This window comes from Mastacembelus armatus, chromosome 3, assembly GCF_900324485.2.
Source record: "Mastacembelus armatus chromosome 3, fMasArm1.2, whole genome shotgun sequence".
Classification (NCBI taxonomy): Eukaryota; Metazoa; Chordata; class Actinopteri; order Synbranchiformes; family Mastacembelidae; genus Mastacembelus; species Mastacembelus armatus.
Genome location: NC_046635.1, coordinates 19195206 through 19266808, shown reverse-complemented (window position 1 = coordinate 19266808; position 71603 = coordinate 19195206). Strand labels below are relative to the sequence as shown.

At 38.8% G+C, this 71603-nt stretch overlaps 6 protein-coding genes across 8 annotated transcripts; 5 read left to right on the top strand and 1 right to left on the bottom strand.

Moving 5' to 3' along the window:
- The first annotated feature begins 2334 nt into the window (after positions 1-2334).
- LOC113122476 (alpha-2Db adrenergic receptor-like) lies at positions 2335-6898 on the top strand. Its single transcript, XM_026293863.1, has 2 exons — positions 2335-3247; positions 5624-6898. Exons 1-2 carry the CDS (start codon positions 2921-2923, stop codon positions 6779-6781), a joined length of 1485 nt encoding a protein of 494 aa, XP_026149648.1. The 5' UTR covers positions 2335-2920; the 3' UTR covers positions 6782-6898.
- A 29572-nt stretch (positions 6899-36470) lies between these two features.
- On the top strand, positions 36471-39202 carry LOC113122752 (UDP-glucuronosyltransferase 2C1-like). Of its 2 annotated transcripts, none has more exons than XM_026294293.1 (2): positions 36471-36492; positions 37234-39202. In XM_026294293.1, exon 2 carries the CDS (start codon positions 37234-37236, stop codon positions 38815-38817), a length of 1584 nt encoding a protein of 527 aa, XP_026150078.1. In that variant the 5' UTR covers positions 36471-36492; the 3' UTR covers positions 38818-39202. The 2 variants fall into 2 exon arrangements, with proteins under 2 accessions (XP_026150078.1, XP_026150077.1); XM_026294292.1 differs by lacking the exon at positions 36471-36492 and adding an exon at positions 37056-37090.
- Positions 39203-43083: 3881 nt separating this feature from the next.
- LOC113122723 (UDP-glucuronosyltransferase 2C1-like) lies at positions 43084-45698 on the top strand. The gene is made up of 2 exons (XM_026294256.2): positions 43084-43220; positions 43762-45698. Exons 1-2 carry the CDS (start codon positions 43218-43220, stop codon positions 45337-45339), a joined length of 1581 nt encoding a protein of 526 aa, XP_026150041.1. The 5' UTR covers positions 43084-43217; the 3' UTR covers positions 45340-45698.
- Positions 45699-49647: 3949 nt separating this feature from the next.
- LOC113122744 (UDP-glucuronosyltransferase 2C1-like) lies at positions 49648-52239 on the top strand. 2 transcript variants are annotated; one of them, XM_026294277.1, is made up of 2 exons: positions 49648-49746; positions 50283-52239. In XM_026294277.1, exons 1-2 carry the CDS (start codon positions 49744-49746, stop codon positions 51858-51860), a joined length of 1581 nt encoding a protein of 526 aa, XP_026150062.1. In that variant the 5' UTR covers positions 49648-49743; the 3' UTR covers positions 51861-52239. The 2 variants fall into 2 exon arrangements, with proteins under 2 accessions (XP_026150062.1, XP_026150061.1); XM_026294276.1 differs by lacking the exon at positions 49648-49746 and adding an exon at positions 49794-50140.
- A 592-nt stretch (positions 52240-52831) lies between these two features.
- Positions 52832-60567, top strand: ctsd (cathepsin D). Its single transcript, XM_026293836.2, has 9 exons — positions 52832-53004; positions 54442-54598; positions 55933-56056; positions 56181-56299; positions 56389-56588; positions 58428-58550; positions 58783-58927; positions 59091-59189; positions 59556-60567. Exons 1-9 carry the CDS (start codon positions 52943-52945, stop codon positions 59715-59717), a joined length of 1191 nt encoding a protein of 396 aa, XP_026149621.1. The 5' UTR covers positions 52832-52942; the 3' UTR covers positions 59718-60567.
- Positions 60568-61009: 442 nt separating this feature from the next.
- cdhr5a (cadherin-related family member 5a) lies at positions 61010-71255 on the bottom strand. The gene is made up of 14 exons (XM_026293915.1): positions 71074-71255; positions 68896-69068; positions 68223-68282; positions 67933-68022; positions 67748-67834; positions 66940-67044; positions 66666-66851; positions 65887-65977; positions 65527-65624; positions 65216-65422; positions 64610-64723; positions 64451-64517; positions 63940-64100; positions 61010-63208 (listed from the first exon to the last, which is right to left on the bottom strand). Exons 1-14 carry the CDS (start codon positions 71162-71164, stop codon positions 62609-62611), a joined length of 2130 nt encoding a protein of 709 aa, XP_026149700.1. The 5' UTR covers positions 71165-71255; the 3' UTR covers positions 61010-62608.
- Between the last annotated feature and the right edge of the window lie 348 nt (positions 71256-71603).

Here is a 71603-nt window from a genome sequence, read left to right as displayed (position 1 = left end):
TGATTTCATTTGGTCTTTGCCTGCATCCTTAATCATGTTATCAGCTCACAAGCCTTAATACAATTTTGATGGTGACGTATGTATTTCCCTGAACGCTCTTTAGGTTGAATAAACAGCTCCAAGCATGTCAGGAGTGAACGCTCCCTGAGGAAGCTTGTTGACAGCAAGCGTCACTACTGTGGGTAGATGTACTGTATCCGCTGCCCCTGATCTGTTGCTAAGTATGGCCACAGGCTGTGGCATCATGGGATTACCTCCCTGCGTGGATTCAAGTCACGTATGGTTTTGTGATGTCTAACTTAAGGGGTTTTCTGCCTCTGTGGTTAATATAGAAGTCATGTGAGTGTCACGGCGTGCACTGTTACGGGCTGCGTTCAGATCCAGGAGGCATGTAACCACTCTGCAGGCGGATTACAGTGGTTCTGCCTACATGTCATCATTCAGTGCCAGGCAGCTAAATTAAGAGCATCAGTGAGTGATTAAATAAAGGGCTTCTCAATCTGTCTCCACTTGTCTAAAAGTAAATGGGAATTGATTGATGACCACTCAAAAGTTGACATATCTAGAGCTAACTATTGTCTTTCACCATCTCTCTTTCTGTTTCATTTTCATCTTCTATCCTCTCATCTTCTCTGCTCTCATTTTTTTCTTTCCTATTTTATCTCTCCCTTTCTTCTCATCTCTTCGCTGGACTTCTGTACATCTCTCTTTCGTCTTTTCACTTGTCTGCTTTTTCTCTCTGCTCTTGTCCCCCCATACCTGCTTTATCTCCCCTTCTTATTCTTTTCTCTCATTTTCTTTTTTCTCACCTTTCTTCTCTCTTAGTTTTCTGCCATTTTCATCCTCTTTTGCTCATCTCTTCCATTCTCGTTTCTTCCTCTCTCCTCACTTTCCTCTCATTTTTTGCTTTCTCCCTTTATTCATGTTTTCCCTTTCTTAATTATCGTCTCCTGTTTTTTCATCTCCTTCTCTTCCTCTCATGCTGCTATTTCCTCTTTTTCTCAGCCGTCTTTATTCCTTTCTTATTCCTTTCTTTTCTTTTTTCCTGTAATCTTGTCTACTCTTCTATCTCCTTCTCTCCTTTCCTCATCATGTATTCCCTCTTTCCTCCTTTGTGCCCTCCTCTCCTGTCTAATACATTTCTTATCATCTCATCATCCCTTTCATACACTTTGCTCTCCTGCCTTCGTTTTCTATTCCTCTTCTCTCCTGTCAGTCTTCATATTTGCTCTCCTTTTTTCCTTTCTATCCTTTTCTGCCATCATTCATTCACCTCCTACTCTCTCCCTTTCTCTTCCTCCCACTCTCTCCCTCTACTAATACCTTCCTCTCATCTCTCATTTCAAATCTTGTTTTCCTCTTATGCTCTCTTTTGCCTTTTTCTTTTTCTCATTTCTTGTCTGTCTTTCTCTTCTGTCCTCTCTTCCTTCCTCTCCTGCCTTATTTTTCCTTTCCTCTCTTCTTCCATATCCCCTTCTCTGTTTATTTCACTCTTCTTTCCCTCCTCTCCTTTCTCATTTCTTTTTCCTAAATGTCTCCTGCCTTCCTTTCCTCCTCTGTCTACTTATTTGTTTTCCTCTCCACGTCTCTCCCCTTTTTCTTTTTCTCATGTCATCTCCTGCCCTGTCTTTGTTCTTGTATTACTTCTCTTCTTTATTGCCACTACCTCTTTTTTCATTTTCGTTGCCTTTCTCCTTCTATTTCTCCCCTTCTCTTTTTGTCTTCTTTATCTTCTAACCCTCCACTTTTCTTCCACCATCATTTTCTTTTCCTCACCTCTCCCCATCCCATTAGTTCCTCTCTTTCCCCTTCTCTTCTTCCCACTCTCTCCTGCTTAATGCCTTCCTAACCTCCCTCACTCCATCCATTTCTCCTCACTTTCTCTCTCGCTTTTCCTCATTTGGTAGCATTGTCTATACTCTATACTCAAATCCCACTCAAACATCTCTTCCTCTCCCCCTCACCCCTCCACACATCTCTTACTCTTTACTTTCATCTTTCCTCCTTATTAGTCTCTCTCCTCCTCCTCTCCTCTATTCCAGCAGTAGAGAATCACTGAACAGCAGCAGCAGCAGCAGCAGCAGCGGCAGCATTGCCACTCAGCACAGCAACGACTTACATAAAAGTGAGGACCTCGGTTTTGTTTTTTTCTTGCTATGTTTTTCTTTCTTTTCTCTTTTTTTGCATTGCCTCCTCCTCTTTTCTTCCCTGTTCTTTTTTATATCTTCTTCCCATTTTGTCATTTTTTTTCTCCTCCTTCTTCTCTACTTTTCAGTCCTCTCTTCTGCCACATCGGTCTCTTTCTGTGTGCAGCAGTATGAGGTTACCATGAATTCCAAATAGGGTTTCTGCCTTGCTCCAATGAACGCATGTGGTCATATTCTTCTCTCTTTTTTTTCGCATGTTGTTGGAAATGTTGGAAATGACCTGTCTGACAGCTTTAATACATTTTGTCAACATCTGGGCTTAGATATGCTTAGGAATAGCTGTATTAACATTTTTTTCTTAAGTCAAACAAATCCTTGTTTTTTTGGCAGAATGTCTGTGTGCACAACAACTAAGATGAAGCAGTATGTTTTGGGGTATTATATTGCAAAATGTTGACCATAGTAGCTGTACTGTAAAGATTTGAGACATGCATGCATAATTTGTATTTTCAGAGAGTTCATTTGTTTTAGAAAGCTGATATTTTGTCAGTGGTGAGGATATTAATAGATTTTTCTTCTGGAGCCAGAGAGGCATCTTTTGAAATTTTTTTTGGCAGATGCTTTTATTGGCTTTAGTTTCTTTTTTCCTCATTAATATTGTCATTTTTATACTTTCTGTTATTTTTCTTACTGGCTGGCATTAAGACTTTATTTGAGATGAATGTGCTGGAGGTTATAGAAATGGGGAACATAACATCAGTCATTTAACCAGGATGGACTTATCGGATGTATTCACTCCTGTCCTGGCCACAATGCTGGCCTCTTTACCACCAAACACTTCTTTAGAGAATGTCAGCCAAGCGCCCTCTTCCTCGTCGAGATCTCCTCCTCTACCTCCTCACTCACAGGTGGCGTCGGTGTTTATTGTACTGGTGGTTACAGTCATCATTCTGGGGACTCTGGTGGGTAACGTGCTGGTTGTGGTGGCAGTGTTCACCAGCCGAGCCCTTAGAGCACCTCAAAATCTGTTCCTGGTGTCTCTGGCGTCAGCAGACATACTAGTGGCAACGCTTGTCATTCCCTTCTCATTGGCTAATGAGGTGAGTATCTGTAAATCTTATCTGGTTAAGTGAAAACACATGTTAATATAGGTGCAAATGCAGAAAAAATTTGACCATGAGACCATTGTGATTAGCTCATAGCCAAATGTAAATAGAGTTTTACTGAGTTTTTAATAAAAAGAGTCACCAGCGAGAAGCTGTAGTGATCCTTTAGTGATTACTGAAAAGAAAAGAAAACACTCAATTAGATAAACCAACAATTTGAAAAACTGAAATTTTGACCTGATTATGACCCATTAGAAGAGGACTATTAGAATTCATAAGTACCACAAATGTCTAAACCAAATGTTGCAGTTGTCTAGCAATTGTTAAGACTTTTCACTCAAAACCATAAATATCAACCTCAGTGAGGCGCTTATCCTCTGGGGACCATGAATGTCTGTAATTAAAATTTTTAAGATCACATCATGTGACTTCATTCAACATTATCCCTCAGTGTCTGTTTTATCCAGTGTCGAAAATATGAGAAAACAAGGTTGCGTCTGTGGTTTGTGATTTTTTGCCAGAAAAAATACTGAAACACTTTCTTCTCTCTATGGTATTGATAGTCCCTATGAAAATAATACAATTTGCTGTGTGGATCTATATTTTTTCCTCTGTAAATGTAGTAAAACTGAATATCAAATGGCTGCTGTTGTCTGGGAGAAATGTTCATAGCTGGCTTTGAAGTGTTTTCTCTCAGTGCATACCCAACATTAAATGAATGTGGATGTTTCGGTTAGCAGTGGCAGTCCACTCTTCTCTGTTGCAGTGACCAGCACAGTGTTGTGTGATATATTTGCTGTGCAGTAGAGTTTTTTTTAAATAAACAGCTTGTGCTTTTCAACTCTTAACAGCTGCTAGGTAATTTAGACATGTTAATGATGTGATTTTCTCCCTGAGGTTGATGAGGTTGATGTTTTGCTGGTGTTTTTCTCCCTGATGTTGGCTTTTGTGCCTAGTTTGGTTGTTTGTCCCTGCTTTTCATCAGCTGCCAATAACTGAAATCTGAGCTTCCTTTGTGTTGTGCCTCGACTGAAATGTCTCAACAATTGTTCAGTGGGTTACAGAGAAATGTGGTATTGAAATTTGAGGTCCCCAGAGGATGAATTCTAATGTCTTTGGTGATCTTCTGACCACTGGCGCATCAACAGGTTGGCAAATGTAGTTTGCAGTGAAACGTCTTTACAACTATTGTGTACATTAAAGTAAAATTTATTTTTTCCCCAAGATGGATTTTGATAACCATCATTAGGTTCAAATTTTATTGTCCAGGGTTATTATAATAACAGATATTATTGTGTTGCTGATAAGTTTGATGTTGCTGACAATTAACAAGAAATATCCATTTAACAGTCTGAGATGTCTGATGTCTGAGGTTATTTGGAAACAGAGTCTCCAGTTTGTACACCAGAGCTCTGTACATGCAGATGGTGAAAAAGCCGGAATGCTTGACCCCAACAGTGAGGGGTGACTCTGTTATGTTGTGGGAGGCAATTTGCTGTTATGGTCTGTCATTCTTTGGTCTTCTTAGAGGGAAGGGTCACTGCAAATCAATATATATATATATGGTTTTTAGTGATCACTTTTATTTTATGAGGAAACATTTCTACCCAGAAGTATGACAATGTCTCCACCCATAGGGCATGAGGGGTCACTGAATGGTTTAATGACAAAATTTGACTCACTCAGGCAACATTTACAAAGATATTGTGCAGATAATATCAGAAGGTTAAGCCAGAGAATGGTTTGTTGGTAATGATGTTTTGATAATTAATCAATTCATTTTATCAATCATAATCAAAACTACTATGTCTCTCTTATTATCTCTCTTATTAGCCTTTTGTTGAACTGAGCTCCAAAGTCATACACTTAAAATTATGTTTTGCAGAGATGCTTAATCTCAGTGTTTTGATGCTTGGCTTCTACCAGTGAGAAAAATAGCAGTGATGAAGACATAACACTTGGACTTTTCACGCAGGTCAGACTTAATTTTCGCTGTGAAGGACTATGGTAAAAGCACAAACAGGAAGAATTCAACGGATACTTCACAGTTTCTTTGTCGTGAAAAGATTTTCCACTTAAATTATTTTCAAGAGGAATAATATGCAACCGCAGGTGTAAATTCCACTGTGAGGTTTTCATACAAACTAAAGAGAGCTGCAGTCAATGTGGCAGTAATAGCATATTGACTGAATTTTAATTTTGAGGTGAAATTTAGTTAGCCTCAGGTGTCTAACTCAAGCCCTCCTTGGCTGACTGAAACTGACTGGACAATAAAATATGAAATAAGCACTTTTTCTTTTTTTTCTGCACATTAGTATTGATGCTTAAATAAATCAGTAATGTATCTGATTTGGGTTCTTCTCTTTCCAGGTCATGGGTTACTGGTACTTTGGGTCCACCTGGTGCTCTTTTTACCTGGCTCTTGACGTCCTCTTTTGCACTTCCTCCATCGTCCACCTCTGCGCCATCAGCCTCGACCGCTACTGGTCTGTGACTAAAGCTGTCAGCTACAACCGCAAACGGACCCCTAAACGGATTAAAGCGATGATCAGCGTTGTGTGGCTAATATCTATTGTCATCTCATCCCCACCACTCCTCATGACACAGAAAGAGGAGGATGTGGAACCTGAGGATGAGAACAACATACAGAGGCAGGAGTGTCTTCTCAATAACCAGACGTGGTACATCCTCTCCTCCTGCCTGGTGTCCTTCTTTGCCCCGGGACTCATCATGATACTCGTTTATTGTAAGATCTACCGCGTTGCCAAGCAGCGGGCCTCCACTGTGTTCGTGGCAAAGAACGTAGTGGAACGACAGCCATCACAGTCTGAGACCTGCTTTGAGGGCACTGCCAGGACTTGCCAAAAAAAGGCAGTGGGCTGTGGTAAATCCCAGTATGAACTGGACAGCCTGCGGCCCGTTAACCAACACAGCTCTTCCAACATAGACAGCAACAGCAGCAACCACAGGAGAGGAGAGTTAGATGATATTGACTTAGAGGAAAAGAGCTGCGAAGCTGATGTAAAAAAATCCTCCTCATTTTGCACATCTCTCCACTTTCCCAGGAGAGGTGGCATGAGGGTAAAAAAAACTGAAGGGAAGGATCCAGAGGGAACGACAAGCAGGCTGAAGCCTCCTCTTCCTCCTCCTACCCCCTGTGCTTCCATATCATGGGCATCATCGGACCACTGCTCCCATCACTTCCTTCTCCCCTCTCCAGTGGCTCTCCACAGCAGGCAGATGTCCCTGTCCAAAAACAAAGTAGCTCAAATGAGGGAGAAGCGCTTCACATTTGTTCTGGCAGTAGTGATGGGGGTTTTTGTCCTGTGCTGGTTCCCATTTTTCTTCACTTACAGTCTCCACGCTGTCTGCAGGGAGAATTGTACGATCCCTGATACACTATTCAACCTGTTTTTCTGGATCGGATACTGCAACAGCTGCCTGAACCCCATCATATACACTATCTTTAACCGAGATTTCAGGAGGGCCTTCAAGAAGATTTTATTCCAGACTCGTAAACGAACATAATATGTGAATATTTTTGTGAGTGCCTTGCACTCACTCACACGCACAGAAACAGATACGAACACAAATGCGTGCACACAGATTTAATCCTGTTTTCCACTGTGCTGTCATACTGACATTAAAGGGCTTGTCATACAGCTGGAGTATTGATTTATTATTCAACTGCTACCTAATTTATTAAATAATGACTTTCTGTTCTACTAACAAGTCAGAGGAAGATGATCACCATATGACACGCTGACACTTTGAGGGCAGTTTTTTTGTTTTTTTATTCAAACTGCTTCCTTGATGTAACAGCAGTTCAAAATTACAACCTGGATTTTTCACATTAATTAGAGGGAAATGGCCGTAGGGCAGTGAACTCTGTCCCTCTGGAGCTCTGTAGCAGTGACTTACTGTAGCAAGCAGGCTGAATGGCTCTGCAATCCCAATATTGATAAAAAACGGATTGACATAAGGGACTGAGGTGAACCTGACTGCTATTTAAAATTTTGCCTTAGAGTGATTAAACACACAGAGCACCTGAAGTTTAAATGTTAACTTCATGTAATGGCAGAAAGAACAGAAAGCCAGGTGAAAGTTACCAGTTTTTCACACTGCTACAATGTTCTGTTGACACTGCACAGCTCGAGGGCAAAGACATTAAAAATTCATGCGCAGCGAGCAGATGGGCTGAGCTGCTGTAAACAGAGAGAGAGCAGGACAAAAGAGAAAGACAGGGAGAGGAAAGAAAAGAGAGAGCCTGTGAATAAATATAATCAACCTCAGGCTCGTACAGCGATGGATAATTATCCTCAGAAGCACAGGATGAAATAAGTGGGTGGGCTGCTGTGGGCTGAATGACTCAAAGCTTGTCTTTACTAGAAAACAGTTAAAAACCCTATGGGACTAAATGCTAAAGCCTGACCTGACCTGGAAATAACAGGACACAAAGCAGAAATCATTATTGATATAACCAATTACTTCATGGAGACTGTAGAATAGTTTGTGTAAGAAAAACTTGGAAGCGATGAAGCTGGAGATATCACGCATGAAGCACAGATATAGGCAGAGGGAGCGATAAGTCCAAGGCTATAAGCAATACATCAATCTGGTTGCTATGCAACACCAAGTTGACAACAAGTTATTTCTTTTAATTAATCTTCCACCACATACGGCCACCATCGGACATTATGTTTTTTACTCTTCTACTGCTTTTTTCTCACTTTTTAAACAAAGATACACAAGGATATTACAACACAATACAACATTTGTCTCCAACCTTCTCTTGTGTACGCTCCATCTTGATTATAATCACAAATCTATATTAAATACATCACTGAAATGAAGAAACAAGTACCAATTTTACACGTTTTATGTGGGATTAATGCAAATAGGTTAATAAAACTATAAAGGTTTAAAACATAGTTAACTAATGATATATTTGTGTAATTTCTCAACTAGTGAGTCCAAGACCATCTTTCGCCATGAGGATGAACATGACTAGGTCACTCATTATTTCATGTTCAACAACAAAGCAATCTCTTTTCTTCAAGTTAAACCAATCTGTCATTTGAAGTGGGCCTAATGGCTGATAAGGAAATTAAATGTTTACTGTATTAAGGCCCCCTTTATTTCCTTTTTTTGAAGTAACCACGCCCCTTAACAAAATCAATTTATAAAGCATTTATAAAAAACAGTTCTTTGATTTAGATCCAATAAACAGTCTAATCATATAAATAACTTTAATTTTTACTTTATTTATTCTCCCCCAAAGTATGATTGACAATTTTTCACCTTATTAAATTAACCTTGAGGTGATTCGTTAAATAATTATTATCATGTGTTAAACTATTCTAAATCTTTGATCCCAAATAAATTATTTTTAGAGGGACCTTTTCATTGACATCTGCCAAATTGGATCAAATGCCAATTTAAGAAGTAAGTGAGAACTGGAAGACCTTGCTTGGTTCCTGTTTGCATTCTGCCTCATTCTGACCAGTCTAGCCACTCACTCTAGCTTTCAAACAGGACAGGAGCTATAAGTGCTTTGAATGCCTAATAAAGTACAACTGTTTGGTCTTAAGGTATCATTCATTTCTGAAAGTGTCACTGGTGCACAGTAAAAAAAAATGTCTATGTGATGTCTCCCAGCCTTAAAACTATCTTTGTTGTGGTGTCACTAAAATACATTTGAGAGGTTTTCAAATCTGGCAGCTGCTTGGCATTCATCTGAAGACAAGCAGATTTGATTGAGGAGCAGACTGGGTCTCCTTCTGTCAGGTGGAACGATGGAGATGAGGTCCGGGACTCTGTTTAGAGGTTTATACTGTTGTATGAAGCAGCACATACACAACACATTTCATGCCAAGCTGTTGTCAATCGTGTCGGTGTCAATGAGCTTCTTATTTAGCTTGAGCTACAAATGTACTATTCAAATAAAAGTGAAGTGGTAATTAAAATGAAGTTTTGCATGCATCAAATGAAAAGAATATCTCACTTGTCTAATCTGTGGGTTTTAGATATAACAGTGAATAAGATCACAGTCAATAACTCCTCCATTTGTTCTTTCAATAAAAATAAGTCACTGGCTGAAAAGTAATCTGAAAAACTGGACTGAACCATATTACCGGCCCTTTGAGGCTTCAGTTCTCATTACACACTAGCAAATAAAATTGAAAAATGGCTGAAAAATAAGTAGAACATTACTGTTACTAGAACCTTAATATGTCTGGGAGGATATTAAAGTCCAGAAGAAAGGCCACATATCAAGGGTTTATTTGTAGTACAGTGCAGAAACAGACATTTCAGCAGTCCAAGTCATCTTCAAATCCACATGAGGTTTTAGGTAGAGGTAAATGCAAAGACGCATTCAATAACAATCCTAATAGGTATAATATTTACCATGTCTGAGTCTGGTGTATTAGCATGCTAACCTTTGTTAATTAGTGGTAAATATAAAGTACGGCTGAGTGGGAATGTAATTAAATGGAAAGTGGGAAGGTAAGTTATTATAGTTTGTTCACATTGGCTTATTTTGGAAGTTTAAAAAAACATGGAACCACTAGACTCATTGGGGTTTATTCTGTGGTGACAATGAATACATCAGAACTTCAGAACAATCCAGCAGGTATTGAGCTTTTTTAGGTTAGTGAGTGAGTGTGGCTTCAATTTGCAGTGTGTAAATGTGAAAGATTTGGTGGCATCTATCAGTGAAACTGCAGATTTTAACCTTCTGAGCAATCCCCCATTGGTTTTACCATTTTGGGCTATTGTAGAAACATGGTGGTGCAACATGGCTGCCTCAGTGACAGGAGACCCACTACCTATGTAGATTGAAAAAGCTTATTCTAAGATTAAGAAAATGCAGCAGCTGGTATTTTCCAGTAACTACACACTAATAACAACATATTTATGACAATACTATATTCCATTTCTGCTAATAGATCACTCTAGATATTACACTTTGAACTTTTAAAGCAGCTTCCCTTCATGCCAATGTGAGTTTCCTCCAGGTATTCTGGTTTCTCCCTCAGTCCAAAGACATACAGGTTAGGTTAACTGGTGACTCTAAATTGTACAAACTAAAACATGATTGTCCCATTTCGATAATTAAGATGCTCTGCATACTGAATCAACATGAGACATTTTGTAGTGTATAGTTGTGAACCATTTCAATATGAAGTGAAACCAAACCAGTTAAAAGACCTAAGTCATCTTAATGTGTATCAAGCATGGTCCACTGTGGTTCTGTGTGGCCCATGGCTACCAATGGCTGATAGACTGGTGACCTGTCCAGGGTGTATCCAGCTTCTTACCCAGGGTCAGCTGGGAATGAATGCATTTCCGCCATGATGCTAAGCAGATGAAAAGCAGGTATAGGTAATAGATGGATAAGAAAAAAACACTAATAAGCACATATAGTGAAAAAAAACATATTAGATTATAGATTGTGAACATGCTGCCGATATATAGAAGCTGATGGTGCTCAGTTGCTTGTCTCGATTAGCATTTGATAGACGCTGACCTTTATTCTGAGTATCTTGATTTAGGTGTTAACGTGGGTTACTTGAAAAATGATTCCATCATATTTTTGTTTACATGCTCTGGTGCAGTGTCCAATAACAGAAAATACAGCACAATTTGTTCTAATGTCAGGCTAGACCTGATGTTGCCATCATGCTGTCGCTGTGGTTCACACTTCGAATCCTGCAAAAAACAGCACTGGTCTGAGTTTTTCTTTTTATAAAGTAGACAATTTCTTGCCAAGGTGTTTCACCATTGAATGTGTTGAGAACAGCCACAAAAACTTAACAGCCGTAATAGTATTTAATTAGAACGCATTTATGGATATGGTCCCTCTGGTTTAGACCAGTTCTCCCTGTGTATTTGAATATCTGGTGAAAAAAAATATAATGAAACTATTTGGAAGATAGAGAAACATGACAAGGGGTCAGAATGACTATTAAAAGAAAGTCTTTGTGATACAAGCACAATAGACAGACACAGAGAAGTGGCAGAGTATCTAAATAGAAAGAAAAGTACATCATGTCCCTAAAACTGATAAATGAGAAACTATTATCTCAGCAATTAGTTTTACAAAAGCTGTAGTGAAGAAACCAGTAAAGCCTGGACTTTAAAACTTTTACTCTATGTGCTAAATAACTGTTATTCCTAATGGAGACAACCAAGAATACAATTAATGTAGTCACTTGTGGTCAGCATTTTACATTGTATTAATAATGTTTTTCAGTTTTAGTTTTAATTATTCCTCTTTATTTTAATAATTACTTCAGATCATTTAACTAGGCCACACTCTTTTCTCTATAAAAACACACTTTTACTAGAGGATGGCTGTCTGTTCGAATAAATGACAACAAAGGCCTAAACCTGACATTGTAGAAATGTTAATGTTAATTTGTTTTGTCTCTGCTGCCTCACATGATAACAGCTTACTCAGATTTGTTGCTAGTAACGTTGCCGTAATAAACACCCAGTGACATCTGCATTTACAATACTAAAAATCTGCAGCAAAAGTCAATTTATTTTGTGATTATGATCATGCTGTATTTGTTTGCTGTGCTATGATAATTTTTTTTACTGTGGGTACATAGACCAGGCTGTGCTGTAGGAGGAGATTAGAGGGTCAACACCAATGTCACAGGCCTGAGGTCTGATACACCCTGCAGACAGGGCAACGGTGAAGATGTAGTGCTGTCAGAGTCACAGGAAGAGACCGTTTTTGTCTTTTGTTATTTTGGACATTTAGATCTTCATCTTGCATGGCACAGTAGATCAGTGTTGCCTCACAGGTTTTGAAACATGGGTTTGAAACTGGACTTTTAGTGCTTCTGTGTAAATCAGTATTAAGCCTGAGGTTACCTTTGCTCATGGTCATTGTCTGTCGAGTATCTAGTTTCATGTTCATTGTACCTCAGTGCCTGTAATAGTCACTGGTTTTGTTTTAACACCCCTGCCACAAATAAAGCCCTGTCTTCTCCACCACATCTCTTTTCCTCTGTTCCTGCATTTGGGTCCAAATATAAATTTATAATACAACCCATGACAATCTGTGCTATCTGCTCAGTGATGGTTGGCTTGCTTTTGATATTCCCAAAATATCCCACAACATAGAAAGTCATAACAGCCCTTTTTAATTCAATCAAATCTTTCTTGTCTTCATCAACAACCAAAGCCAGAGAAGATCAACCCATTGATAAGTACAATGGTCAACAACCTCACAGACCAACATAGTGTGAGTGATGCAAAGCTCAGTCCTGCAAAGACAGGTGAGTGAAAAAAGAAATATCTATATTGCACTTGCAGAAACAAATGGGAAGGATTTCAAATTAAACTTGACATGCAGGACAAGACTCTCAGGTCGTAGGCATGCTGGGCGCTGTTCAGGCTGCTGCTTCTTTCCTCAGTTTGACTTGTCTGACTATCATCAGCACTAATGAAACCGTACAGTAAGAGAGAGAAGCATGAGCAGACTGAGTGTGAATCTACTGAAAAATCCTTTTAATGCTTCTGTAGACATCTGCGTGTATAGCACTTCCCCCTCATTGTGATAATGATGTTTGAGGGTTAAGTTAGGTTAAGTCAGTGAGACTGTGTGACTTTATCACAGCATCAGATATACAATGAAATTGCTGCAGCTGTGAAAATGCTCATGAATCAGGCCCTGATGACTGCTTGATAACAAACATGTTTGATAACAGCATCCTTTGTCTCTGTCTCTCTCTCTCTCTCTATGTTTTTTTATGGATATTTCTTTTTATATAACTGTCATCAGTTATCATGTATCAATCTTACTTTGCAAATCATATATTATTATTATTAAAAATATTAGAATTTATTGGGTGCAGGAACTTCAGTCAGAAGTAAAAAGTACAAAACCAAACAAATCAAATCCCCCACAAAACCAAACATTTGCAGTATGTTGTTTGGTTTTCATGACCATGTTGTTGGATTCCAGCAGCTTTAAATAAACATCAGTAAGTACAATTTTAGCTTCTGTTTCACAGTGGCATCTTTTTGACATCAATTAGTGTTAATATATAAAACCTATGGAAAGACCTTTAACTTTTCATTACGAAGTTATTATCAGTATATTCCAAAGTTGCAGCTTGCTTAGTATTCATAGAAAATGTTGAGGTACTCTATTGTAGTATATTTTGCCAAATTCACATACAGTATCACCACAGTTACTGGTCACATTATGTCCCCACTTCCCTTGAGTGGATGTTGTTACTGCACTTTTCCTGGATCATTGTGATCTGTATTAGCCTGTGCTCAAAACCAATAATTGACATTTGGACTGCTTCTTATGAAATCATTTTGTAGGTCTCTAAAATGTTTCTTATCATTAAGTACTGCGTAAGTTTAAACATCTAATATTTTTTGTTAAGAAAGCAAGTCAAAGAAAGTTCATGGAGGAATATTTTAAAAGTGACACACTTCAAAATGCCATCAGTCAATTGATGTTGGACCTTTCAGGTATTATGTGTGTAGGATGCCTGTTTGAGGCAGGCATCTCAATTTCATTTCATTTTTCAGATGAATACACTGCTGCCAGTGACATTTCTGTAATTTCCTCTGACAGTTAAACTCAGCAGCCGCAGAAGTCATTACAGCCTGCTGAGCTCGGAAGCTCAGAGCAACCAGCATTGAAAGTTGAAAATCACCTTTGGGATGCAAGGAATGAAAGCCAGGCAGGAATGATGTCATACTCCCATACAAATTTTGTTGAAAAACTTGTGACTACAGCTTGTTTAGGGGTCAACCTGACAGTCAGCGCTGTAGAAATCAGGTTTTGTACAAACATCCCAGTTGTACATACTCCATCATCTACAGAAAATCTTAGTCAAATCTATCTTGAGATGAGTGAGGCAGCTTGGTAAGAAATAATGCATTCACAGGCAGCTAACCTTCAGCCTTACAGATCTTTATAGTGAGTTTCAGCTCAGTGTTTAGCCACCCACAGCTTTATTGTTTTGGCCAGTAGTGTAAATTTCAGCTGCAGCGGGCAGCTCTTTTCAGCATATAAGCTCTAAAAGCTTACTGTAAACTACCTGCTCAGCACCAATAACAGACAGAGTAGGGCTCCATTTAAAAAAATAAAAGTTGTGGTTTTGAATGATCCAAGATTGAATCTTAAAACACCACGATCAAGCTTTGCATTTCTGCCTTTTGTCAGTAAGTACATTTCCACTAATTGTTATGTGTAGGCCGTAATTACTAGTGTAAGTGGTTCAGTTAAGGCTACATGATGTGTAAAATGTCTATTTTGTGGAAATCTAACAATTACGTGCACAAAGTTATTTTAAGTTTTACAAGTAACGTAGATGATGACTGCATCAGGCATCGTGAGTCACGACACGCCCATAAACTGTGACGTCAATAATTATAGCCTGTGTGAGCTGCTGCAGTTTACAGGACGGCTGTGATGCAGGATTGTGGTGGTGTCTCTGGCTATGAGATGTGATGCTGTGGAAGTTGCGTCAACAGTGTGTGGATTCTGCGTCATTCAGTTTGTCCCTGCTGGGTAGCTAACACTAGATAACAGTTTTGTTTGTGTCCTGTCAACACAAACTGCGCAGATGAATTAATGAGAAGACTTTCAGCTTCTGTCCTGTCTGTACTCAGGGTGATAATTAAAGTGGATCCCTGTACTTAGTTGTAGCATCCGCCTCTGACAGGTCATTCATAGTTAAACTTGAATTTTTTTTACAATATACTTAATGATGATATCTATATAATTGGTGCAGATTTTTTTAAAATTCTCACTTTTGCTCAACTTTTTTTTACACAAAGTGTCATGTGTGTGTATATTCAGGGAACAACTTTGTTGTTGAATGTAGAAGGAATTTAATTTCACAGATTTGAAATTTGGAGCAATGAGACCAATGCTGATTTCCAGCTCTAATACTGATTACATTTAGAAAATAAGGGCTGAACACAATGGAGCATTTAGCTACTAAAGAATTACATATTTGCCTGAGGAGTTAGTGGAAACAAAAGAAAAACAGTCAATATAGAGTAAATAACGAGTCACTATGTTCTGATTATGAATCCATCATAATCAGCGTAATCACAAGTGCTCTGTGTGACTGTTTAATCCATTTTACGTTTAGTCTTTTTTAAAGCTTTTGCTGGATTGTTGCTTTTAGGGAAAGTTAAAGACTGGTCATGTCATTTGGTGAGTGTCAGTTACTTGCAACATGCCATTTATTTGAACATGATTTTTACGTTTTGTATTTTTCAATCACGCCTTGGAAATCTTATCTCAGCAAGAAACAGTTTTTTTCCTATGTGCATGTGTGTGAACTTAAACATTATACAAAAGCAGTTTAGACTCATTACCTCCTACTACGTCACAGTGATATCAGAGCCAGCAAAATATCAGGGCCAGCCTTGAGTTGACAAAGGTTAGAAATTCACTGCTTGATATTTGTGGCAGATGGGTCGAGATGCTTGTGTCTGACAGGCAGCAAAAGGAATGATGCAGACTCTGTATGTTAGTGACTGCTGACTATTCTCCCATTTTTTTATTTACCTTTTTTTCTACCTTTTGTCCTTTGGGCGTCTTGTCTGTTTCTTATATTATCACCTTTTTTTTTGCATTTTTCTTATTTTGGGCACTTTCTTTTTTTAATATTCTTCCACACTAGACTATTTCATTCCAAACTATTTTCTTTTTGAAGGAAAGAGAAACTGGCTACTAACCAATGAAGGAAAAGTGAAGAGACACACATTCTCTTTCTTAATCACTTATTTGTTTGGAGAATGAATCGGTGCAGGTAGTTTATTTCTAGTTGTTTCTAGTACTTATCCCCAGTGCACATTTAGCACAATACGCCCTTTGTCCCAAGGACATGGAGCATTTTCTCATATTATTATATGGTGACAGGTGGTGGTTCTTGCCTAAATTGAGAAGACAAGTAAGACGCCAAACACTTTGAAATTCATATACCCCAGATTATCAAAGAAATCATCGTCCCAGTTTTCCAGGCAGAGGCTTTTTGTAAACTAAAGCAACGATGAGACTGTGAGAACTGAAAAAGGAAATGTTATGAAGGAAAAAGAAGACTTCAAGCATTTCAAATGGCTAAGAATAGATTTGAACAACATGTTGATGTTTAAGTGGCAACAAAAAAGGCCCACTTGCAAGGATTTGGCAATTAATCAGTAGAACTGGGCACTGCACAGTGTAAATTAATATCAGCAAAGAGTGTTTTTGTAAAAAAACAATGAGCTGTGAATGATGGATGCTCATTTTACCATTGAATAGTTTATGTAAATCTTTTAACCTCACAGAAAACTTGCCTTTAAAGGTAAAGCTGCTTTGAGCAGAATTTGGCCTCTTTAGCGCTGACATTGATGTAAATCTAGACAGTCCACTGCAACCCTGTCTTTTGGAAGTTATATTTATATACAACTACACTGCTTTCCCAGGGACATTTTGGAGGAAACAATCACTGGACTAGCTGAATTATATTCAGAGGCAATGTTTGTACTGTGAACGATGAAGCTCTACATCTATTAATGACAGCAGAGTTGCCAAGTGCACACAGAGACTGGAGTTTCCATCCAGGGTCCTGACTGTTATTAGGTTCAGGCAGCAAAAGAACTTGATTGACGTTAATGGGTGAATGTGGTTTTGGTCTAATGTAGAACATGCTGTATCTGAAGCCAGCAGGGGCCATTTGTAAGTGTAATAATGTCATTTTTAGGATACACTTCTGAGGAGACATTAGCGCAAAAGATGAACTGAGCCCATGTTTAACTGTGATTGGTGTATTGAGGGAAATGGGTAGTGCTTAGAATCAACCTTGTGCCAGTAACTCCAATTATACTTGAGTAGTAGTATTTCCCCAGGCACCTCCAAATGTGAATATTTAGCTGTTTTCCTTTGTTTTCTATAATAGTAAACTCAACATATTTGTCTTTTTAATATGTAAGCAAACAAAACAAGATATTCAAACATGTTAGTTTGGGCTACAGGGAATTTTTTACTATATTTTCAATTATTATATTGTGAACAGTCAATTGACTATTGAAAAAGATTATTTGCAGACATATTGACAATAAAAATAATTGCAATTGCACTCCTGTAGTACTTTTTCCAAAATGTTCATGTGCACTAATTACTCAATACAGGGAAAAACATGCCTGAGCTTTAAACCAAAACATTTTAGTTCTTTAAAACCAAATTTTGTCTTAACATCCCTTAATTTTACTTATTTGCTATCAAACAACTTAAAAATAAGACATTTATCTGTAGTAAAAATACATATTTTCAAAGAAAATGAACAGCACAGTTACAGTCACATCTTCATCATTACAGTTTTTTTTTTAATGAGGGCATCCATTATAAAAAAATGAAATTTCAATTTTTTTCATATTAAAGTAATTAGCATAATTTTATATATATATATATATATATAATAGATTTTTTGCAAGAATAATGAAGTTGTGTAAATGTGTTTTGTGGTTTTATAATAAGTTATTTAATTTGAAAACACCTCTCTTTCTCTCACACATTCTGAGCAGCAGTAATGATGAGCTGAAAATGAGCCTGTTAGGTGTCAACACTGAAAAATTATACCACTCAATAACTCATTTAATCTCTGTTTCATTTTTTCAAACTGAGCTCGCTTTAATAAAAGAGAAAATTGCACCCTGTGGGCCAAATATCCAGTGCAATTTCACCTGTGTTAGATTGAATTTGTTTTGAAAATGGATAAAACAATACCACTGCACTTTTATATTAAAATAGTAGTAATAATGTTAATAACAGATTCGATTGAAGATTTTTTGTGAAGTAGCATCAAATACAAAGGCCTTTGTGAGTAGGGAATCTCAGCTATTACAATGAGATAGATATGTGAAATCTACTTCATCTCTTTTTGTTTCATGCCTTTGTCTTCCCTTCATGTCACTCACATATTAACGTCTAACCCTCGTATTCACAATGCTCTAACTTTTCTTCCTCCTTCCTTTTAGAATCACTGTCCCTCTGTTTTTGTTTTCCTGTCAGCTCCACTCTCTGTTGCCTCCTGTGTGTCCTTGACAGAGACAGAGATTTTTTTTTAATCCAGTCTGGCTATTCACAATAATCAAGTTGGACTAAGGTGCATTCAAGTGTTTGTGTAGCTAAAGTGTCCACACAGCACGGTCTATACGTGTGTCTTTTTGTTTATTTTGTTTTTTTTTCTAGTTCAAAATCAAAACACTGGACTGTTGTCTGGATGGGATATATTGTCTTTCTCTCTAAAGGACAGTTTAAATCTGATTTGAAACCCGGACACCCTCACAAAATTTATTCTCAATTAGATTTCAAGATCGCATATGAATGGCAAATATAATTTTCAAAAACCAGATTTTGTTTAGTTTCTCTGCTGTTGATGTGTCATATAAACAACCTGACTGCAGTTTGTAAACACTGCCAATTGTTAAATTGTTTGGTGAATGAAACAACTGTGGCTGTTTGATGTGACGGAAAACTGACTACATGTGTAACGTGCAGAGTTCATAGCTCCCTGCAAAATATTTTAGCCATTGTTCTCACATTTCTACCTTTTCAAATGTGATGTTTCACCTGCCCCTGGATAGTAAAAAAATTATCAGTTATGACAAGTCTAGGTAGTGTTTCTTTTAAGTGGTGGTCAAAGGGGTCTGAAATGTATAGTTCACCTGACTTGTTACCAGCTGTGTTACCAGTTTTCCTAGAGCTTAAAGTGATGCCTTGCAATGTCTGTGAAATAGTACAAATGTAAAAAAATATGCTATTTGAAAACTTCTTTCAACCGACTAGTAAATATAAATATTAGTAATAATAATATGGGCAGCACGGTTCACTAGGAGTGAATGTGACTGTGTGTGGTTGTTTGTCTTTGTGTGTCTATATGTGGCCCTGCGATGGACTGGTGACCTGTCCAGGGTGTACCCCTGCCTTCCACCCAAAAGAGAGCTGGGATAGGCTCCAGCAGATCCCGGTGACCCTGGTTAAGGAATAAGCAGGTATAGATTATGGATGGATGGATAATAATAATATCAACTTCTCTCATTTAGCGTAAATTCATATTTCATTTGAATATGGTTTATACTTGCCATGTACCACTGTACCCTGTAAAATTGTGCCATGTCGCATTACTTATACCACACGATCTCCTGCTCAAAAACAGTACAGTTTTGTTTCCAAGATATACACCAGCCAACTAAGTGAAGCAACTAACATTTTTACATGACATGATGGCAAAAACTGAACTGTCTGTCATTCCAGTAAAGCAGCTGAACAGACAAGTTACCACCTATTGACCTTTCCAGTAGCTATTGACCTTTCCAGTAGCAACTTCACTGCTCAACAAACTGTACTGAACAGTATTGTGCCCGCACATCAAGGCAGAACAGCTACTATTTTGATGTCAAGTAATATTGTTTCCTCTGAAGTCCTTGTCACAGCAGATAACTGAGAGATGAATGGACTCATCAAAAGGCGGACAGCAGCAGAGGTCCACAAAGTGCCTTTCAATTTTCAAGCCTCTTTTTCCACAAAAGCATGGTGGATAGAAGGCTTTCAGTTTTTTACATTCTCTGTCACATAGTTGTATGCACACTGTGTTTTCAGGATCTATTTTCTCACATATCACCAAAAAATAAGTTAAAAAAAAAAGCTTCAGCCAAATGATGTCAGTTTTAAAATATTAATGGCTCAACCTGCATCCCCCGTGCCATGCTTTTTGTGTTTATTTGTACCATTTTGTAGATTGAGGGACAGCAAACATCCACTTTAATTATCTTTTCTACTGCAACTGCACAACCCACAGCACATTCTCCTCATGGATCTAACATTAATGCAAAAGTCAAATTGCGTAAAGCGAAACACAGCCCACTTGTTTCCAGACTGTTCCTTACACAGTAACTTCAGTCAGCTGCTTCAAAACCAATAAAATGGAAGTTTGAAGTGAAAGTAGGTCAGAGAGACTACTGAATGCAATATGAGGTTTAATAAACTGAGTGCAACACAAAATGCCCCCTGAAGGGTTCTCAACTAAATTCAGGCATGAAGATGTGTGGGAAAACTTTAAGTAATAGGAAAAAAAAAAACAAAAAAGACAAGTCACTACAACCAAACTGATGAAACATTTTCAAAAAGAGAAGAAATCATATTCATGATGGCACATTAGACTAACTGTACTTTTCACTTCTCTTAGTTGCCACATAATGTTCGTTATGCTTTAAAATATTCTTTCTAACATTTTATCAGCACACATATATGAATTGATACAATGCTCAAAAAATTAAGGAACACTTAAATCATGCATCAGCTCAGGTTTAACAAATTATTCAGATTTGACCTTTACTGATGAAAACTGTGTAATTTGTCCAGAACAAAATGATAAAACAGTCAGTGGAAACAAAAACCATCAACCCATGGAGGGGCTGTGCTTAAATCACATTGATTATGATTTTGTTACAAAGTGGTGGTGGTGGTGATGAAGAAGGAGAGGTAGGACCTAAATGCAGACAAAAGCGGGATTTATTAATCTGGACTGACCAGGCAAAATACACAAAATATCTCCGCCACTCGGTGGGCAGGCAGGCAGGCAAACAATAATGCCACTTGGTGTTCTGGACACGAAACAAAAACTTCTTCTCGCGCAATACATACAATGCAATGCTCCGACAAAGAACAAAAGAAGGACTGGTGGTATAACTAGACCTCAAACAAAGGAAAACTAAACACAGGTGAAACTGATCAAACTAATGAACACAAAACCACCCACGATTAACACAGGAGAAACAGGAAATTTAACCAAAATACAAGTCCAAGACCGGAACTCAGAACTCACATCATAACAAATTTTAACTCGATAGTAAAACATTTGTGTAAGGTTAGTGGTTTGTATTACATTAACCAACTCATTCTACTGGACTGTGAAACCAATATGTTTATTCAGCTAAATTGAGCTTTGGAGGCTGCATTTTGTGCACTTTGTTGCAACAAGACTTCCATAGTTCATGCTGTCACATGGAAAGGGGATGGGAGGGGGACCGGAGGGGCCAAGAGTGGTGTGAATTTGTTTTGAGTTTCATTAAAGCATTTATCGACCAAAAAGAAATTAGGTAGTGTGTCTTTAAAGAGTGGCCAGAAACCAAATGTATCAGCAAACTCGGAATAGGAACAAAAAAGGAATCCTTTGAACAGGGGAATCAAAGATTCAAAAATAGAGGAAGCTGTAGATGTGTTGCATAACTGACTGTTGATCAAAGTTTTGGGTTGATATTTCTCCTAGGACAAAGCTTTGTGAGGACAAGACATCTGAAGATGAGAAAGCTTAATCTATCTGCCATTACCTGACAGCAAATTTGGCCTGAAACATATGAAACAATCTTGATCAATATTGAACCATTTTCAAACAGAAGCCTTCCCTCATTGCTTACCAACAGCCAGCTCTCTTTTAATGCTACTGATATAGTTTTGTTTTATATAAAGCATGTTGTAATTGTTAGTTTGAAAGCTCAAAACAAAAATTAATATCACACCTTGGATACAGTTCTACAAAATTTTAAACATTTTCATTTTTAATTTTGTGATCTCTGTCTGATATTTCCTTTTTCCTCTCTTGTGATAAATGTCTAGCTATGTGAAGCTATGTGACAGCCAAACACTGTTAAGGAAACTCTGGCTCCTGGCCATCGTAAACCTCCACCTGCATCTGTCAGGGGTGAGGGCGGGAGCTCATTAACTCTCTCCCTGCTCAGGAGAATGGGGGAGGATGGTCTGGAAGAGAGATGGCTGAATAATCAAAATCCCATGATGATGGAAATGTGGATGGGATGTAAAGTGTGCTTTCTCCTTTTCTTTTTAACCCAGATTTGGTATGTAACTTCTAAAAATAGTGTGGAAAAGCTGAAATAGTTGATGCTAAAGGCATAGCGGCAGCAGAGCCTCTCTGTCAGCACTTGACTTTGTTACCATGGAAACACATCCTCAAAACATCTTTACCATGCTGTATTTACAGTATTTATGGTCTAGTATACATGGCACTGGTTGAGAGTGAGTGGATGACTGAGTGCGGATATGTAGTGAAATGTACTATTACCATTATAATATATGTGTGCTGCCAAAGCATCAAAATACAATGTATAATTTATAAATATTTAAATATCTTTCCATCTCTCTCTCTCTGCAACATGTTTTTCCCTAGTCTGAGTAAATCCTTAAGAAAACTGCTAATTTAATATTCACTAATATATTCTGTCCCACGTACCTAAGTCACAATCCTACCTCTTCCATGAAGCTTAGCAAGAATCCATTTCCATCCATCATTGTGATTATGATATGAAATCCTGACAGCACTGACTCATTCTTTCTAAGTCCAGGAAACAGAAGGGTACAGCTCCTGCTATCATAGTTAATACATTGCTGAGGAGGTGACATGGGCAGATTTTGACAGTTAACTTTTTGAACACAGTGTCAGTCTGTGAGGGATGCACCTTCAGAGTTTGGTAGATATCTTGGTTTTGCTTGTGTCCACTTACTGTAGGTAAATCTGGACAAAAGGCTAGGATGGAGTAGCAATATAGTGCATATATATATATATATATATATATATATGTATGTATATATATATATACATATATATATACATATAGTACTTATAGTGTATATTTTCATGTCTCTCTGTTCATGGAGTTACACTGGGCTTTTTGCATGAAAAGTGTTACAAATTAATGAATGGAGTGAAATATCTTACGCCTCTCTCACTTTTGCACAGCTGACCAATCACAACATGAAGTGGACATGAAAGTTACAGAAATGCTCAGTCTTTACCTGACTATTGCCACATCCAATGGTGGAGGGGGTGTTTGACATTGACAGGTCAATAGGCTGAGCTTTGCCTCACATTATCAACCTGGATTAAAATTAGAAAAGTAGTTTAGATATTTAACAGCTTGGAATTTTGTTTTCTGTAATATTTTGTAGTGTCCTTTAATATCAGTAGAGGATGTCAGTGTGGGTCAGTCTCAACAGGATTTAGGCTGACTCTGAAGCTGCGCACCAGCAGCAGCACTGTACAGCAAAGTGTCACTGAAACAGGAGCAGAGTGACAGCTTTTGAAACACAAGGCAGCTCTGCTCATCATTCAAGGATGCTGTCACATCTTTAACTGAACCTGCAGGCTGCAGCTCATTTTTACTGTGGTTTTTACAGTGCAATAGGTTGAATTTGACAGCTGGAATTCCAGAAGCAAACACCTGGATTTACAGGTGATGCCTACAACAAAAAAATGTCTGGATACATCCTGATTTTGAACCTATAGATCAGTCTCTGTTAGGCTGACTCTCATTTTGTTTTATTGTAGCTCATCATGAATCATTATGTTACTTTTAGCTGACAATCGACAAAGTGATTATCAGTTTTAGTTCATGACATAATAGAAGGACATAATAGGACAACCTGTGTAAATGAGGTTACGTACAGTAAATGTAGGTTCAAGTCAGGACTGTGTTTAATGACCTGTCAGTGAAGGCGTTTTATTATTTAGTTTCATTGGTCTTATATAATTGAAAGGGAAGATAAGTGAATCTGTAGATCAGCTTTTGCTCCAGTTGCTTCTGTTGTTTCACCACTGAAAAGCAGGAGACACTTCACAGCGCTGTGCAGCTGACCTTGTTATGTGATGGTGATCAAGAGCAATATTTTACTTTGGTATAGCATGTTAAACTCTCGGCTTATCTATATGCAGCACATTAGGCTTATCCTGGTTTGTTCTTGCTCATATTTTTTTCTGGCTTTTGCACACAGCTGCCAGTTTTAACTGATGTTTTGCTGCTGCTATTCTTATCTTATGTCATACCCTTTCCCCATCATTTTCTCCCAGTTTTCCATTCATTCATCTTTTTTTTCCCCATCAGGTCATTGTTGTAAATTACAATCATCTTTATATGGGGTTGCTCTAAGGACAAGTTGTGTTTTAGAGCCAAAACACAGGGAAATGGGTCCTATGTATAAAACTGCTGTATATTTAAAACATATACTGTAAAAAAGACAAAACAGTGTGATACATGCTCCTCAAATTGTGCATCGATTAATAAGCTCAAACAATAAAATGTACAGCAGGAAGATTATTTTATATCAAAAATACCAGATTCTGTCAAGCCTGACCGACAATAAGAAGAAAGAGGCAGATTGATCTGTTCATTAGCCGTAGCTACCTGGATACACATGCATGCATGAAGCATGTTATATGATCTCAGACCTTAACTGGAAATCCAGTTATTGTTCTCACAAACTGTGTGAGTGGAGAATAGAAAAAATTCATCCATGCATTTTTTTGCAGAACAAATGCTTTTGCAAGAATAGTTGAAGGCTGTTGATGAACTATTGTTACTGGCACAGTAACAGCTTAGATAGTTGCAAATTGGGAACATGTTAGCACAACTGTAGTTAGTCACAATACCTCTCCAGGGGTATTTGTATTTTGTTCTCCACAGTGTACGTCATTTAATTAAATCCAAAGTTAATGAAATGTCAGTTAGGCAGCTTATTAGTATGAATGCCATTATAATCTGCCATTAGTACAGCTGACATAGGTTATTTAAGATGTAGAAGGAGAAACATGCTGCTGAATCTAGCCCCTGGCCAGTTTAATTTCCCCTCCTTTTGGATCAGTCAGGGATATTTACATCTGTTGTCTTTGTGCTCACCCTCTTGCTCCTATCTTCTGCCATTGTTGTTTATTAGGAAGAAGCAGTTGGTTTTAGCTTTGTTGCCAAAGTATCCCCAAGAGGCTTCCTGTTTCCACATCTTTCATACCCCAGTAGTAAGTAGGGCCCAGACTACTGTTACACTGCTTCGTAGCATAAGCACCCAAAGGATGATTTTAATTATGTTGTGTCTTTGAATAGGATCTCTCCCACTGCTGTTGTAGCATTGCTTCAAGTGCATTTGGTCACTAAGTCTCTTATAGGCCTTTATGTGTGTGTCATGATAAACGCTGACTTCAGCACAGGGAACCACAGTTACTCTTAAACATGTGAGTTAGATGCAGATTCTCCAACATGGCAAGACCTGTTCCATAAAAAGCAATGTCCCAGTGAGTCAGGTTTCATTTACATGTATTCTGTATAAGAACACACACATGACTGTGGAGATTCTTCGTCATCCGGGTCATGCACAGTATTATTCTATTTACTTAATATTTTACTTGAGCTTTTTGGCCTACCTCTGTTTGACTCTATTTCTATTTTGTTTTTTTGTGATGTCTTTCCTCTGGCACTCTTCTCTTTGTATTTTGTGCCTCAGCTTCATCCTTTTTCCTACACACGTCTATCAGGGCTTTTTGAATCTGAATAAGAAGTAAGGGTAAGTCTGTAGTGCAGTTGTACATCAACAACAAAGAGAAAAGCCAAACATGTAAATAAATTGATTTTTTTCAGTATGTTTACATATATTAATATTTACATTCTGCATGTTTTTTTATCTCCTTTCTCTCTTTCACTTCTTTACTTCCTTCAGTTTTTTTTTTGCTTCTTTCTTGTATATCTATTTCTAAAGACATGTAGGAGGAATAAAAAACGAAATGAAAAGGAGGCAGATTTAGAGAAAACGACGTCAATAGCCACACTTAATCACAAAATAAACTAATTTCACTTATAATCACAGATCGATAATACAGCCTGCTGTTTCCCTTCATCAGCTATTAACCTCCAGATAGTTCATATTCTCAGCACATCTAAAAGTGAAATCATTCTTAGGGCAGAGCAGACTATCAGATGCTCTCCTGCCTGGGTCTTGGCACCAAAAACCTTTTTTTTCCTCTGACTTCACACACACATATTAATCCACATAAGGTAATGACCAGAATAATTATCATTGACTTCCACTTTAATTTAATGAAGCAGGGCTTTATAGCATTGAAATCAGGTCATTAAGTATTCTTTTAAAATCAATTCCCTGGAATACTGATTGGCTTTGCAAGCTGCCGGTGCCGATCTGTGGGAGAGAAGATGCTAATGAGCTGTTTGAACCAGAAAACCAAATTTGAACCAGACAGGCTCAACACACCTAACCTGCAGGTAGTCTTTACTCTGTGGACACATGTAGAAACTTTACTTGTTTTGTTTCACTGGCAAAATTTCAAAGTTTCACAAATGTTAGCATTAGCATTAGCACAAATGTTGGCATTAGCACATCACAAATTGATGACAGTAGATGTGAAATGTTCCTTTGTATCAACTTGATATAACTTTTAAGGCATAGGGGAAGTAGATGGTAGAGATCTGGATTTTTGCTTTGGTTTCTGCATCAACCAGCATGTGCACAGCACAGAAGAGCTGATAGCTTAGTAAAACAATGAAAAGAGATTTACATGTTTACACTCCTGCATACAGAGAGTAACTGCCTTGTGGAAGAAGAGGTTTTTCTTTTATTTAAGGAATAGTATCAGTCTAAAAATATTTCCTTAAAAGTAAAAGTCCTGCATTCGAAATCCTACTGAAATATAGAGACATTATCAGTTAAATGTATCACGAGTTAAAGTAATGCTTTTCCAGAAAGCAAATAAACAAATATGGTGTATTTTATAAGCTGATCATGTAGCATCAAATCAAATACTCAAGTACTTAAAGTACAAATAAGAACTCTACAGGTAAATTAAGTGGAAGTGAATGAAGTGGTATGGCTACACACTGTTAAAACCACTCAACAATTATTTTCGAGTGTTTTTCTGGTTTAAACCGCCCCAAACTTTGTACTGCACTTTAGCAGACCTCATGCTGTCGTCACTGCTTTGCTTCTTCCAAGTTTAAGTCATGCAAAATGTTTCTCCCTTTTGTCCTTCAGCAATGTTCTCTTGGCTCTAAATAGTAAAGCAGTCAGGAAACATACAGGGATCGGTGCAACAGTTCTGGAGGCTGCAACACCAACACAATGTGTGTCCACTCAATCTGTCAGTGCCAGCTCATTGTATTAATGGTGGGACAAACGAAAATAATCCCTGCCTGAGAATGACTCCCACCCCATGACTGTGACTCTGACAGCACTGGGCAGCTCTGTCAGTGATATACTGCTTTACCCCAAGGTCCTACCTTCCTGCTGCTGGCAGCCTTTACAACCAGAACTGCTCCCAGTCAACACAACTCCCCCATCCCTATTTGTGAGTACCTCTTTTCTTTTATTGCTGGTACCCTTATGTTTTATCATACCCTTGCAGGTGTAACATTTAGAATTTCCCCATTGTGGGACAAATAAATGTTCATCTCATCTTATCTTAAGGCAAGAAATTTGTTTTGACAGAACTGGATCAATGACAAAAACAAGCCTCTTCCAAAATACAGAAACAAATATTACTAATACAGTGAAGGGACACAGGTTGTAACACAGTGTCCAAAAATCCACAGCTATAATTTTGATTTCATTTTTCATCATAATGGTACAGAGTAACAGCTTCATATTTCCATGTCCTAACTTGTCTGTGTGTTTTGAATTAAAAAAAAACAAATAAACGGTATATTAAACATTAAATGGTTAATTCACTGTGTAGGACCTAAGGAAAAAAATCCATTTATGAATGCTGGTAAAGCATCTTAAATGTGTATGCTCAACATAGGTCCTCAATGGATTTATGCTGTAAATGAGCAAACATACAGAGGACTCATTCAGAGATGTTCACATAGTGTATGGGTTCCTTTTAAATTTGTATGCCATAGTTTGCTGAAGCCATTGAATAAATCTGAAAAGGGAAATCAATGTCATTCTGGTGAGAGTGTAAACAAATCACTACACGTGGCCATAGGTGAAGCAAGCTTGGATTTATAAAAGCAGGAGAACACAACTGGCAGCGATTCAATTCCTTGGAGACGAAAGGAAATTTAAAAAATCATTTGAAAAAATGTATATTTTCCAACCTTCTCTGCTACGAACAGTGCTAGACGCTCTTCTACCTGCTCTATCTATCGTTTTCTGTTTGTAACCTACGTCCCGACATGAACTTGGATTAATCCAAGAATCTTTGTGGAGTTTGCATGAGCTTGCTTGATGCAAAGGTCCACACAACAAAATAAGTTTTGGGAGGTGTGTGGATCAGTTTCTCTGTGATAATACACTTCACTGCATAGGTCTGCCTCTTCTAATAATAATTCCAGCATTAGTAAGTATAAAAGTGTTAAAGGTTCAGTGTTTCAACCTGAGATTTGTTCAGCAGATAGTTATTCTGTTTTTCTTCCAAACATAACCCAAGATTACACCATTCCCTGGGGACTATGAATATTTATACCATATTTCATGGCAGCCTGGCCACTAATGTTGTTGCTGTTTTGGTTTGGTGAGTTGGATGAAGAGACTGAGCACCATCAGCATCCTAATAAATTAGTTTCTCCTTTGGTCTGAAAAGTTCTGGTAGCTTCACAGACAGTAAAGACCCAGGCACACATATCCGAGTCATTTCCAAAGAGCCGAGTGGTTTGGACTGGAAAAGGATTTGATCTGAACCAGGATTCCTCTTCACTTGGTCGCCATGGAAACAAGATGTGGATTTTAAGAGTGTCTCCCTATGCCTGCTGCTGTGCACTTCTGCGAGTCTGCGGTCTGTCCCCATGTGTGTATTGCTGTCTTTTTTTTTGCTTGCCAATCACGATTCAGTACATCATCTCTTTGCATTTTGATGAAACTGTCCATTTATTCACCTGAGTTATTCTCCAGTGTTTCTGGTGTCCACTGGTCTGTGTACTCAGCTGTCTGCTTCTCCTCTGTACTCCAGCTAAAGGGTTTTCACATTTTATTTAACACCTTTTGTGGAAATGATGCCAAGTGGAAAAAACTCATGCTGAATACCTGAAAATTTGTTTTATTTATACACATACTGTTCCCCACTTAGCAATCATCCAGTCTCCTCTGAGCATGTGTGTCTAATCTGTAGTACAGTATGTGAAAGGTCTCGCTTCGATACAATATTATTGAGGAATAAACATATGGATTTTATTCATTAAGTCATATGCCACTGACTACAAACTGAGACTTGTGATATGTGGATAAAAAAATAAAAGAAACTGACTATGGATCGAAGGACTTTGGATTGGCCACAGTGTGTGCGCTGTAGACCTGTAGTCCATGAGAACACGTTAAACAAAAAAGAGCCCGAATGTGACCTGGCATTTTGAACATGTAACATTTAATTGCCCTGTACACAATTTTACACAATGTCTCTCGCACCAGTGAATGGATTTTTAAAAAAGACTTTGGTGCTGCATGTTGTCACCTCACAGCAAGAAGGTACATGTGAGTTTACTCCAGCTACTTCCCTCTGTCCAAAGACATGTAATTTGAGGTTAGGTTAATTGTTGACTCTAAAATGTGTCAGTGTGTAGTTTTTTGTCTGTTTCTATGTATGAGTCCTGTGATAGACTGGTGAGGTCTCCAGGGTGTACCCCCCTCTCACCTATTATCAGATCGGATTGGCTCCAGCCTTCCACAACCCTAAATTGGACTAAGCGGTATGGAGAATAAAAATGGATGGATGGATGTTGTGCAGTGAAGACAATATCACTGGACTAAACTATGTTTTTTCTCAGGGAAATATTATCAAATTTAATTAATTAGAAATGCATTAAATTTTAAAGAACTGAAAAGAACTTTTGATATAACTCACTGCTTTCATTTTTAGAAAATCTAAATATCTGCATCATGAAAAACACAACATCAAAACTAATTATTTGCATTTTAATTAATTCTTTATTTTCTCACCACAGCATTGACTTGAATGAGCACTACTGTTTCTCTTTATCTCTGCCTACTAGTAGCAGGACTCTGATGTCTCTGATGTATCTGAGACATTACATGTATTGTTCCCCTATTTATTTTTTAAAAAATGTCTCTAAACATAATCCAGCAAGGAGGTAAGCACAGCATATTTGGGAAAACAATTTAGCAATGTATAACTAATATCTAAGCGAATAGGGTTGTTCAGCAAGTGGCATGTAAGTGATGACAGTGTAAAGAATACCCACTCACACATCTCACATCACAGACCTGTGGTGAGGTCCTTACACAGAGCAGCGTATCTGCTCCAGGGAATTCCAGATGCAAGGATAAGTCAGATGTGTGGAGGTAAGAAATGAGCCTGGGTTGGAAATTCTTTTTTAATTTTTTACACAACCTTTTACTGTTTAATGTGAGCAACCAAGTGTAACACTATGAATGTCTTCCTGGATGGACTATCTGAGATTATGCACTGTTAATCTTGTTTAAAAACAAAAAAATCACATCTCCCACTTCTCTATGACAGTCAGCTTTTCACTCTGCCTTTGAATGTGGCCATTCGAAAACCTGTAAACACTTGATTTCCAGAGTGGGTGGACAGCATGTCTTACAAAACAGTTTTGACAAACCTTAAACTGGCCCTTGCTGTTATTAGATGCCATTGCACGATTCTCGTATTTTGTTCCTCTGCTTTTTTGGACCATCTTAGAAGCATGGCTCCACAGAGGATGGTGTTGGTCCACCAGTCTGTTAGTTTGAGGGCAATCTAACATTTGTTGCGACTCTTTAGTCTGGACTAGACATTTATGGTCCCCATAGAATTGATCTTACTGATTCCCTGACCTTTCTTCTAGCACCACCACACGGCTGACATTTGTGTTTCAAGTGAAATATCACTACAGGTAATGGATTGATTGGGATATGACCCTCTGGCTGTTCATCTGCTGCCTCAATGTGTTCAGTCTGACCACATATCACACCACAGTCTGTAACCCCAGACTGACTCTGTAATGTAGAGATCTGGTTGTATGTTTGGGTTTGTTTACTTCATTGCCTCTCACCACTGCTGAGTTGAAGGCTTTACGTTTATTCTTAATTAGCAAGATAACATACTAAGCAAATATGGAAAACATTATAGCTGCTCAGAATTAGCATGTTAACATGTGACTGTAGACCATGGTAGCATGTTGATGTTAGAATTTAGGTACAGCATCCTAGAGCTGATAGTATGGCTGTAAACTAAACCGACTGTACTTCTGCTCTTTTAATGACTGAAACAATTCTGGGCTGTGCTTGAAATGCAGCTTTTTCAATGTCAAAAATCAAATCAGCAGAACAAGTAGCAGGCAGTTTAAGATGACAAGGTAAAATGTGAACTTATCATTTTGGGCATGTTGGTGGAATGTCTCTTTTTCAAATCTTTACATGCAGGTTAATTAAAAACGTCAAATCCCAGCAGGTACCCAGAGGCTGGCTTCATTAAATGTAACAAGTAAATAAATTAGATTTTCAGAAGTGAATAAGACCTGAATAAAAACATCCATGCAAGCCCTTTAAACATACTGATGACTTAAGGGTGGACTCTTACATGACTTTGGAGTATTTGCTGAAAGAAAATGAGCCATGTTGTGTCACCTCACGTTTGAGTCACTGTAGGGATGCACTCATACAGCACGTAAAAAAACTTTAATGTCTGAATGAACACATTGCATTTTTTCATCACACCTGTCCCAAAAAGGGTTATATTATCATCTTATTTGGAGATTTAAAAGACGACACTTTGTGCTTTCTGTCGATATTTACTTTAGGTTGTTTGTTGTAGCTCTTTGAGAGTGTACACAAAATGTACAATTTAAGTATTTAAAGAAATGAGGGACAAGCCTGAAGTGAGAGAAAATAAGAAAAAACAGAAGACCGAGCGGCAAGGACCACTTTCATATAATGACACGTTCACTCACTTCACAAACCAATGAATTTAAAAAGACTGTGAACACATTCATTCGATGGCCGAATGTTTCTCTCAAGTGTGGGTCAGAATCCAAAATGGGTGTCAGAAGTCCTCGTGGTGACTCATGAAGGGAGAATATAATTCTCCCCACAGCAGCTGAATTTGCCCTGTGCACTGAAACAGACAGGCACAAGTCATCAAGAGAAAGCACTGAAAGATGCACTGAGATGAAGATGTCTGACCTTATATAATGGATTAGTAATTAGATGCTGTTTGGCAGGGTAATTATCCCCCAGCCTCAGCTCTGTTTCCTTTAATAGAACTCTGTGTAGTAGGTGGCAGTTTATATGTATGACTCGTTTTCCTAATGGCGCTTTCTGCGAAAGAGTTGTAGACTTGTTGAGGGCTTTTTTTATTTGGCAGTTTGATTTCCTCAGAAAGTCAGCAAGGACCACTGAGACAGAGAAACTGCAAATGACAGTATTATTATGATTAGCACACTGGAGGAAAATGTTGGGCTGATTAAAAGTTTCAGTGTTTGGCTGCTAAACAATCAGAAGAAACCCACTCAAGTGTTTTAATATGTTTGACTAAGCAGCGTGTCTAAAAGGGCAATTTTTCAAGCATACAATTTATGTTACATCAGATCTGACAAGGTAACAGAAATTCAACCAGAAAGCAATTGGCAATTTTAAGACTGAATGCATGAGTGACAGCATCTGCAGCAGCACACATCATGCACCGAACTATTTCTGCAGGTGATCTTTTTATAGCGATCTAAACAAAAAGTGACACAAAATCTGTGGTCCACTTTCTGTTTTCTATAAAAAGATCAATCCAGTTTCAACATGACTGATCCTCTGCTCTTATGTTTGCTCTTGAAGTTACACACATATTGGATCTGTTCTTATTTTCCCTTTTAACTGTAACTGTAATGCTTACTGCCTGTGTTGCAAATTTCTGCAGGAGTTTTAATTTTGCCTAAATAAAAAATTTCCAGGGCACCACAGTGGATTACTGGTTAGCACTGTTGCCCCACAGCAAGAAGGTCCTGGGTTTGCAACCCGCCAGGTACCTTTCTTTGTGGAGTTTGCATGTTCTCCCTGTGCTTGCGTGGATTTACTCCAGGTACTCTGGTTTCCTCCCACAGTCCAAAAACATGTATGTCAGGTTGATTGGTGACTCTAAATTGCCCATAGGAGTGAGTGTGAGTGTGTGTGGTTGTTTGTCTCTATGTGGCCCTGTGATGGACTGGTGACCTGTCCTGTGCCTGCCTTTCACCCAAACAGAGCTGGGATTGGCTCCAGCAGATCCCGGTGACCCTGGTTAAGGAATAAGCGGGTATAGAAAATGGATGGATGGATGGATGGATGGGACAGTGGAAGATATTGGAAAGTTGTCATTTACATTTGTCAGATTAGAACATTAATATTTGATCATTGTCATTTCAAAAACAACATGCATTAATCTGCACTTATTACAATCTCCACTCTTCTACATTCAGACTTTTAGGGGTTTGCTCTGTTTCAACCACAAGGGTCAAGTCAGTTTCTGTTTCTGTTTCTGAGCACATTTTAAAACAAGGATTTAGCCACCTAGTATGACAGGTCATGGAGCACCCTCTTCAGGCTGCATTTCTTGCTACAACAGCTGTTTTAGATATCAGATCACTTTCAAACAATGATTTTCAATTATTCTATTTTAATTTTCAATTATTCTATTTTAAGGTTTTTTTTAAAATGTTCTTGTCGCTAAAACCTGATGAAGTGACTAAATCAGGCCTTTTTCTGACTTAAGCTCATAAAGCAGTCCAGGGTACTCCACTCAGCACTCAAAGACAACTATCAAAGTGAGAAGGAAAAAAGACAGTTTGAGCATGATGTTATAATAACTGCATGCACAGTTCTTCTTTCTGTGCTTCCGAGTGTCACATTTGTGTTTGTAAATGGGATATTTACCCATGCAAAATCACATGCATGGGTAACCATTCACCTTACATTTCTCTACTTTTGGCACTGATGTAACACCATACGATTGGCCACCGCTTGTAGGATTCGTCGTGTCTCTCCTGGCCTTATGATGGCCCCACTTGCCACTGTGGCCATTCAGAAAAAAGTTTAGACATTTTTACCTTTAAAAAGTTTTTTTATGCAGAAATTATATGTGGATTACGGTCCACGAAAAGCTTTCCAAAAACAGTTGGCACAGAGTGTTGTCTAAAAACTGGATAACAATAATTGGATGCTGTAGGATTACAATTTCTTTGTTGGAGCTAAGGAACCTAAAGCAGTTGAGATAGGGCCATCACTAATCACAATGGTCACAATTAGCTGCACTCAAAAAAGCCTGTGTTTTGCAAAATAACTAATCTGTTACAAAACTAGAACAATTCTGGTGTAAGTTTAAAGTTTTGGTAATTATGCTGCTAAATACTTATTCTCTGCTTACTGCTGGAGTCAAACAGGACACAGAACATCCAGCTGAGGGGCTCAGACTGGTTAGTCAAAACAAATGAGTGACTAGGCAAATCAGTTCACTGTTGAAATCAATATTTGTCATCCATTTTATTGCTGTAAAGTGAGTCATGTCCATGTTGCTTAGTCTCACTTGTGACCCATGTTCCTCTTTGTTCTTTCAGTGTGTCTTTGTTGGGCAAATGTTCTCATCACACATTTCCCAGCAGCACATTGCAGTTTTTGCTGATTCTTGTAACTTGGGTTCATATGATTTACATTAGGCAACTCATATGTTGACTCGGGCTTTAACATCAAAATGCTGATTGTAAGATTTGGTTTGATGCTGATAATAGCTACCCAACCTCAAACTGTATGACTCAAATGTATTGCAACGTTCCATTCAAGGTAAGCTCATTTATAGTTTTTCATTTTCCATCAGGTGTTAATATTATTGTGCCCACCTTTTTCAGATAACTAGTTATAATAAAACATTCATTCATTCAAAAAAAGCCATCAAACACACAGCCACACAAAAAAAACATTAACAGAATATTAGAGATTTAAAAACTAGTAGATTTGTACAGTCTCTGGGGAATGAGTGTTTCTAACTTCAAGCTGCTCACTACAGCAGGAGTCTGTGTGGCAGGGGGAGGGGGAGGTTGCAGGTCCTACACTGAACCTACTGAAGAACTGCATGGTTCGGCTCTTCTCACATTCCCTCCAGTCTGGTGCCCTTTGACATTAAAGCCAATGGCCTTCTTCATCCCAGACTGAACATCCCTCATATTGTTCTGTTGGAACAAGTTCTCCAAATTCCTCCTGTAACAGTCTTTGCTCCATGTAGGTCTCACTTTCAGTTCCCTCTGCATGCTCTTCAGGTGGTGTCTGTCCCTGAAGGCTTGTTTCTTCCTGTCAGGAAGCTCATTCAAGTCACAGTTGATCCAGGGCTTGTCATTGGGAAGCATTGCACAGTTCTGGTGAGGATGGTATTAGCTACACAAATGTTGATTGTCATGAAACTGGTGGTGTGGTGATAAAGAAGGAGAGGAGAACCCAAGTGCAGGACACAGTTTTATTCCCTGGATCTTCCAGGGCTCAGGCACAATAACTAATTATTTCCACCCTTCAACAGACAGGCAGGCAGGCAAAAACACAACACTCAGCATACAGAACAGAAAAAAACTTCTTCTCACTGCTTATGGAAACATACATTACTTTAATGCTCCAACAGAGAACAAAGGAAACACAGGGGGTATATATGGACAAAAGTGAAGACTAATTAACACAGGTGAAAATTATCAACTTAACGAGAAACAAAGCTACCTCTAATCTAAGGAACACAGGAACTAGAACCCCAAAATAAGAGTCAGACAGGAAACGGAAAAATCCACCTCATGACATTGATGTAGTCTGTCTGCATGTCATGCGTCAGTGTTGTCTCCATGGGGCTTGCAGAGTTGATTCCAGCCTGTGATTTTCAACACAGCCCTCTAGGGTCTCATTAGCTTCCTGTGACCACCACCTTACAGTTCTTGTGGTTACAGGCTGCTGCTGGATGATGGGTGTGTAGGTGGAGGTGAGTAGTACCAGGTTGTGGACTGAATGTTTAAGAGGGTGGGCAGTAAAAGAGTAAATATTTTAGTCATTGCCAAACAAGAAAGTAAAATCACATTGTCATCATCTTGTGAGGTGATGTGTGTGCTTATAAATAGACCAATAGTTTAGATGGTAATGACTGAAATCAAGGTTAACCGCAATTAACCGCACAGTAGCCATGTGGACAAAATGGCTTTTTGAGCAGCACTAAGTTGCTCAATCACAGTTCATGCATGGACCGTACAGCCTATAACTGGGATCCAATGTAATGTCTCCTGTATAATCAATCATTAACATTCTTATCACTACCTTAGAGATCCACTGAGCTATAGTGCATCCTGAGCCAAGGCTCAGCTCCTCCCTCTGGGTTGCACAACTTTGGACTTATTGGGACTGGTATTCTGGTGCTGTGTGAACTTCATCTGACACCCTGACTTTTCCTGGCTGGTTACACTAATGTAGAAAGGTAGGTGGTAAGACTGTGTGAAAAAAGACCTATGGTATCCTGCATGTTAATAGGAACTGGTTATATGATAACTTTGTAGCTCAGTCAGAGAAAAAAAAGGGGAGTGAAGCTTTGCTGCAGTTTGTAAATCAGATGTAATGCTCTGATTTTATGCTAATATTAAGCTAATCAACACTTTTAAAGGAGCACAAGACATTAAATTGACAACAGTCAAACTAAAGACATCTTTCTTTTACCTAAAAATCTTTTACTAGTCAAGCAATACTGTTGTGACCCGATCCTCCATGTTAATGTGATTTAGCTCAGTCAAAGGAAAAGCGAAAGTGAAGATAGAAGCTTCGCTGCAGTTTTTTAAAATCGGATGTAATGTTGCGATCATTTACAAATCGGAATTTTATTATTAAGCTAATCAATGTTTTAAAAGGAGCCTTACGATACTGACTTAACAGGCGTCTGTCCGTCTACAGACTTCCTGTTTTTACCTCAAAACCTTTTACTAGTCAAGCAATATTGTTGTGAATTCTATCAGACAGATGCAAAACCCTGAACTTATGAAAAAAGGAAAACCTGGTTGCAATGATGAATGAAAGTAATCAAAGTAAGAAACAAATTCAATAACATGATCCTATTAAGAAGAGACATGGAGCATTGACAGTTGCAGCATCAGTGTTAAGATTTTACCACAGTTGATTTGAATTGAATTAGTTAACTGCTGAGTTACTTAACTGTTTTCCATTTCAGATGAAGCTGATCTGTTGCTGCTGTGCTTTGCTGCTCCTCATCCTCACTCCCAGAGCCTGTCAAGCAGGCAACATCTTGGTCCTTCCTGCTGAAGGCAGCCACTGGATAAACATGGATATTCTACTTGAAGCTCTGCACTCAAGAGGACACAATATAACTATTGTGTGTTCCAGCAAAAGCTGGTACATCAAGGAAAACACCTCTTATTACAATACCATTAGAGTTGAAGTGGAGAGGGGCATAGATGAACTGTTAACTACAAAAATCCTATCTAAGGTTGTTGAATTCGAAAGGGGGTCTCTTTCCTGGATGAATTTTCTTCACACAAGTGTAGGGATGTTCAGTACGTTCATTGAAATCCACCAGCTTCTGTGTGATTTTCTATCAGCATTGCTAGATGACCAAGATTTGATGATGAACCTGAAAGAGAGCAAGTTTGACCTGCTACTCACTGACCCCTGCTGGGGTGTTGGAACCATCTTGGCCAAATATTTGAACCTTCCTTTGGTTTACAATGTTCGCTGGCTGATAGTTCAGGAGGCTCATTTAACTATTTCACCTTCACCTATATCATATATTCCTATCACAGGATCTGGCAACACTGATAAGATGACCTTTTTTCAGAGAGTTAATAACATGCTTTTGTATTTAGTACCTCAAATACAAAATTACCTGGCAGTTAAGCTTGTATACCAGAAAATATGTGACAAATATCTTGGGCTGGGTAAAGACTTTAATCAGCTAATGCTTGATGCAGACATTTGGCTGATGAGAGTGGACTTTGTGTTTGAGTATCCACGTCCCACCATGCCTAATGTTGTCTACATAGGAGGGTTTCAGTGCAAACCTGCAAAACCTCTACCTCAACACCTGGAGGAGTTTGTAGAGAGTTCTGGGGAACATGGAGTCATAATTATGTCTCTTGGGACCTTTGTAAGTGAACTTCCTGCTGACATAACAAACAAAATCGCTGAAGCCTTTGCCAAATTACCTCAGAAAGTCATTTGGAGACATAAAGGTGACAGACCAGCCACTCTGGGGAACAACACTTTACTGGTGGACTGGATGCCACAGAATGATCTGTTAGGACATCCAAAGATTAAACTGTTTGTGGCTCATGGAGGAACAAATGGAGTACAAGAAGCTATGTATCATGGTGTCCCAGTGGTGGGTCTCCCTGTGTTTTTTGACCAGTATGACAACCTGCTGCGACTGAAAGACAGAGGAGCAGCCAAAATCATTACATTCACTACAGTGGACAAAGATAACAACTTCTTAGAGGCCGTACAGGAAGTTCTGAATGAGCCCTCTTACAGAATAAACATTCAGAGACTGTCCAGACTGCACAGAGATCAGCCAATAAAGCCGATGGATAACGCAAACTTCTGGATAGAGTTTGTCATGAGACATGGAGGTGCAGCTCACCTGAGAACAGAGTCCTACAGACTGCCCTGGTATTCCTACCACTCTGTAGATGTCATATTATTTTTACTAACAGCTGCACTACTTATTTTGTTCATTTTAGTTAGGTTAGTATTGTCATGCTTCCGATTGTGTTTGAAAAGAAAAATGAAATCTGATTAACAAGGAAAGATGTGTTTTTTCACGTTCATATTGCTTAATATGTTACAATCAGTTTGGCTCTGGTCAGTTAAATATTGACAGGAAAAGTTGTTTTGTTTTTGAACCTTTAAAGACAAATTGTAAAAATTCTACTGAAAACACATATATCTGCCTGTTTTGACTGCCAATTTGCAAGAATGAAGTCTGTTGAAGTAGCTTTAATATAAATCCTTGTCACAATCTGCCATCTTATCTGTAGGCAGGTCCCTCTTACAAAATGTGCAATGTAAAATTGCATTAGTTATTATTTTATGTTTTCCCACCAGGCCTGCTGAAAGCAAATCCCTGTTTGTTGAAATACATGTTTTAAAAAAGAATGAATAAAGGTTTGTGATTCCCTTACATGTGTGTAGGTGATGTTGCTTGCTTATTTCCAGACTGTCAAAGTAAAATAAAAACTATTTTTAAAAGTGTTATTTTAGAGTATAACTGTCCATTTAAAGACAAATGTTATCAGAGTCTTGGGGTAACATTTGTAACATAATCATTTTATGAGACTAAACACTTGCAACACAGGTAAATCTTGTGGTTTTTGAAGTTCTTTTTTTTCAGTCATTAGGTTTGTTACTGATATTTGTAGAAGTCCATTACCTGCATTTACTTCCCTTACTGTTTTGTCACCTGCACACTTCAAACCATTAATATAACAGTACCAGTGTTCTGCTCTAGCAGAAACATCAGTTGTCAGTTATGGCAGAGATTATGTCTGTGTTTTTGCACCATCACGCCAAATTCAGTGCTGCTGTTAGGGTGCACACATAGTGTCACCTGGTGTTTTTGTTAATATTATACACATTATGTTTTAGAACACAAAAATAACAGATACATTGCTGTTCCCAGTCTGCACGTACTGAGATTATTACTCAGCTATTAATGAAGATATCTCTCCCATTTCTCTCTGTCTGCACATTTTCATACATTTAACTCTCTACTTTACTGAACAATCCTAAAATAAGCTAGAGCCATTCAATTTTCTAATTGACAATGTAGTATTCTGAAGTATTGTTTTACTGCTTCATTGCTGCTACTATTCTTTTCCTCCTGCCAGATTGATTTGACAGCTATAGTTATAGGTACTTTACAGATTATGGATTTATATGCAGAACCTTTGCTGAATTTGTAAAATATAATGGAGACTAAGAGACTGTTTCCAGACCACAGACTGAGAGACACACTGCATCTCTCATGGAGAAGACATCAACAGCCTGACCCACTGCATCACAGACTACATCAACTTCTGTGTGGAGAACACGGTACTGACCCAGAGGGTGCGGTGTTTCTCTAACAACAAGCCCTAGGCAACCCCTGAGCTTAAAGCCCTGCTGAAAAAGAAGAGGAGAGCTTTTATTTCAGGGGACAGAGAGGAGCAGAGGAGAGTTCAGCATGAACTGAAGTACAAGATCAGGCAGGCCAAGAACAGCTACAGGAAGTAGCTGGAGGAGCACTTGGAGCAGAATAACGTTTGAGACATATGGAGAGGCCTGAAGACCATCTCTGGTCATGAACAGAGAGAAGACACAGACGGCTGATGAAGACCAGGGCTTGGTCAACGAGTTAAACCTGTTCTTCAACAGGTTTGATTCCAGCCCTCCTCCCCCCACTTCACACATCTACAGTGCAGTGGATACACCCGCCCCCATGCGCTCACACCATTCCACACCACCCACCTCCATAACCAGCCCATCTCTGCCCCCCACCTCCACCCCCCTCTCTTTAACTTCAGATCAGGTGAGGAGAGAACTGAGGCGGACAAAGACCAGGAAAGCCGCAGGTCCAGATGGCATCAGCCCCGGACCACTCAGGAACTGTGCTGACCAGCTCTGTGAGGTGGTACTTACTTCTTCAACCTGAGCCTGAGTCTGGAGGTATTCACCTAGACCATAAACTGGACTGGATTAATAAGACCGATGCCCTGTACAAGAAGGGCCAAAGTCGCCTCCACCTTCTGAGGAGACTGAGGTCCTTTGGAGTGTGCAGGCCTCTCTCAGGGACATTTTATGACTCTGTGGTAGCCTCTGCTATCCACTACGCAATGGTCTGCTGGGGAGCAGGCAGCACAGACCGGAACAGGAAAAGACTTAATAAGCTGGTCAGGAGGGCTGATTCTGTCCTGGGCTGTCCACTGGACTCTGTGGAGGAGGCGGGTGAGTGGAGGATGTTGGCCAAGCTGACATCCATCATGGACAATACCTCTCATCCACTGCATCAGACAGTGGAGGCGCTGAGCAGCTCCTTCAGTAGAAGACTGTTACACCCTCTGTGTAGGAAGGAGTGGTACCGCAGGTCTTTCATTCCCACCGCTGTTAGATTATGCAACCAATCAATCTAACAAACTCAACTGTGCACATAGAGGTTTTCATATTAGCTTATCTTGTGTAGCTTATCTTATTTTAGACATATTATGTATAGCATTCTTATTTGTGAATAATTTGTAAATATTTTGTAAATTTGTAAATGTTTAATCTCTGCACACATTTTGCACACTTATTTTATTTTATTTATTTATTTTTCATTCTTTGCACCTTACTGTTGTCCTGTAGCTGTGGTAACAATTGAATTTCCCCACTGTGGGATCAATAAAGAATTATTTATCTTATCTTATCGTATCTTATCTTATCTTATCTTATGTGCTGTCACAGATAATTACACTAGTTCAATGGTTAAAATCCACTCAATCTTATCAATAAACTGCAAAATATTAGACTAATACATGCACTCTCAGTTTTAAAGAGTTTTCCACTACAGTAAGTCTTATATACTTTTCATATTGCACTAATGACATGATTTTACTCAAAATACTCAATACTTTCTTCAGTATATATCACCTTAGTGGGAACATGCAGGCTGTTCTAAGGCTGTCAGTGACATTTTTGATCCCCACCACAGCCACTTTCTCAGTGATTCTGTAAAGACACTGAAGTTATTAATATCATCAATATGACCAATATAATAAATGTGTGTAGTTCAATTTAAATATTGTGTCAGTCAGGGAAAGTGGATGACATTTTGTTGACAGAAATAGCAGGATGGAATTTATATTGCAACACACTTCAAGCTGTTTACTGCAGCAGGAGTCTGTATAGCAGGGGAAGGGGGAGGTTGCAGGTCCTACAGTGAACCTATTGAGGTTCTGGTTCAGCTCGTTGGCTCTTCTCACATTCCCTGCAGTCTGGTGCCCTTTGACATTAAAGTCAATGACCTTCTTCATCCCAGACTGAACATCCCTCATGTTGTTCTGTTGGAACAAGTTCTCCAAATTCCTCCTGTAAGAGTCTTTGCTCCATGTAGGTCTCACTTTCAGTTCCCTCTGCATGCTTTTCAGGTGGTGTCTGTCCCTGAAGGCTTGTTTCTTCCTGTCAGGAAGCTCATTCAAGTCACAGTTGATCCAGGGCTCGTCATTGGGGAAGCATTGCACAGTTCTGGTGAGGATGGTATTATCTACACAAACGTTGATTGTCATGAAACTGGTGGTGTGGTGATAAAGAAGAAGAGGAGAACCCAAGTGCAGGACACAGTTTTATTCCCTGGATCTTCCAGAGCTCAGGCACAAAAACATTATTTCCACCCTTCAACAGACAGGCAGGCAGGCAAAAACACAACACTCAGCATACAGAACAGAAAAAAAACTTCTTCTCACTGCTTATGGAAACACACATTACTTTAATGCTCCAACAGAGAACAAAGGAAACACAGGGGGTATATATGGACAAAAGTGAAGACTAATTAACACAGGTGAAAATTATCAACTTAACGAGAAACAAAGCTACCTCTAATCTAAGGAACACAGGAACTAGAACCCCAAAATAAGAGTCAGACAGGAAACGGAAAAATCCACCTCATGACATTGATGTAGTCTGTCTGCATGTCATGCGTCAGTGTTGTCTCCATGGGGCTTGCAGAGTTGATTCCAGCCTGTGATTTTCAACACAGCCCTCTAGGGTCTCATTAGCTTCCTGTGACCACCACCTTACAGTTCTTGTGGTTACAGGCTGCTGCTGGATGATGGGTGTGTAGGTGGAGGTGAGTAGTACCAGGTTGTGGACTAAATGTTTAAGGGGGTGGGCAGTAAAAGAGTAAATATTTTAGTCATTGCCAAATAAGAAAGTAAAATCACATTGTTATCATCTTGTGAGGTGATGTGTGTGCTTATAAATAGACCAATAGTTTAAATGGTAATGACTGAAATCAATCGATTTAAGACATTTCCCAATGTCCCCTTCCACACTTGAACAGTGAGTGGCACTTCGTGTCGAGGCTCAGCTCCTCCCTCCGGGTTGCACAACTTTGTACACATCGGAAGTGGTATTCTGGTGCTGTGTGAACTTCATCTGACACCCTGACTTTTCCTGGCTGGTTACGCTATGGTAAATGACTCGGAATCAGTTCGTTTTTCGATCTTGGCTTTCTCATTTCAAAACGAAAATCCAATGGTGCACGGACCCGATCCTCCATGTTAATGTGATTTAGCTCAGTCAAAGGAAAAGCGAAAGTGAAGATAGAAGCTTCGCTGCAGTTTTTTAAAATCGGATGTAATGTTGCGATCATTTACAAATCGGAATTTTATGATTAAGCTAATCAATGTTTTAAAAGGAGCCTTACGATACTGACTTAACAGGCGTCTGTCCGTCTACAGACTTCCTGTTTTTACCTCAAAACCTTTTACTAGTCAAGCAATATTGTTGTGAATTCTATCAGGCAGGTGCAAAAGCCTGTGCTTATGGAAAAAGAAAACCTGGTTGCAATGATGAATGAAAGTAATCAAAGTAAGAAACAAATTCAATAACATGATCCTATTAAGAAGAGACATGGAGCATTGACAGTTGCAGCATCAGTGTTAAGATTTTACCACAGTTGATTTGAATTGAATTAGTTAACTGCTGAGTTACTTAACTGTTTTCCTTTCAGATGAAGCTGATCTGTTGCTGCTGTGCTTTGCTGCTCCTCATCCTCACTCCCAGAGCCTGTCAAGCAGGCAACATCTTGGTCCTTCCTGCTGAAGGCAGCCACTGGATAAACATGGATATTCTACTTGAAGCTCTGCACTCAAGAGGACACAATATAACTATTGTGTGTTCCAGCAAAAGCTGGTACATCAAAGAGAACGCCTCTTATTACAATACCATTAGAGTTGAAATGGAAAGGGGCATAGATGAAGCGTTAACTACAAAAATCCTATCTAAGGTTGTTGAATTCGAAAGGGGGTCTCTTCCCTGGATGGATTTACTTCACACAATTGTAGGGATGTTCAGTACGTTCACTGAAATGCTACAGCTCGTGTGTGATTTTCTATCAGCGTTGCTAGATGACCAAAACATGATGAGAAACCTGAAAGAGAGTAAGTTTGACCTGATACTCACTGACCCCTGCTGGGGTATTGGAACCATCTTGGCCAAATATTTGAACCTTCCTTTGGTTTACAATGTTCGCTGGCTTATAGTTCAGGAGGCTCATTTAGCTATTGCTCCTTCACCTATATCATATATTCCTATCACAGGATCTGGCAACACTGATAAGATGACCTTTTTTCAGAGAGTTAATAACATGCTTTTGTATTTAGCACCCCAAATACAAAATTACCTGGCAGTTAAGCTTGTATACCAGAAAATATGTGACAAATATCTTGGACTGGGTAAAGACTTTAATCAGCTAATGCTTGATGCAGACATTTGGCTGATGAGAGTGGACTTCGTGTTTGAGTATCCACGTCCCACCATGCCTAATGTTGTCTACATAGGAGGGTTTCAGTGCAAACCTCCAAAACCTCTACCTCAACACCTGGAGGAGTTTGTAGAGAGTTCTGGGGAACATGGAGTCATAATTATGTCTCTGAGTACATTTGTAAGTGAACTTCCTGCTGACATGACAAACAAAATTGCTGAAGCCTTTGCCAAATTACCTCAGAAAATCATTTGGAGACATAAAGGTGTCAGACCAGCCATTCTGGGGAACAACACTTTACTGGTGGACTGGATGCCACAGAACGATCTGTTAGGACATCCAAAGATTAAACTGTTTGTGGCTCATGGAGGAACAAATGGAGTACAAGAAGCTATGTATCATGGTGTCCCAGTGTTGGGTCTTCCTATGTTTTTTGACCAGTATGACAACCTGCTGCGACTGAGAGGAGGAGCCAAAATCATGAAATTAACCACAGTGGACAAAGATAACAACTTCTTAGAGGCTGTACAGGAAGTCCTGAATGAGCCCTCCTACAGAATAAACATTCAGAGACTGTCCAGACTGCACAGAGATCAGCCAATAAAGCCGATGGATAACGCCATCTTCTGGATAGAGTTTGTCATAAGACATGGAGGTGCAGCTCACCTGAGAACAGAGTCCTACAGACTGCCCTGGTATTCCTACCACTCTGTAGATGTCATAATATTTTTACTAACAGCTGCACTACTTATTTTGTTCATTTTAGTTAGGTTAGTATTGTCATGCTTCCGATTGTGTTTGAAAAGAAAAATGAAATCTGATTAACAAGGAAAGATGTGTTTTTTTACATTCATATTGCTTAATATGTTACAATCAGTTTGGCTCTGGTCAGTCAAATATTGACAGGAAAAGTTGTTTTGTTTTTGATCCTTTAAGGACAAATTGTAAAAATTCTACTGAAAACACATATATCTGCCTGTTTTGACTGCCAATTTGCAAGAATGAAGTCTGTTGGAGTAGCTTTAATATAAATCCTTGTCACAATCTGCCATCTTATCTGTAGGCAGGTCCCTCTTACAAAATGTGCAATGTAAAATTGCATTAGTTATTATTTTATGTTTTCCCACCAGGCCTGCTGAAAGCAAATCCCTGTTTGTTGAAATACATGTTTTAAAAAAGAATGAATAAAGGTTTGCGATTCCCTTACATGTGTGTAGGTGATGTTGCTTGCTTATTTCCAGACTGTCAAAGTAAAATAAAAACTATTTTTAAAAGTGTTATTTTAGAGTATAACTGTCCATTTAAAGACAAATGTTACCCGAGTCTTGGGGTAACATTTGTAACATAATCATTTTATGAGACTAAACACTTGCAACACAGGTAAATCTTGTGGTTTTTGAAGTTCTTGGTTTTCAGTCATTAGGTTTGTTACTGATATTTGTAGAAGTCCATGACCTGCATTTACTTCCCTTACTGTTTTGTCACCTGCACACTTCAAACCATTAAAATAACAGTACCAGTGTTCTGCTCTAGCAGAAACATCAGTTGTCAGTTATGGCAGAGATTATGTCTGTATTTTTGCACCATCACGCCAAATTCAGTGCTGCTGTTAGGGTGCACACATAGTGTCACCTGGTGTTTTTGTTAATATTATACACATTATGTTTTAGAACACAAAAATAACAGATACATTGCTGTTCCCAGTCTGCACGTACTGAGATTATTACTCAGCTATTAATAAAGATATCTCTCCCATTTCTCTCTGTCTGCACATTTTCATACATTTAACTCTCTACTTTACTGAACAATCCTAAAATAAACTAGAACCATTCAATTTTCTAATTGACAATGTAGTATTCTGAAGTATTGTTTTACTGCTTCATTGCTGCTACTATTCTTTTCCTCCTGCCAGATTGATTTGACAGCTATAGTTATAGGTACTTTACAGATTATGGATTTATATGCAGAACCTTTGCTGAATTTGTAAAATATAATGGAGACTAAGAGACTGTTTCCAGACCACAGACTGGGAGACACACTGCATCTCTCATGGAGAAGACATCGACAGCCTGACCCACTGCATCACAGACTACATCAACTTCTGTGTGGAGAACACGGTACTGACCCGGAGGGTGCGGTGTTTCTCTAACAACAAGCCCTAGGCGACCCCTGAGCTTAAAGCCCTGCTGAAGAAAAAGAGGAGAGCTTTTATTTCAGGGGACAGAGAGGAGCAGAGGAGAGTTCAGCATGAACTGAAGTACAAGATCAGGCAGGCCAAGAACAGCTACAGGAAGTAGCTGGAGGAGCACTTGGAGCAGAATAACGTTTGAGACATATGGAGAGGCCTGAAGACCATCTCTGGTCATGAACAGAGAGAAGACACAGACGGCTGATGAAGACCAGGGCTTGGTCAACGAGTTAAACCTGTTCTTCAACAGGTTTGATTCCAGCCCTCCTCCCCCCACTTCACACATCTACAGTGCAGTGGATACACCCGCCCCCATGCGCTCACACCATTCCACACCACCCACCTCCATAACCAGCCCATCTCTGCCCCCCACCTCCACCCCCCTCTCTTTAACTTCAGATCAGGTGAGGAGAGAACTGAGGCGGACAAAGACCAGGAAAGCCGCAGGTCCAGATGGCATCAGCCCCGGACCACTCAGGAACTGTGCTGACCAGCTCTGTGAGGTGGTACTTACTTCTTCAACCTGAGCCTGAGTCTGGAGGTATTCACCTAGACCATAAACTGGACTGGATTAATAAGACCGATGCCCTGTACAAGAAGGGCCAAAGTCGCCTCCACCTTCTGAGGAGACTGAGGTCCTTTGGAGTGTGCAGGCCTCTCTCAGGGACATTTTATGACTCTGTGGTAGCCTCTGCTATCCACTACGCAATGGTCTGCTGGGGAGCAGGCAGCACAGACCGGAACAGGAAAAGACTTAATAAGCTGGTCAGGAGGGCTGATTCTGTCCTGGGCTGTCCACTGGACTCTGTGGAGGAGGCGGGTGAGTGGAGGATGTTGGCCAAGCTGACATCCATCATGGACAATACCTCTCATCCACTGCATCAGACAGTGGAGGCGCTGAGCAGCTCCTTCAGTAGAAGACTGTTACACCCTCTGTGTAGGAAGGAGTGGTACCGCAGGTCTTTCATTCCCACCGCTGTTAGATTATGCAACCAATCAATCTAACAAACTCAACTGTGCACATAGAGGTTTTCATATTAGCTTATCTTGTGTAGCTTATCTTATTTTAGACATATTATGTATAGCATTCTTATTTGTGAATAATTTGTAAATATTTTGTAAATTTGTAAATGTTTAATCTCTGCACACATTTTGCACACTTATTTTATTTTATTTATTTATTTTTCATTCTTTGCACCTTACTGTTGTCCTGTAGCTGTGGTAACAATTGAATTTCCCCACTGTGGGATCAATAAAGAATTATTTATCTTATCTTATCGTATCTTATCTTATCTTATCTTATCTTATGTGCTGTCACAGATAATTACACTAGTTCAATGGTTAAAATCCACTCAATCTTATCAATAAACTGCAAAATATTAGACTAATACATGCATTCTCAGTTTTAAAGAGTTTTCCACTACAGTAAGTCTTATATACTTTTCATATTGCACTAATGACATGATTTTACTCAAAATACTCAATACTTTCTTCAGTATATATCACCTTAGTGGGAACATGCAGGCTGTTCTAAGGCTGTCAGTGACATTTTTGATCCCCACCACAGCCACTTTCTCAGTGATTCTGTAAAGACACTGAAGTTATTAATATCATCAATATGACCAATATAATAAATGTGTGTAGTTCAATTTAAATATTGTGTCAGTCAGGGAAAGTGGATGACATTTTGTTGACAGAAATAGCAGGATGGAATTTATATTGCAACACACTTCAAGCTGTTTACTGCAGCAGGAGTCTGTATAGCAGGGGGAGGGGGAGGTTGCAGGTCCTACAGTGAACCTATTGAGGTTCTGGTTCAGCTCGTTGGCTCTTCTCACATTCCCTGCAGTCTGGTGCCCTTTGACATTAAAGTCAATGACCTTCTTCATCCCAGACTGAACATCCCTCATGTTGTTCTGTTGGAACAAGTTCTCCAAATTCCTCCTGTAAGAGTCTTTGCTCCATGTAGGTCTCACTTTCAGTTCCCTCTGCATGCTTTTCAGGTGGTGTCTGTCCCTGAAGGCTTGTTTCTTCCTGTCAGGAAGCTCATTCAAGTCACAGTTGATCCAGGGCTCGTCATTGGGGAAGCATTGCACAGTTCTGGTGAGGATGGTATTATCTACACAAACGTTGATTGTCATGAAACTGGTGGTGTGGTGATAAAGAAGAAGAGGAGAACCCAAGTGCAGGACACAGTTTTATTCCCTGGATCTTCCAGGGCTCAGGCACAAAAACATTATTTCCACCCTTCAACAGACAGGCAGGCAGGCAAAAACACAACACTCAGCATACAGAACAGAAAAAAACTTCTTCTCACTGCTTATGGAAACACACATTACTTTAATGCTCCAACAGAGAACAAAGGAAACACAGGGGGTATATATGGACAAAAGTGAAGACTAATTAACACAGGTGAAAATTATCAACTTAACGAGAAACAAAGCTACCTCTAATCTAAGGAACACAGGAACTAGAACCCCAAAATAAGAGTCAGACAGGAAACGGAAAAATCCACCTCATGACATTGATGTAGTCTGTCTGCATGTCATGCGTCAGTGTTGTCTCCATGGGGCTTGCAGAGTTGATTCCAGCCTGTGATTTTCAACACAGCCCTCTAGGGTCTCATTAGCTTCCTGTGACCACCACCTTACAGTTCTTGTGGTTACAGGCTGCTGCTGGATGATGGGTGTGTAGGTGGAGGTGAGTAGTACCAGGTTGTGGACTAAATGTTTAAGGGGGTGGGCAGTAAAAGAGTAAATATTTTAGTCATTGCCAAATAAGAAAGTAAAATCACATTGTCATCATCTTGTGAGGTGATGTGTGTGCTTATAAATAGACCAATAGTTTAAATGGTAATGACTGAAATCAATCGATTTAAGACATTTCCCAATGTCCCCTTCCACACTTGAACAGTGAGTGGCACTTCGTGTCGAGGCTCAGCTCCTCCCTCCGGGTTGCACAACTTTGTACATATCGGAAGTGGTATTCTGGTGCTGTGTGAACTTCATCTGACACCCTGACTTTTCCTGGGTGGTTACGCTATGGTAAATGACTCAGAAACAGTTCGTTTTTCGATCTTGGCTTTCGCATTTCAAAACGAAAATCCAATGGTGCACGGACCCGATCCTCCATGTTAATGTGATTTAGCTCAGTCAAAGGAAAAGCGAAAGTGAAGAGAGAAGCTTCGCTTTTTTAAAATCGGATGTAATGTTGCGATCATTTACAAATCGGAATTTTATGATTAAGCTAATCAATGTTTTAAAAGGAGCCTTACGATACTGACTTAACAGGCGTCTGTCCGTCTACAGACTTCCTGTTTTTACCTCAAAACCTTTTACTAGTCAAGCAATATTGTTATGAATTCTATCAGACAGGTGCAAAAGCCTGTGCTTATGGAAAAAGAAAACCTGGTTGCAATGATGAATGAAAGTAATCAAAGTAAGAAACAAATTCAATAACATGATCCTATTAAGAAGAGACATGGAGCATTGACAGTTGCAGCATCAGTGTTAAGATTTTACCACAGTTGATTTGAATTGAATTAGTTAACTGCTGAGTTACTTAACTGTTTTCCTTTCAGATGAAGCTGATCTGTTGCTGCTGTGCTTTGCTGCTCCTCATCCTCACTCCCAGAGCCTGTCAAGCAGGCAACATCTTGGTCCTTCCTGCTGAAGGCAGCCACTGGATAAACATGGATATTCTACTTGAAGCTCTGCACTCAAGAGGACACAATATAACTATTGTGTGTTCCAGCAAAAGCTGGTACATCAAGGAGAAGGCCTCTTATTACAATACCATTAGAGTTGAAATGGAGAGGGGCATAGATGAAGCGTTAACTACAAAAATCCTATCTAAGGTTGTTGAATTCGAAAGGGGGTCTCTTCCCTGGATGGATTTACTTCACACAACTGTAGGGATGTTCAGTACATTCACTGAAATGCAACAGCTCCTGTGTGATTTTCTATCAGCGTTGCTAGATGACCAAGATTTGATGATGAACCTGAAAGAGAGCAAGTTTGACCTGCTACTCACTGACCCCTGCTGGGGTATTGGAACCATCTTGGCCAAATATTTGAACCTTCCTTTGGTTTACAATGTTCGCTGGCTGATAGCTCAGGAGGCTCATTTAGCTATTGCTCCTTCACCTATATCATATATTCCTATCACAGGATCTGGCAACACTGATAAGATGACCTTTTATCAGAGAGTTAATAACATGCTTTTGTATTTAGCACCCCAAATACAAAATTACCTGGCAGCTAAGCTTGTATACCAGAAAATATGTGACAAATATCTGGGACTGGGTAAAGACTTTAATCAGCTAATGCTTGATGCAGACATTTGGCTGATGAGAGTGGACTTTGTGTTTGAGTATCCCCGTCCCACCATGCCTAATGTTGTTTACATAGGAGGGTTTCAGTGCAAACCTCCAAAACCTCTACCTCAACACCTGGAGGAGTTTGTAGAGAGTTCTGGGGAACATGGAGTCATAATTATGTCTCTGAGTACATTTGTAAGTGAACTTCCTGCTGACATGACAAACAAAATCGCTGAAGCCTTTGCCAAATTACCTCAGAAAGTCATTTGGAGACATAAAGGTGACAGACCAGCCATTCTGGGGAACAACACTTTACTGGTGGACTGGATGCCACAGAACGATCTGTTAGGACATCCAAAGATTAAACTGTTTGTGGCTCATGGAGGAACAAATGGAGTACAAGAAGCTATGTATCATGGTGTCCCAGTGGTGGGTCTTCCTATGTTTTTTGACCAGTATGACAACCTGCTGCGACTGAGAGGAGGAGCCAAAATCATGAAATTAACCACAGTGGACAAAGATAACAACTTCTTAGAGGCTGTACAGGAAGTCCTGAATGAGCCCTCCTACAGAATAAACATTCAGAGACTGTCCAGACTGCACAGAGATCAGCCAATAAAGCCGATGGATAACGCCATCTTCTGGATAGAGTTTGTCATAAGACATGGAGGTGCAGCTCACCTGAGAACAGAGTCCTACAGACTGCCCTGGTATTCCTACCACTCTGTAGATGTCATAATATTTTTACTAACAGCTGCACTACTTATTTTGTTCATTTTAGTTAGGTTAGTATTGTCATGCTTCCGATTGTGTTTGAAAAGAAAAATGAAATCTGATTAACAAGGAAAGATGTGTTTTTTCACGTTCATATTGCTTAATATGTTACAATCAGTTTGGCTCTGGTCAGTTAAATATTGATAGGAAAAGTTGTTTTGTTTTTGAACTTTTAAAGAAAAAATGTAAAAAGTCTACTAAAAACATATATCTGCCTGTTTTGACTGCCAATTCGCAAGAATGAAGTCTGTTGAAGTAGCTTTAATATAAATCCTTGTCACAATCTTCCATCTTGTCTGTAGGCAGGTCTCTCTTACAAAATGGGGAATGTAACACTGTATTATTATTATTTCATTTTTTCCCACCAGGCTTGCTGAAAGCAAATCTGTTTGTTGAAATACATGTTTTAAAAAAGAATGAATAAAGGTTTGTGATTCCTTTGCAAGTGTGTAGGTGATGTTGTTCAGCCAACGTTTCCAGACTGTAAGTAAAATAAAAGCTATTTCATAGTATTATTTTAGAGCGCAACTGTCAATTTAAAGATGAATGTTTCCAGTCTTGTGGTAACATTTATAACATAATCGTTCTATGAGACTAAACACTTGCAACACAGGGAAATCTTGTGGTTTTTGAAGTTCTTGTTTTTCAGTCATTAGGTTTGTTACTGATATTTGCTATAGTTAAATACCATGACCTGCATTTACTTCCCTTACTGTTTTGTCACCTGCACACTTCAAACCATTAAAATAACAGTACCAGTGTTCTGCTCTAGCAGAAACATCAGTTGTCAGTTCTGGCAGCGATTGTGTCAGTATTTTTTGCACCATCATTCCAAATTCAGTCCTGCTGTTAGGGTGCACACATAATGTCACCTGGTGTTTTTGTTAATATCATACACATTATGGTTTACACTACAAAAATAACGGATAAATTACCAGAGTTATTTGTTTTCTCTCACGTGACCAGACATTACGCTAGCTCATCCCGAACGGAAGTGACGTCGTTTCTGAACGGTTTGGGATTCACGTGATAGCGACTCTCCCTTCAGTCAGCTGATTCGCCCATAAAAGTCGGTTGTTTGTCGACGACAAGCAGAAGTGCTCAGTCATTGTTTAGGTCGTGTTTTTTCTGACTCTCTGGCTGCTACAATGAGGAGTCTGGTCCTGTGTGTTTTGGCGGCGTTAGCCCTAACCAATGACGCTCTTATCCGGTAAGAAAACCATTGTTTTATATCACGCCTGATGCGAACTAGTTAACGCTAACAGCTAGTTGCCCTGACCCAATGTCACTGTTGTTGTAGTGGAAGAAAATGGTCCGTTATACAACTTAATATAAGAGTGGAGGGTGTCGAGGCTTTATGTGCATAGAGCTGTCCTTTTCCATTTGCTAGTTTTTAATTTCAACTATTTGCCATCGTTGTCTGCTCTGTGCATGTTTCTGTTGTAACTCATGGTCCTGGTGCATACACACAGTAGATGTTTCCAAGGGCACATTCATGCGTATTTTATTTTATTCTCTTCAGTGTTCATTGCACTCATTTTAAACACTGAAACCACATTGTTGCTGCTGCCAAGAAACATTCGCACGGAATGTCTTTAATTTGTTGTGGTGGGTCTGCCGCAGCCCGGGTGATCCACAGCTACGATCCACCGGGTGATGGCGCAGGACAATGAAGTACAGGGCCTGTTCACACCAAGTTTATAACCCCCCAGTCACGTAATCTGATAAATCGATAAACGTTTTAGTCGTTGCTCAAGCAGAAACATTCACCGGTTCCTGGATCTCAGCATTTGATGCTGTACAAACTGTACTTGTCTTTTCCGTTCATACATTTTTGACCGTCTCCTGTGTGTTTTTAGTGCAAAATATTTTGTAATTGTTTTTTTTTTTAATTTTTAATCCATTGTTTTAGGCTAATTTATAGTGTCTTAATTTAGTTTTTAACATTTGCATGCTATGTCATTTTTTTAAAAAATTGAAATGATAAACATATAATAATTCGTTAGAATATTAATTGATAGCATTTTTAATCATTTTAAATGGATTATTATGCTAAGAATAAAATGGAGCTACTGTTTCAGTCTGTGGTGACGTGTATGATTCTCTTCAATATTTAGTTCTTTTGAAAAACCACAGCTTAGTGTGAGTGCCAGGATGTTTCAGAGCTGTCAGTCACATGTTTGATCCACACCACAGCTACTTTCTCAGTGAACCTGTACAGTCACTGAAGTTTTTAATGTCAGCAGTATGACTAATGTATTGAATGCATGTAGTTCTTTACAGGATTGTGTTGATGCTTAGATTGACCCACTGCTTGCAGTGTATTGAAATATTAAGTCAATTAGGGCAAATGGGTGACATTTTGTTGACAGAAATAGCAGTGTTATGTATGGAACTTATATTGCAACACACTCTGAAGGATGACAATGTGCAGAAAGTATGTGAACTTATCTGTCAAACTGCCACAGTCTTTGTTGGTGTTTTACAAATGCTAGAACCTGATGATCAGCTGAAATTTCCATTGTATGTGCTGTATGTACTTGTAATGTTGTTATTATTATAAAAGCTGAAATATACATTGGAGATCCTGAACCAGGCTTTAAATTAAAATCCTAACTGCCTTTTTCTCCCTTTTCATTCTGTCCAGAATTCCCCTAAAGAAATTTCGCTCCATAAGACGTGAGCTGTCAGACTCAGGGAGGAGCGCAGAGGAGCTTCTGGCAGACAAACACTCCCTTAAGTACAGCTATGGTTTCCCCTCCAGTAAGGACCCCACACCAGAAACCCTGAAGAACTACTTGGATGTAAGCATCACTATTTGAACCACTGACCTGTGGTCCCTAAAGTCTTGACTTTCTCCAATGCACCATTCAAAGCTAAAAGCTAAAAGCCAAGCTGGGGGAGAACCACAACAAAGGTCTTATTGTGTTGTGACTGTTGTGGCCTTTTCTCTAAATCCTCCCAGCTCAATGGAATATTACACTTGTAAAGACCATTAAATCCCCTGCAAACACAGATTTTTAGAAAAGCTGACTCATTCTAATGTAGAATCTAATATGATGAGCATGACAATACTCAAGACTAACAGAAGAGGAACCTTAACCATATGATAGCAGCTCAGCTGGTCTGTATGTCTCTTGATCCTAGTCAGCTGACTGAAGGTTTGTTTGCTCATGCTCAATTTTTCTTAACATGTCATCATTAATAACCTTTCACTTTAAAATATAGCACTTAAGTGAGTTCATAAGGCTTTCAAACACATCAGATAATATTTGTAGTGAAAAAAGAAACAACCCGTGTCATAAGAGGTTAGCTGATATATCTAAGTATTGGCTTATCCAATGTCCTAAAGTGTTAAAGCGTTCAACGGTTTTTCAGACGTTCAAATATTTTTGCCTAATAGTGTTGTCATATAAGTTGCAAGAAATTGCAACACAAAATTGCCAAAGATATGCTTAAGGTAGGGTAGAGAAACTGCTATGATTGCAGACTTTACTCACCAGAGAACAGTTAGTGTAAAACCTCCCACTTTATACAGTCTATGAAAACCTTTGGTTGTACTTCAGTTGAATCAATCACAGAATAAACCAGAAAGACATTCAGTTTTTCATTTTGCATAGAAAGAGGAAGTAGTTTGAGGTTTGAATGAGGTGACAGTTTTTTTTTTTTTTGGCCTGAAACAAAGTTTGATTCAGTTCCTAAATCTGTGAAGTAATTGTTTGCCTTCCTGTGAAACTGACGATTTATTGACATGACTCAGTAACTATTTGACCTGTATCCTACAAATATTTGCTGACATTGACAGTTGTGTGGCTTCATTAGCACTGAGAATAGATTACTTTCCTGTCTGACGTACAGTCCAACCTTGCTGACACTGTTTTAACCATTAGATCTTCTTAGTTTCTTTGCTGTTGGTTGAAATGATCAATCACTATGGAGGATTACTGTAATTTATTTTAGAGTATGTATGATTAGCTTCAGAATTACATCTATGTTCTGTCAGCTGAATTTGTGCACAAGTGCGACTTTTGAGCCCTTGAAAAACCAGTCAAATCTAGATAAGCTTTCAGTGTACTGACTTTTTTTTTGTTGCCATCATTGATGTTTAATTAATTTATTTATTTATTTTTCCCACTAGGCCCAATATTACGGTGAGATTGGCTTGGGTACCCCCCCTCAGACCTTCACTGTGGTGTTTGACACCGGTTCCTCCAACCTGTGGGTTCCCTCTGTTCACTGCTCGCTCTTAGACATCGCATGCTGTAAGTCCTAATGTACAGTATATCAGCTGTAAAATAGCATCTGTCTGACTGTTCTAGTCTCTTTAAAATGCTGTAGCTTCTTAGTCACAACAAATAAAACATTTTCTTGTTCTTGCTTTTTCAGTGCTTCATCACAAATATAATTCTGCCAAATCCAGCACATACGTGAAGAACGGTACTGATTTTGAAATCAAGTATGGTACCGGCAGTTTATCAGGGTATCTCAGCCAGGACACTTGCACAGTAAGCTTATCTCAGGCATTAGCATCACAGTACAGTGTAATTACAGTGGAGTTTTACCTTAAATTGTTTTTGTGTGTCTGTTCTTTTAGATCGGAGACATATCAGTACAAAAACAGGTTTTCGGGGAGGCCATCAAACAGCCTGGGGTGACCTTCATTGCAGCCAAGTTTGATGGGATCCTTGGCATGGCATACCCAAAAATCTCTGTTGATGGGGTGACTCCAGTGTTTGACAACATCATGAGCCAGAAGAAGGTGGAGAAGAACATCTTCTCCTTCTACCTGAACAGGTGGGCCAACATATCTACTGCCCCTAATTTCAGTTGAAGCCACTGTCACAGGTTTTGCTTTTGTTTCCACTGTACTCCACGTGCTCTGGGGAAGAGTCTCTGAATATAAATGTCAGCACTGCTCTGGAAGTGATACTGTGTCCAAGTTCCAACTACTCTCAAGGGATGGAAGTTCAACGTAACAAAGGCAGCATTCACATAGTTATGGCATGTTTAAATGAGAAAGTTTGTTTCAATATGCATGTGCATTTTTAAAAAATCTGCAACTATGCACAGTAGTGTTGAGTTATTTTGTAGTAGAAAACTGGAGTTTATATTTACAGTTGAAGTAAATATCAGTGATTCCAGCAGCCAAAGAGAGAGGACTGACAGTATTCCCAACCAGTTTTGAAAAGCTGGTCTCTTGCTGATTACAGTCACTCTCTTTGCTCTGGTCTGTTGACCTCCAACCAAACTATGCATTAACAAAAAAAAAAAAAGATGTTTGTCCTGGCAGCTGAAGTGGTGTTGCCTTTTCACTCACACACATTCAATGTGTGGGACTTACTTAATTGAAACTTTAACCTTGTGAGATTTTGCTAGTAGGCTTCTTTCTTGCTTTTCCATTATACTTTACAAACTTGAGTTTTCTTTACTAGAGCCAATAGGACAGGGCCTGACATTATTTGGTTCTTCTGCATATATGTTGACACTGGTCCCAGGTATCTGCTGGACCACCACAAGCTAGTCAGTGGCCCAGAACATGATTCAGTGCATCAAGTCATTCCAGTTTCTTCCACTGTGTCCTTTATGGGGAAAGCAAAAAAGCAAAACCTGTGGCTACAATTTACTTTCCTCATTGATAAGGTACTACAGTGGAGAAGGGCAAATGTTGACTTAAAGCCTTTAGTTGATAAGTGGTAATGCTAGATAATAATGAGCAGATGGCACGTTCTCACAAACATGGTAATAATTCTTAGTTAAAGTAGAAAACATATGGCAAATTTCATCCTCATCTGAGTTTGTTTTAGCATTATTCTGGTAATAATTGAGTTTGTCTGATTAATTTGTTTGATTAATTAAGTTATGAATTGAAATTGAGTACACTTGATTAATTGCAAGATTCAGTGCATGGCAGGTTTTAACATACACACATAACTTTTTATTTGTAGAACTGTTTTATTTAATGTTGTTACCCTTATTAGTCCCACAATGGGGAAATTGCATTACCACCCAAAGTGCACACACACAGCAGTGAGCACACACACAGCAGTGAGCACACACCCGGAGCAGTGGGTGCATTATGCATTACATTTAGGATTTGGCTTGTCACTGTATAATGTTATAGGTCACACAGAGTGATAAGCCCACAGAGAATTATCACATGCTCAGCTGATCACAGCAGCATAGGGCTTGATATTTTGGTTTTACACCTAACAACCTTACTGTATTGTTTTAATACTGTTTTCGAGCACAGCAAACCCACTGTACAATATCTGCCAAGCACCAAATGGCAGACAGTTAATGATCTTCTGCTTAGGAAAGCAGAGCACTTAGTTAAAGAGCTAGGTCAGACCGTAGGATATTAAATAGTGCTAATGCTAAGTATGTTTAATGGTGCTTTAACTATGGAAGTGTTTTGAATGTTGAAGAGTTGTGTTGTCATTGTTTTTGTGATCTTATTAGGTTTAAATTCCTTTGAAATCCTTGGTTCTGAAAAAGTTGGCCCTGGTTATGGGTCAAGGGTAACCAGGTTAATTTTTGAAAAAAAAAAAAAATTTTTTTTCAGTACATTGAGAAACACAAACAAACTCTTATATAGTGGTGACAGTAAAGTTTGAGTTTGTCTTTCTGTATCAGGAACCCAGAAACTTCACCTGGTGGTGAGCTTCTGCTGGGAGGAACTGACCCCAAATACTACAGCGGCGACTTCAATTATGTCAACATCACCCGCCAGGCCTACTGGCAGATCCACATGGACAAGTGAGCCTTTGACACAGATAGTAATATTGGCATTATTCTCCTAAAAACTCAGGTTGAGTTATTGTTCCTCTGAACAGTGACCCATTAGCCTTACCTACAGTATTCGTTTAGTGTGTGTGTGTGTTTTTTTTTTTTTTTTTTTTTTTTTTTTTCCCCCCAAACTTTTGACATGTGACACAGTGATGCTGTTATTGGATTTTGAATGCTGACACATTTTGTGTGTGTGTGGCAGAATGGCAGTGGGCAGCCAGCTGAACCTGTGTAAGGGTGGCTGTGAGGCCATCGTGGACACTGGAACATCTCTGATCACTGGCCCCCCTGAAGAAATCAGGGCCCTGCAGAAGGCGATCGGAGCCAATCCACTCATCCAGGGAGAGGTGAGAGGAACTCAGCAGGCCTAAGATGACCATACTGATAAAGCAGCAAACTTTACATTACATAACAAACGATCTTAACCTTGAACCTTCTTCGATTAAAATCATGACATTCATAAATATAAATGACCTGTGTACTGAAAATTGAATACTGGTTGTGTTTCAGTACATCGTGAGCTGTGACAAGATCCCAACACTTCCTGTAATCACATTCAGCCTAGGGGGACAAATCTACTCACTGACCGGAGAACAGTACATCCTCAAGGTGAGACTGTGTGCATGAGATATTGTTTATTATCCAGTAGGGGGTGGCACTGAGACAGCTTCTGCAGTTACAATGCAACACTGTGACCATGTTGCCTTTTTAAAAAAAAAAAAAAAAAAAAAAAAAAAGGTAGCTTCATTTAATTTGGCAAAGCCCAGAGGAAGTTGGTTAGTTGTCTGATGAGGTTCATGTAGTTTGTTTTTCTTATTTTTAATGTTACAATGGCTGGGTTCAAAAAAATACTGTACTATATATACTATATATAATACTATATATATATATATATTTATTTTTTTTAAAAGGAGTATTATTTCTTCAAGATATTACAGCAGCTTTGTCTCTGTTTTTCTTTTTCTAATCATTCAGGTGAGTCAGGCTGGAAAGACCATATGTTTGAGTGGTTTCATGGGTCTGGATATCCCTCCCCCAGCAGGGCCCTTGTGGATTTTGGGAGATGTATTCATTGGCCAGTACTACACTGTTTTTGATCGAGAGAACAACAGGGTTGGCTTTGCTAAGTCCAAGTAAGCACATCTTGCACTAGACATGTTCAAGTGCAAAACAAAAAATCTTAAGTTTGGAAGAAGAAATCTGAGCTGCACATGTTTTCTGTTGCTTTGTAATCAAACAGTATCTAGCAATAGACTTTGTGTAGAGCCTAAATGCACTGATCTAAAGAATTTGTATGATTTTCAGCAGTGTGTATGAAAAGACTGGAGATTTAACCCTCTGAACCCGAGCGTCCAAAGTAAGTCCCAAATTTAGGGACATAAAGGAGCCGTTACCAAACAAAGCGTGAAAAGATGCGCTAATCCCAAAAGAATATAGCGACGTTATGCATCATATTAAACAGCAGAATCTTGGCTACAAGAATATATAAACCTTTTTTACATACCTCAAACCCAACTCAAATTAATTACTTGAATATCAAACACTGCACGGCTCTACTTCTGGGCCCTTTCAGGAAATCACACACTGCCCACCACAAGTGAAAGCTGAGACTGCACAGACTCTGAAGATGTGTGTAACAACACGGTAATACAAAGCACCAGAGAGCTAGAAGCTAAAACACAACAGCAACAGAAATTACTCCTTTTTTTTTTTTCTCTTTCTGAATCCTATTAGACCTGTGTTATGCGACATTCAGATCACTCCGGGCATTTCTGAAGGGCTTTTCCAGCTGAGTTCTAAAAAACTGCCTCATGTTTAAAGGGTTAAATTAATATGGCCTGTGATTGTGTATGTGATCAGGGATCAGTTTGAGTTTTTATTTTTTAATCAGGGATTGGTTTTAAACACATCTTTTAATTTGCATTTTAGGAGGGTATTGGTCATCTGAGTATGAGATGTATCTTGATGTGATTGGCCTCAATAAACACTTTTAGAAAAAATATGGTTATTCTGAATGTTATTTTATGTTGTATTATAATCACTAATTTAATGTTTAGCGGTAGTTTGTGGTTTTTCGCAGGTAGCTATCAAATCAGTGTCAGCCTTAAGGATACAGCAAATATGTTTTCTCATTCTTTCTTTGCTGATGACGTGTGATTCATATGTCTTAAATATGAAGCCACAGCTACCAGCTGGTAGGAAATTTTTTTTATACAAAGCTAAGCCAACTTCTGCTGGCTGTAGCTTCATATCTAATGGACTGATATGCACCTACAGTATTTCTTGGCAAGAACAGAAGTAAGTACATTTTACAAAATATACTTATCTTCATTTATTTCTTGTAGGTTGCTGGTGTGAAAATTTGTTGTGGAAAATGTGATTTATAACAAACAACAATCTCTAGACTTAACAAATCCTCTAAACTTTATTATTCCTTCAATGACCATAAATATACAAAAAGTCCCCTATACATTAACCATAGATTTATGCATATAGTAGTTATTTTTCTTATTCAATAAAATACATGCTACAATCCACAAGAAGATGTCCTTTCCGATGTTTAGTATTCAGTAGATAAAGTTTCTCTTCACATATATTTTTCACGGTAAAATCCAGACACACCGATTTGGTTTAGTAAAGCTTGTACAGAATGTGCAGAGTGGATAAGACAGAAATCATGATGGCACTACAGTGACAGCGCCTTCATTGTTGATCAGTTTTTGCCCTTTTGACCTGATGACAATGCAAGACAGAAAGGAGGAGTGGGTTATGTTGCTGTACTCTATCATATAATAAAATTAAGAAAGTATCTGGGCTAATCAAGTGAATTATATATGTAACCATGTACATCATTGCACTAATGCAAAATATCTTGTAAATTTAACATTGCAACACCATAACCGTTACCACCTTCTAATAAGACATCATTTATGTGTTAACAAATCATTTCTTATCATGCTTTGTAGCTCACTTGTCAGTCATTAATAGGACACTTGCTGTGTGTTTTTAGCACTTTAGTTCACCAGGTAGACCGCTCCAATGGACTTTGAGCATGTGGACCAATATATAATTGCAGATGCCATTTTTGGAAACACAGCAACAGTTATAATCAATGGCTTATAACTGATCTATAAAGTATTAAGTGATTTATTAACAACAAAACAAATATTTAGTTACAACTACTGTTAAAATACTTTAAATTCATTAGTTGATCTACAGAAAACTGACATTGCATTTTGATAATCAACCATTCTGGTCATTTTTTTAAACTAAATTCCAAACTTTGGAAGTTCTACAATATCTTTGGCTTTAGGTAGCAGTAATGGGTTTTGTTTTTTTTTACTGTTTTCTGTTGTTTTTTCACACCAAATAATTATTTGATTAATTAAAGAATATAGACATTAGTTGTAACTTACTATATAGGTTCTTACTTTATGAATTGTGCATTATTAGAAAGTGGTACAAGGCAGTCTTACTTATCCATTTGTAGCCCCTTTAGATTTGGCTGTCATTTCTGTTTTCATGGTAACATTATATTCTTCATAAACATAAGCAATATCAGGCTAATTGTCAACAAGCCAGCAGTTTAGCCTAAATCAGAGAGTCCCAACCCATCGGCTGCAATGAAGTGTCTGACCATAAAGCACATGCAACCAAGCCAGGAAGAAAGGATACGTTCACCAAAAAAGATAATTATAGAGGTTCTTTTAAACCATTTTTGCTGTAGACATTTGAAATTGATGCTTTTTCTCATCACTCCTTGCCATGCCACTAACAACAATATACTGATTTTTAACTACAATAGGTGACGTATATTTATATCCTTGTACAAAGGTCTTACCTCAGACAGTGGATTCTAAGATACTTGCAGTACAAAAAATACTTATTTGATCCTTGAATGTATTCTTGATAGGTGGCAGTTACTTCAGAGATACTGGACGTGTCATACTGGATGACTTCAGCTGTGGGCTGTTGTCTCCAAAAAATGAGAAGAAAGAACAGTGCTCAGTTTTCTCTTTCTGATGGTGTCAGTCCTCCTGTTCCTGTTCTCCCTTTTCTTTTTCTGAGCTTGTATTTACATGGCCCAGCTCCTCACTGGCCTCTGTGCTGTGGTTCTCCTGACTCACATTAGACTCTCTCAGTGGGGCTGCTGGATCTCTGACAACCCCTTCCATCTCCACCTCCCCCTCCAGCTCTTCTTCAGTCTCCTCCTCCACCCGGCCCACAGTGTCAGGGATGATTTCCACCTCAATGTCTGAGGAATCCTCACTCTCCTTGAACCACACTGTTTTCTGACCCTCCCTCCTCCTCTGCTTGGTCAGGATAGACCTCATGCTGTACTCATCCCCATCCCCTTTGCCCCTCCTGGCAGGTCTCACTGAGGGGCTCCCCTTGGGGATGTGGTTGGTGTAGACACCACAGGAAGAGCAGTGGCGGTTCCGTCTCTCCAGGGGGATGACCCAGCTGTGGGCCTGAGGAAAGGTGATCCTTCTGGGGAGAGCATTGTTCCAGCGCCTGGCACCCCCACGGCTCTGGTCACCCTCGTTCTGGAAACCATCATTGGTGTATTGTAGGGAGTCCCTGTGGCCTGTCCGGGCCTGATTGGACTTCAGGCACGGGCCCAAGCACTACAAGGAAGAGAGAGGTCCCTCATTATTAATACAGCGGTTAATGAAGCATGGAAGCTATTTAGACATTGTTGAAAGTTACAGATGCCACCGTACTTCCAGAGAGGGAGCTAGATTCATTTGTTCTGCTTTAACACAGAGCCCTTCTGTTGGTTTAAATTGATAAATATTCGTCAAAGTCACACAGGAGGAGCTCTGCACCAGGATGCAGTAAACAGCAGTCTGCCTCTGATGTCTAAACCTTTACAGTATGGAGATGCCTGGAGATGTATTCTTTATCACAGTGAGAAAAAAGGCTTCAAAGCGCTAGTGAAAAGTGTTAAATAATAATTTTAATGTAAAATGCTTAATATTTTACAGGTCATTACAATAAGGCAATTAAACACTGATAAATATTTCTGCAAAATAATTTAGGAATTACCATAATTAATGTAAAGACTTTGAACTTGATATTGTTTCTTTCACTTGTAAGTAATAACATACAGTGAAATTAATGAAATTAACCTACTACTGTATTTTTATGTAGTTATGTATAATTACATCTTATCTAGTCTATAATACCTGGTCAAGTGTGGGTCCTGAACTAGGCGGCATAAAAACCAGAAGCACTGGGAAGCAGGCAGACTGGCTTCGTCCTCAGTTATGTCTCATGACATCTCTAAATTGTATCTCATTTGTTTCATCACTACAAATTTTAGTGATGAAACCTCCAAATAGAAATACTGACTGACCTCACATAATTTGTCCATACTGGCATTTCCCTTCCACAAGCGGGAAACCAAGAAGCCAATCACTGTGAGGCAGAGGACAAGCAGAGCTGCCATGACCAGGCCCAGGAGCGCCATGTCACCTGGACGGTAGCCGATGCTTGAGGGTGATGGGATAGATACAGCTACAGAGAAGACAGGCCAGTAACTCGACATTAATCCTGCAGAATGCATATTATATGTGGTCTACATGAACTTGCATTTATGTAGAATCTGACAATATTTAGGAAAATTCATTGTTGTAGGTATGTCAACTGTCAATCCTGCCTAGTGGTGAGTTCTTCCAACTTCATAATTTGATTTTATTATATTATGAATTTATCCACAGTTTGCTGTGTGTGGGGAAGAAAATATAATATGTTACTTTTGAGTAATTATTACTTGCAGGAAATTAAATGGAGAATGGTACATGTGAAAAAATGTTTAATTTCTCACTTCATTGTAACTAAGCAGAGAATAACAGTGGTGGAGGTACCTGGTATGACCTGTACAGAGAGGGCAGCTGTGGCGAATTCCCCTGTTGTAGCATCCACTGCTCTTAGCTGCAGACAGAAAATGTTTTTCAGCTTTGAGAAGAGATGCTTTTTTTTGTGTGTGCTTGATTCTAAAAGCAGGCTGTTTGTGTGTTAGTTACCTGAAGTGCGAAAGACTCCGTCTTCACACTTCTCTTCAAAATCACAAAACCATCTGAGGTCACGTTGACATAGCTACTGTACTGAACCTCGTACTTCAAATCTGGATTCATACCCTAATGCACGCACACACACATACAAACAAACACACACGTGCACAAAACACAATTATTTAAAGGATTTTATTTAGTTTGGCTTTATCTGGGCAGTTGTGTAGAAACAAATGCCATAGAAACCAACATTTAATGTCTTTTGGCCACTATAGGGCAGACAGGAAAACCAGCCATTAGCTGGAGTGGCATTTATGTTCACTGGCGAATAAAAGCCCTTTTAAGCATCTTTTAAGTTTTTAGTCTTTATCAGCTCCTGAGGTAAGTATCCAATTTGTTAGACTCACCAATTGTGTCAGTTCCCTTTGGTCAGATTTATATTTTAATATAATCAAAAAAATATCACACTACCTGTTTCTAAATGGCGTAAATAATAAAATTAATTCATCCAGCCAATCAGCTACCACCTTTGAGAAACTAGTTTTTATAATCCAGTTGATCTTTTAACGAAAGGTATTGGAGATGTTAAAATGTTCCTCATTAAAGAGCATTACTCACACCAGCGAAGTCCTCGTCCCGAGCTCGGACCCTGAAGGGCCGGTTGGTACTTCGGTCTTTGAGGATCATGCTCTCGGGTACAGAGTTGCTGTAGATAAATCCTTCGTATCGCTCCTTCTCAAAGCGAGGTGGGTTCCTGCTCTTCTTCATCACCTCAATTGTCACCTGTGTCACTGCAAACTGATCCCTGTTAGTCACCTGTGACGCCTGATGGAAAGAATTGTAGAGAAGTAAACTTTATTCACTTATTCTTTTTTCCATTAAAAAATCACTGCAGGGCATTGTAATGGCCAAAATATATGTTCTTATACCAAAACAGTGAGAATTATTGGGCCGACAATATCAGCAGCTTTAGCCATTGTGATATTTCCTGTTTCTTCATCAATCTGGAAAATATTTCCTTCATTTCCTGAAGATAAAGAAAGAAATAAAAGCAGCAACAATTTCTGATCAAAATCGCTTCACAGTGGCCTCAAATTACCAGAAAACAATGAACAGTCTTCAGATTTTAATTAAATTATTCATAAAATCTAATTTAAATGTACAAAAAATATATTTCTCATTATTTTTAGATCAATTTTTTAGTAAATAAATATATAAAAAAGTTTTTGGCAGTTTTTAGTAATGAAATATGTGACTACTTAAAATGAAATGCTTTGTTCCGTCTATACCTCGGAGTATTCTGTAGCTGATCTGCTCGCTCCTGTTCTTGTCTCCATCCTTGGCGAACATCGGGCCAGGCTCCAGCACCAACGGCCCTTCCTGTGAATTGAAATCATATAGCACTGATTCTGCAGCCCTCCTTTGTATTCGTTCATACCTGGACATTTCCCACAGCAATATTACAGAAATACTACACAAATGTGCAAATGTGAACCTGTATTTTTCATTCATAAGAGAAAATATTCCGTTCACCGGGTTTGTTTAGTAGCTGTTCTAGAGCTTACAATCACATCCCATGATCTTTATTAGTCATTTGGCCAAGGTTTAAAAACCAGTGTCCTCTTTTGGACATTAAATCTTCTCTAATTTATTTATTTTTAATTACAAAATCGTGAATTAACTACGCATTATGTGAAAGGCATTGCTCATATTGACAAATCCTCAGAGAAACCTACAGTCTACAGTTTTACAGCCTGCAACTCTGTTCCCCCATTGGACAATAGTGGGTCATTTAGCTGCTAAAGATCTAGATATTTACCTGAGGAGGTAGACCAAAAGAAGGAGTATTGGATGTACAGTGATCATGTCATTAGCAACATGACTCAAAATGGTGCTTCCTGACTTCTGCGTGCCAAATGTTTCCTAACAAGTTTACCATATACTTTGTATAAAGTGAAACTGAGCTGAAAACATTGTTAAATCCTGACATGGAGACAAATATCTTCCTATGCACTGAGGCTGCTCTAGAGGGCCCGCTGACTTATTTAATGTTTTTGTGGTGACTCACCTCTTTCTCAGTGAGATTGACTTTGCCTCTGTAGCCGGTGCTCACACACAGTTTGGCGATTCCCAAGTTTGTCCTCAAACATGGCTGAAACCACGGGGGGCGGTTATCAACATCCTTCACATGGACTGTGATGGTGGCCACAGAAGTGAAGAAAGGCTTGTTGGAAGCCGAACCATTGAACGTGTCCTGGAATATGTGGCAGATTTTGCAGGTCAAAGGTAAAAGAAAAGCAGGACCTTAGTTTTTATTGTTAGCATTCTAATGATCACTGTACCTGTACATGTAAAACCAGAGAAATCTTCTGAACAACATCATAATCCAGGATGCTTTTAACAATTATCTTTGGAGTGTTAATGTTCTCCAGGCGAAAATATTTATCCTGGTTAAAAGAAATAAAGAAAAAAATGTATTATACTGTATACACATATATAAGATATAGTAATTCAAACAATAATAAACTACACACCATAATAAAAATGATTAATGAAAGAAACAGATCTTATTATTCATCTTTCAGATGAAATGATATGAGGTCTGAAGAGGTTTCCTTGCTATATTTTTAGGTAGCTCAGTGTACTGTTTAACACCTGGACATTTTAGTGTAAAGGAGAAATACATTATACTTGAACTATGTTTCTGAATACTGGGTATCTATGGAGTAAATTAATAAGAGAAGGAAGGTAAATTACACCCCTAACACTAGTAATTTATTTACATACTGTATAGTTATGTCTTATATTTAAATATATGACTTAAGGAAAGAGCAATGAATGTACATTATGTTTAAAAAATATGGCAAGGCAAATCTACTTTTTAACCTAGTATTTAAAATTTATGTTCATTATGCCATAAGATCATAATTCCTTCAGATTTCTTACTTAGTGCTATTCCTCTTAGGTACGTAGTATTTATAAGAACATACTAGTTCTCCTTTTCTCTAAAATTAGACAATTTTTATTTCCATGTTCCCTACAGTTTTGTATACTTCCACTAAACCTATATTTATGTACCAGCAGAAAGCCGGTCAGTATTTTTTTGTGACCAGTATAATAAAGTATTACAAAATAAACAAATGGTCTTACAGTGGCAGACTCTAAGCGATAGTACAGCGGCTCTGAATCAACATCTGTAGCTTCTATTAATCCAACACTTGAGTTGACTGGAATGAGCTGCAGAGGATAAAACAAGGAGTCAACATCATGTTAAAGTGAGGTCAATTGTATTTAAAAAAAAAAAAAAGGACATCTGGGACAGCAGTACTGCTCACTTCATTCACTTCCAGTGTGTAGTGGTTTTGTGCAAAATTTGGTGGGTTGTCATTCACATTTTCAACCAGAACTTCAACAGACTCGTTCACCTTAAACAGACGAAAGTAGTGAGCGAATCAGTAATCAGAAACATTAGTTAAATGATTTTGTCCTGCAATTATCTATACCAACAATTACAGAAATACAAAATGTCTGGACCTTGTAACTGCTCTTTAATATGCATTTGTTTGGTTCATTATACATTTTTACTGACTGTTTGTGGTATTGTGTTTGATGAGACTCTACTCACAGATCTGGAGCCAGCTCTGCTGCACTGCACCCATACCACCAGGGTTGCGCTGGGCAATGACTAAAAAGCAAACTGACTCTATTAGCAATTGTATGTGGTGTAAAGATACATTAACACTAACATAAATGCCAATGTCAATTACAAATCATTCTCAGAGCACTTTTGTATATCATTACATTTTTCCATTAAGTCCATGTTAGTGTTGATTTTTTTTCTCTTTTTTTTGGGGGGGGGGGGCAATTATTACACTTTTTTGCACATCACGTTTTAAATATATTTTTCTTTTATTTCAAATACACATAAATTCAATAGCATTTGAAATTTTGCTATAAGCCAAATTTTAATATGCTGTTCAAAACATTACATGAAATATTATTCTAAACAGCGTGTCTAAAACAGCATATGTAAAATGGAATTATAACCCTAATTTTTACTACTTTGACATTATTTGTGTTACATGCGAGTACGAGATGTGTATGAAGTCCCGATTACATAATTTTATCATTAGAGGTCTGACGCACTTTTTTTTCCAACTGGAAAGTGTCCTGTTCAGTATTTATCACACTAGAGAAAAACTGAGAAAAACAAAAGGGGAACAAAAATGTTTTTATGTCTCATATGTCTCAGTATTGATTTTTCCTCCAATATCTAGGATCATTCTGGCTTTATTTACCTCGTAGTCCAGTCCTTTCTTTATCATCAGGGTATTCATTTTCAAGTAGAACAGATCTTCAGGGTTGACTGTGACCATCAGTGTCACAGCACTACTGGAGCTGATTTGTACTACCTGCACATCAGCAGTGTTGTTTTCTGGGATCGTTACAGGACCAGGAGGCACCGTGCAAACTGATAAAGGTGGGAGGCATTGGACAAATCAGATTTTAGAGTTAAGGAGGAGGTTTCATGAGATACTGATCTACTCTGATAATTGTGTCGGAAAAAACAATGTCTGCTTCGTTTACAGTAAAGATACAGATTAACCTCTGCACTCATTGAATTATAGTGAAATTTGTCACATGCACACCAAAATAGCCATATATACTGTTCATGAGAATGTATTCATATTCTCAATGCTGTAACCCTAACCTTAAAATGAAACCAACTGCATAACATGATTTGCACTTTACATCCTGTCTGTCCAGAGACCCAGAGTACAAGGAGTACTATTATGCTGGAATAAAACCACCCAGTTTTCTGTATTTTGTTCAGTTAGTTTATTGCTGTGTAATTTTTTTCCATCCATCCATCCATTATCTATACCCGCTTATTCCTAATTAGGGTCACAGGGATCTGCTGGAGCCTATCCCAGCTCTCTATGGGTGAAAGACAGGGGTACACCCTGGACAGGTCACCAGTCCATCACAAGGCCACATAGAGACAAACAACCTCACACACTCACACTCACTCCTCTGGGCAATCAACATGCCATACATGTTTTTGGACTGTGGGAGGAAACCACCTGGAGAAAGCACAGGGAGAACATGCAAACTCCACACAGAAAGGTCCCTGCTGGGTTTCGAACCAGGAACCTTCTTGCTGTGAGGCAACAGCGCTAACCGCTAACCACTAATCCACCGTGCTGCCTTGTAATATTTTTCATTTCACTTTATTTACTAGATCAGGTACTGTACATATTGATTGACAGTCAAGGAGGCAAATTTTCATCTGTAGTCCCTAAGAATGTTACTAAATACACTTTTTTTAGGAATTTGCCCCATGTGAGCACAATATAAACAAAAGTACTAAAGGTTTTAAAATTGAATTTAACTCAAGGGCAAGTTAGGTAGACATGTACAACCTGTACTAGTTAGTATTGTATGTAAAGGGATAGATCAACATTTTAACTTATTCAATTTCTAGTGTGGACCTAGAACAGAAGGTTCTCTTATCTGTACGTAAACATGAACTACCAAAAGAAGCATGTCCAACAATCCACCCACTAGTGCCTCTTAAGCTTAATAAAAGACGTTATATCTTTATAAAATGTACAATAACAAAAGTGTAAAACCAGAATTTCCTATTCGTCAGGAGTTATGTGCCTGACGTCATCTGTGGAGTCTGCTGACAGTGCTCAGAGGGAAGAAATGGCAAAGGTCAGTGTTGATAAATAGCAGCCCCTGAGCCAAAACTGGCCCTTCAACTTAAAATGTTTGGCCTCTAACCTAATCTAGAGCATTCCTTTTCACAGTGTATGTCCAAATGTTCACATAGATTTTTTTTTAGGAAAATACTGTAGGAAAGGTAAATAATAAATTCAAATAAACATGACCTCATAACAGCAAAAAAGAAAAAATGGACACAGAAGTAGACAGACATGATGTGCTGTTTAAAAAACCTATTTCTAAAGCAACAATAACATTTTCATTCAACCATAAATGAAATAGATCACTATTAAATGAGTGTGGATAATCTGTCAATTACCATTTACATATCATCTCAGAGTGCATGGCAAAGCTAGTGTTGTCAACTTTGCCCAGGCACCTGCTCCAGCCTGCAGACAATCTCACCACATTCCTTCACTTACCGAAACCTAGCTCTAACTTAAATCTTCTGATTAATATCAAGCCTAAAGTCCTGGTGTTGTTATTTACTGCATGATATGTCATACATGTAGTGGCCACAACAGCTCTGCCACAATTTCTACTTGTACAAAGTCTGTAATGTTTAGTTTTTGTTGCCATTGTCAAAATGTGTGAATTCACTTATATGTTCATTAATTTGCCACAAGTCCAGAAGTTGAAAATATTAACTGTCTTTCTCACAACCTGTTGTCTCAATAATAGCCATAGCTGCCCTGTTGCCCTCAGCTGCAACAGATGATGCCCCCAATAGAAATCAGAGCTCTACTCACTTCTCTGAGCCGGACAAACTGCACAAAAGCAGATGGCAATGATGCATCTGAGGAGACCGTTCACAGGTTTGCTCTTCAATTTCAGTTCCATGTCCTGGTTTCAGAGGCACCAACAAATGAAGTCCCAAGGAGGATGAGGGCCCCGTGGTACCAGCTGGTACTCATCCACATAATGCCCTGTCTGTGCTGCCCGGCGAGTGGGAGTTGACTACAGTTGCAATGTTTGTGACTTCATCTTACAGGCACATATTGCACTAAGCGCCTGCCAGCAGAGGACTTGCAGCCTCCCACTAAAATACTTGCATCTGTTTTAGCTGGATGGGTCATTCTGTATTGGTGGCCCTGGTGCATTCTGGGAAGAAAACCAGCTAAGGAATGTTGGCAGCCGGAAACATTTCTCACATTTTATAAAACTCGTCAGGTAAACAAACCTGCTTAAAGTTGTTTACTGTTGCTTATGAATATGCCACTGAGGTAGGACAACCATAAGAACATGTAAATAAAAATATGTGTAAATATTTTGATTTATG

Coding starts and splice junctions, on each gene's coding strand:
- LOC113122476 (XM_026293863.1), top strand. CDS start 2,921: ATGGACTTATCGGATGTATTCACTCCTGTCCTGGCCACAATGCTGGCC. Junction 3,248..5,623: donor CCTTCTCATTGGCTAATGAG/GTGAGTATCTGT, acceptor TTCTCTTTCCAG/GTCATGGGTTACTGGTACTT.
- ctsd (XM_026293836.2), top strand. CDS start 52,943: ATGAGGAGTCTGGTCCTGTGTGTTTTGGCGGCGTTAGCCCTAACCAAT. Junction 53,005..54,441: donor ACCAATGACGCTCTTATCCG/GTAAGAAAACCA, acceptor CATTCTGTCCAG/AATTCCCCTAAAGAAATTTC. Junction 56,057..56,180: donor GCTCTTAGACATCGCATGCT/GTAAGTCCTAAT, acceptor TTGCTTTTTCAG/TGCTTCATCACAAATATAAT.
- cdhr5a (XM_026293915.1), bottom strand. CDS start 71,164: ATGGAACTGAAATTGAAGAGCAAACCTGTGAACGGTCTCCTCAGATGC. Junction 67,045..67,747: donor ATCGCTTAGAGTCTGCCACT/GTAAGACCATTT, acceptor TCTTTTAACCAG/GATAAATATTTTCGCCTGGA. Junction 65,423..65,526: donor CAATAATTCTCACTGTTTTG/GTATAAGAACAT, acceptor TCTTTCCATCAG/GCGTCACAGGTGACTAACAG.